Raw genomic sequence first — 72,089 nt, forward strand, 5'->3', positions numbered from 1 at the left:
GATGGGAGGGAGTTTTCTATTTTCTCTAAACTGAGGGGGGGAATCTCTGCTGAGTGAGGGTGGAAGATGCTAGCTCCGGATCTGGGACAGCACTAAGCTTAGTTGTGCCACGCTCTTCCGCTCTTTTCCAGCTGTCTGGGAGTCCTGACGCAGCGGGTAGGACAGGTGGGTTGGCGGGGGAGGGCTTTGCAGGGAGAAATGGAGGAAAAGATGAATGAGCAAGGGAAGTGAAGGTTTGGGGGGAAAACTAATTGAATTAGGTTTCTTTGGAGTTTACTGGACAGGCATCTTATAAGCCTGGATTTATTCAACTTCTTCATTCTGTAAAGGAAGAGTCTGAAGAACTTGTCCAGAGTCACAGCTAACTGCTGGTGGAGCAGGGTCCAAAATTCAGAACTTCTGATCCCGTGTCTTTTGAGGTGTTTCTGTCCCAGCCGTTTTTTGCTCCATACTTGGCCTTGGACATTACCTTGCCCGGCAGATGATGGAGAACACAGTCGTCTGTCATTTGGGAGGAGCAAGTTTGCTTTGTGTCTGACCTCGCTTTTGAGCATTATTGAGTAACTAGTCGCTCCTTGTAGACCTGGGCTGCTTGAATTTACCTATTATTAGCATTTGAAAACCTTTTCTCTTTCTGCTGTTTTCCAGCAGACATCAGGGAAGCCAGCAAGGGGTTAGTACAATAGGAAAGGAAATTTTGTAAGAGACAAAGCCAGAGACTGTAATGTGCCCCACGACAGAGAACTTCTAAAATCTTTTCCTGTTTTTTTCCAGTCATTATGCAGTCTTTCCTAACATCTATTCCTTTCATCCCACTTTGAATATTTCCTCTTTGATTTTACTGTCTTCTTTGCTACAAGAAAAAACAGTCATCACTGGGATTATGATCTTTGTGAAATTGCAAGGGACCGACTCCTTGTCACAGATATTTCAATTGCCACCTTCTGGACAAATGACACACTGAAAAGGTATCATCATCCCTCTGATCCAATCATTTTCTGGATTGAATATAGTCTCGGTCTCCCAGTGATCATCAGGCTAATTCTAAAAATGAAAAGGGCCTGCTATCAATTAGAATTCTTAAATGTGGAGGATATATATTCCAAGGACTTTAAGCTCAATCACACTTACACAAATGATCTCAGATCAGTAGTAAAATCATTTTCATTCCAACAAGTGAAAGATATCATTGAAGTTTACAGATCCCCAAATGATGTGAATTAAGAATACTATAGAATGTCTTATAGTTATAGACTTATAGTCTTATAGTTAAAGACTACTTATGTCTTTAACATAAGACAGTGAGAACTGGACTGAAAGTGTTTAAGTGCTTACATTAGATTAACATTTTATTGTGTTAGACATCATCACTAACTCAGGATTAGGGTTAACCAAGTTTAGCAAATGAAAATACAGAAATGCTCAGTTCAGTTTGAATTTCAGATGAACGACATACAATTTTTGGTATAATTATGCACACTTACGTACAAATGTATGCCTTGCTATCTGAAATTCAGATTTCACAGGGCTGTCCTGTATTTTATCTGGCAACCCCATACAGGATCCACGTAATTCTAGCGTCCTGGGAAAACTACCTTCATTGCCAAATTGGATGGGTCCTCAGTGCTAACTTCTTAGGCATCTTTGGGCTTCTGTGAAATTATGGTCGGGCCAGTGTCTGCTACACAGGCTGAAGACAGGGTCAGAAATTCAGCGGTATCCACAGAATAAGTACATGTGGAGAGTGGCCGGGAAGCTGGAGGGCAGGAGGCAGAGACTTAGGACCCTCATAGAGCTATTTCATCTTCTACAAAACATCCTCTATAAAACTGTTAAGACTTCACACCTGCATCCTGTTATTTATTTGTTTAGGAAGGCACAATCTTAGAATTTTTAAAATTCAAGTATAGTTGACATATAATACTAAATTAATCTTAGGTGTGCATAGTGATTCAACAATTACATACGTTAGAAGGTGCTCACCACAATAAATGTGTATAAACGCATCCTTTTAATGTGTTTACCCAGATGGAACTCTCTCCTTTCAAGTCAGCAAACGAGCCTTTGATCTAAATGTATTCCTGACCAATATTAATGCATGGGTATTAGTGAAAGTTCCTCAGCCTTTTCCCAACCCCTTCCAGATCTTGATTTTACATTCCTGGACGGGAAGCCAACAACTTTCACTGTGAGGGTTTTCTTTGTCGTTCCTGCGAGCGGTGGTTGGTGGGGGGCGGTTGGTCAGGATATGGGGGACAAGTTATCTAGTGGCCGAATAGAGGACAAGTAAGATTTTCCCCAAACTTTAATGTTTTGGGTAGTTTTGTGGGGACCGGAGTGGGAAGTGGAGTGGTGATTGTCTACTTAAGCCCGTCTTTATCCTCTGCCCCATCTTAACTAACACCCTGAGGGCCATTTGATGATTCATAGACCAGTGACCATTGTGGAGCAGTCTATCTAGAGTTGCAGAGCCTGTCAGGCTAAGAAAAAATCTTATGAACCTCCCGCCCCTCCCCCAGTCTTGTACCCCTTCAGTGATAATGCTCTGCTGGCAATGAGGTTATGATGGCACCACGTCCCTACCAGGAAGATACTGACTCTTAAAATATTCTTCTAAGTCACACACACATCTATACATATAATACCTTGTTAAGAAGAAATATCATGTATAGTCATTGCAGAAAAGTTAGCAGATGCCAAAAAGGTATTCAAAAGGAAATAAAGCACCCACAATCCACAGATGATGACTATTAATATCTTGAAATATTTTCATTCAGTTTTTTTCATGCATAATCTTTTCTACATATTTGAGATCATATTTTCTCATTTACTATTCAATTATCATTTCCTAGCCTCAGACCTTGCTCTATAAGGGGATGGGTGTGTCCTGTGACTCTGTGTGACGGGTTGAGAAATTAGCTATTGAAATTTCATAATCCCTAAGACTCTCCCAAGTGATCTTTCGGAAAGACACTTAGCAGCGATGACCTGTGCCTTCAAACTTGTAACCTCAAATTCTCATTAAGGAAGTCATTGTCACTTTTGGGAGAACATTTTTTAGAGGAGTTCATAAAGTCCTATTTGGGTTTTTTTTTTAGGTTTTGTAACTCGTAAATACTACATAAAAGCAGCATTCTCGCATAAACGTCCCTACTACCCTCTAGTTCTTCAGGTGTTTCACTCACCATGTGAATGTCTAAGGGAAAATTAAGCCCAGTTTAAGGAGTCAAACACTGATTCCATCATGACACTCTGCTCAAGAGGCAGCAAGGGCTGCCTGTGGTATCTGCCCTGTAGCCAGCCCAGTCCGTCTCTGCTTCTAACTAGGCGGGTAATCTTAGGCACACCTTTACCTCTATGGACTTCAGTTTCCTTACCTATATAATAGAGTCATGGACTAGATGACCTAAGCCTTCTTTCACCTTTGACATTCATGATTAAAATCAGAGTCCAAATCAAGAGGAACATTCTTATGTTATTTTCCCAGGGGTACCCAGGAGTCTGGGGCCAGATGTCCTGAAGGGAGCATTTCATGAACACGTAACCCCTGACGTCTGGCAGAAGTAACATTGTTGCCACTAACCTTAAGGGGCCCTTTCCCCATCTGCCATCATGAAATAGGTGGACTGTCACAGGGGTTCCTAGTTTCCAATGTTGAATTACTTGAATTCCACGTTCCCCTGAAGCCTATCTTTCTCCACATCAACTAGAGACAGATTAAAATTCAAGAGTTCCTGTTGTAACTTTTGGTTGCTTCTCTACCTAGAAACTAACCAGGCTCCTGGAAGCCAGACACATAATTACAACTCAATAAATGTTTAAAAAATGAGTGAATGGTAACTAACGAGGTATACTTAGGGTCATGCCTCCTTTCAGGGTGAACCTGTGGTATTGAATGGAAAGAATCCCTGCATTTTTCATAAGTTTCTAAGTGTAACGTTTAAGCTCTTTGCATGTATAAATTACTAAGTAATTTTTTACTTCAGTAGGAGATTCCAAAGGCTTTAATCCGAACTCATATTTCCGATACAGATGTTGGGCCAGATGAATATTATATTTAGAGAATGCGTATGGAATTTATCTTAGCCTCGTCTTCCCCTTATTATTCCCTCAACCATCATTGTAGTGCACTGTAAGTAAGTAACCTAAATGCACACAGAAGACAGAAAATGAGCATGGCAAAGGAAAGAAATTTACATTTGTGGGTTACCTTCATGGTGCCAGGTACTGTGCACGTTCTAACTTAATTATCATTGCAAACCTCACAGCAATTCAACAAGGAGGCACATTTTAATTCATCTACTCTTCTGCTAAGGAGAGATGTTTCATGCCTTAGGTCACACAAATGGTAACAGAATTGAGCTTCAGGCACAGGTGGGTAAAATTTCAAAGCTCATCCTATTTTCATTGTCTGAAATAAAAGCAACATTAGATAAAAGGGCATCTTTATCAAATGGAATTGGTTAAAGGAGTGAAAGAAAATCCCAAGGGACCACAGACATCAAATAAAAGATAAAAGATCATGGGTTTTTAACAGAACCAAACAAAAGGTTATAGTTGCTGGTCTGTCTCAGCAAAGAGATCCTTTTGTGAACTGTCAAATACATCACCTCTATTTTCTAACCTTATTGTTTTATTTGGTTTTTCAGGGAGTGGAGAGTGGAGAGCAGTGATCAGAGAGTCAGAAGATTCTAGCATCAACAGGGCCCCTTGCTACCTGTTTCATCCTAGATGACTCATTTAGCTTCTGAGTCTTGGTTTCTCCATTTTTAAAATATTGACTCCCCCAACCTGACAGTGTTTTGTACATGCAGGGGACCCAAGTGAAATATACACAAGAATGTTAATTTCACAGCACTGTACAAAAACTCATAATGACTGCCTCAACTAAAGCCTCCTGAGACTCATATTTTGTTTATCTAAGACTAACAAGTGTGAGGGAAGGAAAGAATTGGGATGCATAAAGGATTCTAGAGATAATTTGGATTCTAGTTCAGTGTGGCTGCTGTGGTCACTATAACGATTTTGGATATACTTGATTATTGTCCTTTCTATTCTGCAGGGAAATAAATCATTTTATGAGTCTAGATTGCATTTAACACCTCGACAATAAAAATGAGGGATTTCACATGAAGCATTGATTTACTTGTGACTAGAGCTATAGCAATTCTGACCAAGTTACCGAATTTGACAGCAGAAGAAATATAAGCATCCAACAGTGGGTTGTTCCAAATGAAAACAACCATGCTGCTTCCAGAAACATTTGGCAAGCAATTTGTGTGGGGAGAAAATAATAGCAAAGGCAAAAATGAACAAATGACAACCCAGTCATCGGTGGATGTCCTATAGAGTCACCAAAGCTAAAAGAGAGATCTCCTGTTGTGATTTCAGAATCGTAATTCCTTCTTGGGACTGCGTGCAAATTAAGGAAGTGTTGGCTTGACATGACCATTATCAAGGAATTTGTGAGTCAGCATAAATAAATAAAAATGTTGAGTAGACGACTAAATAATTGCTTCTCTTCACTGTCGAACTGCCTACTCTTAAAGTGATATCAGAATCATAAATAATGAAATCTGAACAGCATGAATGCTTGCCTATTAGCTGGATTAGAAGTTCAAACTATAATCAGAATTCTACATGAAGATTTTTTGAAGATGAGTTATCAATATATCCTGTTCCACAAACCTTATGCCAGATTGAAGATATCATAGTCTCCCTCTTGTCAGCAACCAAAAACTGAAGAATTCTTCTGGTTTAAATCTCAGGTACTAAATTATTTTCAGCCTCCAGAGATGACCAGGAGATGGTAAGGTATGTTTGGAAATTTTTGTCTTTGGAGTAAAGGGCTTGTTTGGGGTCAGAAGAGAATGGACCTAGTCATTAATTTCAAACATTTGGCAATTTGCTTCCTCTCAAATGAAGACCTGATAAAAGACTTTCTCTTTGAAAAATATGAAACAACCGTCGACAGATTTTTTGAAAAGGAATATTAGGAATCATCTTACTGTTGGACATGGAATGAAGTGAATCTTACAAACAATCATGTCTTATATTAGCTGCTATTACTGTACTAATTACTGTCAAAGTCATGATGGCCGTCTTCTAAAACAGTCGTACCTAATATTTAGTTGTGAATTTATTAATCTATTCAGGACAAGTTTATTTACAGCCGCAATCTGCTACATGTTTGTTTGTGTTTTTTTTTTTCAACAGTGATCCCTTTTCTCTGGCATTATTAGAAAATTGTACCTCTGCCATCCAAAATTCCCCACCTCCCACCATGACTAAATTATAATCTCCTTGAGAGCAGGATTATGTCTGTCTTGTTCAAGGCTATGGCCCCAATCCCTTATGCATAATAAGTGCTCAATATGTATTTGGGAAGGTGTGGCATGACCAGATCCTTCAGTGTACTGTGAAGTCAAAAGTGGAAGGGACCAGAATAAGGAGAAATTCAGCAACGGTAGCTAGTGTCACAAGAAAGCCGGGTCCTCTCAGCCTGGCTTGGGAGCCTCTCCTCCATACTGATTGCGCTAAAACTCAAGACTCCTGTCTCCTAACCTCATAAGGAGCTTCCCCAATGTAATCTGAAACCAGCCCCTTCCGCAGCGGTGACAGAGGCAGGCCATGCCAGATTGGCAGGTGGCAGTTTTAATAAGCAAAGGGAACTTGTAGGGGAGGCTTGCTTGGGGCAGCAGCAAGTCGAATGGGTCCCTGCACCCATCTGCCAAGTGTTAAAAGTTTACCTTAACTGCGTTCAGCCATGTATATTGGCAGGTGTTTTCAACACCACACTCCTATCCCAAGGCTGTGTCCTTGTGGCAGCCTCTGGGAGGAAGAAGGACAAGAGGAACCCACATCCCAAGAACAGGGAAGCAGGCCAGCAGCCTCTGAGCACCTGGGTCCAGCTCATGGTTCAACTGGCAGTTTAGAGGACCTCTCCCAACATCCTATGCATGCTGGAGGCAACAACAACAGTTCGAAGTTTCCTGTTCCTGCAAGGGCAAATGTAACTAAAAGGTGAGGAAATCAACATTTGGGTTAGGGCAGCTGGTACAGTGGCTGAGAGACGCTGGAGCCGGGTGATGTGGGTTCAAATCCCTGGCCTGACGTTTGTTGGGCGTCTGGTGTCAGGCAGATGGCTTAATTTTGATGTGCTCTCGCTTCATCGCTTATAAATGGGGATTCCCGCCTCACAGGGTTTTGTGAGGATAAGTGAGATAATACACGTGAAGGGACGAGCATTCACTGTTGCTCTGAAACAGTCAGCAAGCAGGCCTGGAGGGTTAGGTGAACGGAGATTCTTTTGTGCTCTACCACGAACGGGCTACAGGTGTTGTAAAAGCCCCATGTTTCTGTCGTCTTATCTGTGAAATGAGGGTATAGGCTACAAGGAAGGGCTTCGGGCTTCCAATCCTATGACAATATCTCCAGCCCTACATTTCTTCCCTCACGAAACAGAAATAGAAGCATACAGGGCATTGCAGGGATCAAATCGAATAATGAATGTATGAGCATCGTACAAATGCAAAGCAAACGAAATGTCAGTTTTTAGTGTCGCTATAGGCTGTATTCAGTACTGTATTCAGTCTGAGGACATTTTAGTATTAATGTCCAAATCCGATAAGTCCCAGTGGCTCTGAAGAATAAAACTGAGTGGTCATGAAAGACAATAAGATAACTACAAAATCTTTTTAATGGCATGGTTGGTCTGCTGACCAGTGATTTCCTCTCTGTCTTGTCTCTTCGCTTTCCTCTCCAACTTTTCCTCCTGTCGCCACTCAAGGAGTCCTGGATTCCTCAAGCTAGGAGCGTCTTTCTCATTCTTGATGTCCCCAGAATTGAATACACGCCTACCTTTTTTTTTTTTTTTTTCAATTGGATTTTTTTTATTCTTTTCCTTTTATTCTAAAATCTGTTTGGCCTGCTGCTATATCTGCCTCACATGAGCCACTTTAGCCAAGGACAGGGATATCATAGTGTACTGGTAAAATCAGGCCTAAATCTGTAAATGCTAGAGTTGCATACAGAGCACGTGGCCTGTGGGAGAAGGATAGTGTTAACCTGTTCCAGCCGATAATTGATTACATGAGCTTTCCTGCCTTCTTTTCACTTGAGTGAAATTATAGACCAAAGTTTACAAAATTTATATTTCTTTTATTTAAAAAAATTTTTTAATGTTTATTTATTTTTGAGAGAGAGAGAGAGAGAGAGGAGAGAGAGAGAGCATGAGTGGGGGAGAGCAGAGAGAGAGGGAGACACAGAATCTGAAGGAGGCTCCAGGCTCTGAGCTGTCAGCACAGAGCCCTACACGGGGCTTGAACTCACAAACCGTGAGATCATGACCCGAGCTGAAGTCAGACGCTTAACTGACTGAGCCACCCAGGCGCCCCTATATTTCTTTTAAATATATACATATTTGCTTAAAAAATAGTGGGCTCTAGGGGCGCCTGGGTGGCTCAGTCGGTTGGGCATCCGACTTCGGCTCAGGTCATGATCTCACGGTCCGTGAGTTCGAGCCCGCGTCGGGCTCTGTGCTGAAGCTCAGAGCCTGGAGCCTGCTTCAGATCCTGTGTCTCCCTCTCTCTCTGACCCTCCCCCGTTCATGCTCTGTCTCTCTCTGTCTCAAAAATAAATAAACATTAAAAAAAAATTTAAAAAATAGTGGGCTCTATAAAAAATATGACCATAGCATTTTAGGATTGGAAAGGATCTTAGAGCTTATTCTGTCCAAATTTAGTGGTTTTAAAATAGTTGGATGATGCGACAAGGTCACTTCACCTCTGTGGTATTCTTTCCAAAATCCCATAATCGTGGTGTAATCATGAGAAAAACAGACAAACGTAGGTCAGGGGAACATTCTACAAGATGCGTATTGGTGCTCCTTGCCAAACTCATGGAAAACAAGGGAAGACTGAGAAGCTGTCACAGACCAGAGGAGCCTGGGAGGGATGACAACTAAATACAATATGTGACCCTGGATTGGATCCTGGAGCAGAAAGAGAACATTAATGGAAAAAAGTGATGACACCCAAACAAGTCTGGACTTTAGTCAACAGTAAGGCACTGATGTCAGTTTTTTCGTTTGGACCCCTGTACCGTGGTAAAATGAATGTTAACAATGGAGAAACTAGGTAGAAGGGTATATTGGAGTGCTCTGTACTATTGTTGCAACTTTTCCATAAGTCTAAGATCATTTCAAAATAAAAATGTATTAAAATACAGTTAGAAACGTAAGTACCCTTTTTTTTTGTGGAACATCGCTCTAGTGATAGCTTCGCGTATGGACTGTTCAGAGGTCAAACATACTAGTAAATAACCCCCTTGGACGGGAAGCACGGACTTACCTAACTGTCCTACTTTTTAAAAAGAATATTACTCATGCCTTTCCTCATGAATATTTATTTAAACTATTCTAAATGCTACTTTGTGAACAGTAGAGTGAAATTTCATAAATAAACGTTTCAAATTATCGTATAGACTGTCTCAAAAAGATCTGTTTAGAAAGGTAATCTGTTTCACTCTGAAACTGAAGAAAGAATGAGAAGCCAATGAGAGAATTTGTCTGATCATTTCCTTTTCCAGTTACTCAAATGGTTTAAACATTAGCTCTAAAAAGATCTATGTGTCTTTATGAATTTCTTAGGACGTCGGTTGAATTGTTTCTTTTCTAACTGGAGATTGAGACCATAACTTTTATTAATATCGGATAAGAGGAGCATGGGAAAATATATTAGCTTGTTCGCTAACCATAAAGATAGTCATTCAATATTTATGGTCATTTGTTACTTTTATTATTCCTCAGTTTGAATATAGTAACAGCTAATAAGTCAACTGGCTTAAATTCATGCTTGGCCTGTTCATCCCAAAGAAAAACTGGAATTTAGATCTCATAGGGTATCTAGTTTTACAGACAAATCTGCTTGGTTCCCAAACTAATTATGAGGAGAAAAGGAATATTCCATTTATTCAGTTCAACCTTGTCTGTGGTCTCATTTGTAAAACATATTAAGTAAGGAATGGCTCACTTCCAGACAGAGCATTGGCCTGACCATGGAAAGATGGGAGAGTGTTATAAAGATATCACCCTGGATGGGGTGAAGGATCCCCGGAGATGTTCTTATCCATTTCATGTCAATCCCATCGTTCTTACTTCCGCCAGAATTTAAGCACTGGAGTCTGAAGAAGGAAGTCCAGAGCTGACCATGTACCAGGAACTGTGTTAATATCTTAAAAATATCATCTTATGTGAATCTCTCAATACCCTGAATGTTCCTGAATGGTCCCCTCACTTTTTTTTTTTTTTTTTTTTTTTGCTATAAAGAGACGGCATTTATTTAGTTATTTATTCATTTATTTAATAAAGACTTGGATTTTAACCATGGCCGTACCTTACAATCAATCACCGGCGGAGCTGTTTTAACTCCAGATCATTCAGGCCACACCCCACAGCAATTCATCAGACCCTCTGTGGGTGGGGCCAGTCCCTGTATGTTTAAAGTGCACGTGATGGGGCGCCTGGGTGGCGCAGTCGGTTAAGCGTCCGACTTCAGCCAGGTCACGATCTCGCGGTCTGGGAGTTTGAGCCCCGCGTGGGGCTCTGGGCTGATGGCTCAGAGCCTGGAGCCTGTTTCTGATTCTGTGCCTCCCTCTCTTTCTCTGCCCCTCCCCCGTTCACGCTCTGTCTCTCTCTGTCCCAAAAATAAATAAACGTTGAAATAAATAAATAAATAAATAAATAAAGTGCACGTGAGCCCCGCACCCCATGATTACCGTGAGCAACCAAGGTTGACAAGGATTGTTGTGCTCAGTGGTCTATCGGAATCCTGGCCCTCACCAGAGGCCGTTGTGCCCATGATTCTCTCAAATGGGACTCTTTGTACTCCTGCCTGGAGTACAGCGGGCATCCGTCCCTTTCCAAACTTTCCCCCCTGTTTTCTCTACGAAAGCCCCTAGCTGTGATTGTCAGGTCATCTGACTATCCAACCTGTCCCCTTCCACCTACCGCCCCCTCCCTACCACTGTCAGCTCCCCTTATTCTCTGAAGACTTTAGTTCAGGAGCCTCTGAAGCCATGCTAGAATTTGTCCGGAAATATATCAAGTCATTGTTCAATTCGAGTATGTTAGTCGTTTCATGTTCAACAGACATAAATACAGCGTCTCAGCAGAAAACGGAAGCAAAAGTTGTCACATTATCAGATGTCCCTCCCAGGATGATGCAGAGTGGGGGGCTGGGGCGTGTGTCTTCTGGTACCCCTTTCCTCTACTTCTGTCTTGGCTGTTTTTTCAATAGAAAACGCATGCTCCCACCTCACCTGCTTTATGCAAGCTGGTCTTTTCTCCCTAGAAGAAGGCTCTTGGCCATGATCTTCCCTTGCCTGGCCTCCTCACTTCCTTTAGGCCTTTTCATAAATCGCGTCTTCTCAGTGAGCTTTTCCTGACGATTGCACTGAAACTTGCTCACCCATATTTACAGCCCTCTGATGTCTATCCCTGCTGTACTTTAATTCACAGCACTTATCATTAGGTATGATATACATTTCAATGACCTATTTGTTTCTCGGCTGCCTCAGTATTTGTATGGTTTGTTTATGTTGTAGCCGCAGGGCCTGCTACAATGACTGACACTCATCACTATTGAATTCATCCATTAACCCTAAGAGATAGGTTCTATTTTTGTTGTGATTATGCAGATAAGGAAACTGAATCTCGAACCACGAAGTAACCTGGCTAGGAACGCTGGTTGGAAAGTGGTAGCAGTGGGATCCAAGTTCAGTACTCAGAGACTGGGCAATCTCCCATCAATTATCCTGCTTTTCTTTTATGGGCTAAGTGAAAGATTCACCTCCTATCTGTGTAAATGGAGGCTGAATGCTGAAGTAGTTACAAAACTAAAGAATACGATATTGTAATGGTTGACCAAACAGTCTGGTCTCTTTCAACGACCATTTGGCCAACTATTACAATTGTGTTTAGATAATTAGAATCTGAAATAAATTTCAATAATTCAGCCTGAATATTGCAGAGGTACACGAGACCCTGAGGGGAAAACATAGCAGAGGTGCTTGAGGAACAGCAAAAACATAGTATTGGAGGGTGGAAGCAGCACAGAGAAGTAATGTATCGTTTGTACAAATCTATAAGAACAGATGGCAATTGGAGACATTTTTATTTCAATTTTCACTGAGTTACTTATTCTACTGGAGTGAAGTCTTTATGATTCAAAAATAATACAGCTTTTTGATTGTAAAAGAGGAAAGTAATTTTAGCTCACTAAAATTAAGAATAAATGCTTTGCAGGTTTTTTTTTGGAAACAGCTTTAAGAATATTTCGTATCATGATGATAATTTTGGTACGTTAAAATATTACATTCTAACCCAAACGGATGACTTGATTCTATGTGTGATATGTACACTAAACAGTTTACTAACCATCAGAGATAATATAACAGAGAGTTTGCATATTTTATGGAGGCTTATAATGTCAATATGACAGATGGCCAGTTCCAACAAAGTAGCAGGAGAATGACCCTAAGTAGTTTGGGTCACAGAAACAGGAATTTGACAATTAATAGAGAGATAGGCAGATAGATAGATAGATAGATAGATAAATAGATAGATAGATAGAATTTGGTAGATATTTCTACTTAGCATCAATAGTAGGAAATTTAACTTGAAATCCAATTGCAAACTAGAAAACTGTCATCCCTTGACGTAGCATGGTTCAGCCTGGTGTGTCCCATATCCAGACACTGCCGCAGAGTGGGAGAAGGGTAATTGACAAACCTCAGTGCATATTATGGATGACAATCTGCTCCATACATCGAAAGTGCTCACAGTTTTTTTTTTTTTTAATTTTTTTCAACGTTTATTTATTTTTGGGACAGAGAGAGACAGAGCATGAACGGGGGAGGGGCAGAGAGAGAGGGAGACACAGAATCAGAAACAGGCTCCAGGCTCTGAGCCATCAGCCCAGAGCCCGACGCGGGGCTCGAACTCACGGACCGCGAGATCATGACCTGGCTGAAGTCGGACGCTTAACCGACTGCGCCACCCAGGCGCCCCGAAAGTGCTCACAGTTTTACAAAAGCCCAGAGGAAGCCAATTCCAGCTTCATAGCATGCCAGCTCAAAGAGAATAACATATTTTGAATATTAATGTAAGAGCATGTGCTTCACTCCAGAGAATGAAAGATTCTTGCTTAAGGACAAAAGTCAAGTCTTTAAGGTTTGTCCTCCAGAAATGAAGAAAACTCTCTCTGCCCTGGTGTAGATCAAGTAGCTGAGCTGTGGAACCGATGCGAGATAGAATGAGAAAGAAAGGCAACTAAACTTAGCTTGAGATCTTAGGGATGCAGGACTATAAGAAGGTAACAATAATCTTTAGTAATGGGGAAGGCTACGGCAAGGAAGAGGGGGTCTTGCTGTTGGTGTACTAAAAAGGGTACAAAACATTCTCATAGAGATGTTTTAGCAAAACGAAAATCACAGAATTTGAAAAGGGACCGGTACTGGCATTGAGGCATATGAAAAAGAGTCAGGAAATAAATGACAAAAGAAAAGCGCCTTGATAGCCAAATGCAATAGGGTAGTCCTGGAATGAATCCTGAACCATTAAAAAAAAAAAAAAAAAAAAAAAAAAAAGCTATCTAAGGGTGCCTGGGTGGCTCAGTTGGTTAAGCATCCAACTCTTGATTTTGGCTCAGGTCATGATTTCATGGTTGGTGAGTTCAAACCCTGCTGGCAGTGTGGAGCCTACTTGGGACTCTCTCTCTCTTCCTCTCTCTGTCCCTCCTGCACATGCTCTCCCTCTCTCAAAATAAATAAACTTTTTTAAAAAGTGGGGGGAAAAGCTATGCAATATAATGGGCATTTTGGGGACAATTGGTGCAGTTTGAATTTTTTAAGTTTATTTATTTATTTTGAGAGAGAAAGAGAGAGAGAGAGCACAAACTGGGCAGGGGGAGAGAGAAGGAAAGACAGAATCCCAAGCAGGCTCCACGACATCAGTGCAGAGCCCGAGGTGGGGCTCGAACTCACCAACCATGCGATCATGACCTGAGCCGAGATCCAGAGTCGGACGCTTAACCGACAGGGGCCCCCAATTGGTGAAATTTGAAGATGGACTATAGATTATAGTATTGTATCAATGGTAAATACTTGATTTTTATCATTGTGCTGTAGTTATAGAAGAGTTTGTCCTTATTTTGGGGATCACACACTGAAATAATTAGGGGAAAAAGGCATGATATCTGTAACTCATTCTTTAAATATGGGTCAGAAAAAAAAATGTGTGTGTTACGTATGTGCGTAGATACCGAAGGAGAGAGAAAGACAGCAAATGATTAAGCAAATAGGGGCTAAATGTTAATAATTGGTAAATCTGGATAAAGGTAAAGTGCATATGTGAATTTTTTTTAATACACTATTTAAAAAAAGTTTCTTTATTTGGGGGGCATGGGTAGGGACAGAGAGAGAGAGAGAATCCGAAGCGGGCTCCTCACTGTCAGCACAGAGCTCGACGTGGGGCTCGAACCCATGAATCTTGAGATCATGACCTGAGCCTAAACTAAGAGTCAGACACTTAACTGACTAAGCCACCCCAGGCATCCCCGTGGGAATTCTTTTTACTGTATTCTTTCAAAATAAGAAGTTACCAAAAAAAGATAACTAAAAACAAATTCCCATATAATTAGAAAGAGAAATTATATCACACTTGGATTATTCAATAACACTGGTTAAAAAAAGGAAATAAAGAAATCTAAGAAATACATAGAACTGAATATAAGTAAAACGACATGGAAAAATGCACCGAAAAGGAAAAAGCAGTTCTTGGGAGAAAACAGGTATTTAAAATAAGTGTATTAGAAATAAGCAAGCTTCTCACTAAACCGGCAGTGAGTTTACCATTTTTTTTTTTCCTCCTGGTCCTTCTAACAGAAGGAATCTGATTATAGACCAGATTTAGCCACAGATGTACCCGAACTTTCTAGCTGAAAAATAGGAAAAGGGGGCTCCAGGAAGGCAGAAAGTATCAAAGAGAACATAAAGAGGAAGGAGCCCAGAAACAACCCCACAATATCTTTTACAAATCTTAGGCTCACCTTGGAGCAACAGTGAGTGGATCTGTAGTCAGCATATCAAAGACTTTCAGAACTGAACTGACTGATCACAGCCCACATCCTAGACTGGCCAATGAATGGAAAACACTTGAGACAGATCCAGACAGCGTCCCAAATGTACCAACCCACAGCCCACAGAAAATGTGTTGAAACTTGTGACCAGAAACTAACCTGGTTGGTTGCTAAAATTAACAACCTTTTCCATACTATTTAACAAAGCCCCGGGGCGCCTGGGTGGCTCAGTCGGTTGAGCGTCCGGCTTCAGCTCAGGTCACGATCCTTCGGTCTGTGAGTTCGAGCCCTGCGTCAGGCTCTGTGCTGATGGCTCAGAGCCCCGAGCCTGCTTCCGGTTCTGTGTCTCCCTCTCTCTCTGCCCCTCCCCCGTTCATGCTCTCTCTCTGTCCCAAAAATAAATAAACGTTAAAAAAAATTAAAGAAAAACAAACAAACAAACAAACAAAAAAACAAAGCCCGGAGTCTTATAATATTTCAAATGTCCAAGACACAGTCCAAAATTACTCACTATAAAAAGACCGAGGAGATCTCAACTCATTTGTGAAAAGACAGTCAACAGAAGGCAACACTGAGTGGACAAACATGTTGGGATTAAGCAACAAACACTTAGAGGCACATTTTATTAAAATTCTCCAACAAGTAATTATAAATATTCCTAAGACAAAAAAATAGGAAGTAATTGGCAAAAAAAAAAAAGGAAGTCTAGCAAGGAGGTAAGAGCTATAAAGAAAAATACAATGAAAAATTTAGAACTGAAAAATACAGCTGAAATGAAAACACTCACCAGATGGACTACACAGCAGAATGGAGAGGACAGAAGAACAAGTTAGTTAACTTGACAAATCAATAGAAATTACTCAATCTGAATACCAGAGAGAAAGCAGTCTTTTAAAAAATAAAGTCTCATGATCCTATGAGAGAATTAAAAAGAATTCCAACATTCCTGTCATTGGAATCTCAGGAGAAATAATGTGATTTTGGAAAAAAATGTGAAGATTATGGGGCTGAAAACTACCCCCCCAATTTTTTAAGTTTTTATTTTAATTTCAGTGAATTAACAGACAGTGTAATATTCGTTTCAGGTATACAATACAGGGATTCAACACTTTGCTACAACACCCGGTGCTCAATCACAAGAGCCCTCCTTAATCCCCATCTCCTATTTCACCCTTACCCCCACCCGCCTCCCCACTGGTAACCATCAAGTTCTCTGTAGTTAAGAGTCAGCTTCCTGGTTTGCCTCTCTTTCTCTCTCTTTTTGCCCCCTTTGTTCATTTGTTTCTTAAATTCCACATGTGAGTGCAATCGTATGATATTTGTCTTTCTCTGACTTATTTCACTTCGTAGAGTATTCTCTAGCTCCATCCATGTCATTACAAATAGCAAGACTTTTTCTTTTTTATGGCCAAATAATATTCCACTGTGTATATTTGCCACATCTTCTACATCCATTCACCAGTTAATAGACATGGCTGTTTCCATACCTTGGCTATGGTAGATAATGCTGCTACGAACATAGAGGTGCATGTATCCCTTTCAATTACTGTTTTTGTATTCTTTGTGTAAATACTTACAAGTGTGATTGCTGGATCTTAGGGTTGCTCTATTTTTAACATTTTGAGGAACCTCCCATCCTGTTTTCCAGAGTGGCTACACCAGTTTGCATTCCCGCCAACAGTGCAAAAGTGTTCCTTTTCCATCACATCCTTGTTAACATGTGGTGTTGCTTGTGTTTTTGGTTTTAGCCATTCTGACAGGTGTGAGGTGATATTTCATTGTAGTTTTGATATGCATTATTTCCCTGATTGTAAGTGATAATTAACATCTTTTCATTTGTCTGCTGACCATGTGGATGTTTCTTTGGATAAATGTCAGTTTGTGTCTTCTGCCCATTTTTTAATTGGATTATTCGTTTGTTTGTTTGTTTTGGAGGGGGGGGGGTTGAGTTTTACAAGTTCTTTATAGATTTTGGATACTAACCCTTTATCTGATGTGTCATTTACAAATATCTTCTCCCATTCCGTAGGTGGCCCTTTTGTTTTGTTGATCGTTTTCTGTTCTGTGCGAGATTTTATTTTGATGTAGTCCCAATGGTTTATTTTTGCTTTTGTTTCCCTTGCCTCAGGAGACATATCTAGAAAAAAATTTACTACAGCTGATGTCAAGAGGTTACTCTCTTTGTTCTCTTCCAGGATTTTTATGGTTTCAGGGCTCACATTTCGGTCTGTAACCCATTTTGAATTTATTTTTTGTGGATGGTGTAAGAAAGTGGTCCAGTTTCTCTCTTTTGTTTACTGCTGTCCACTTTTCCCAACACTATTTATTGGAGAGACTGTCCTTTCCCCATTGGATATTCTTTCCTGCTTTTCTCAAAGATTAATTGACTGTATAGCTGTGGGATTATTTCTGGGTTTTCTATTCAGTTCCATCGATCCATGTGTCTATTTTTTTTTTTTAATTTTTTCAACGTTTATTTATTTTTGGGACAGAGAGAGACAGAGCATGAACGGGGGAGGGGCAGAGAGAGAGGGAGACACAGAATCGGAAACAGGCTCTAGGCTCTGAGCCATCAGCCCAGAGCCTGACGCGGGGCTCGAACTCGCAGACCGTGAGATCGTGACCTGGCTGAAGTCGGATGCTTAACCGACTGCGCCACCCAGGCGCCCCTCCATGTGTCTATTTTTGTGCCAGTACCATACTTTGTAAAATAACGTGAAGTCCAGAATTGTGATGCCTCCAGATTTGGTATTTTGATAGGGATTGCATTAAATGTGTAGAATTCTTTGGGCAGTCTAGAGATTTTAGCAATACTTATTCTTCTAATCCATGAGCATGGAATGTCTTTCCATTTCTATGTGTCATCTTTAACTTATTTCATCAGTATTTTTAGTTTTCAGAGTAAAGATCTTTCGCCTCTTTATATTTATTCCTTGGTGTCTTATTATTTTTGGTGTAGTTGTAAATGGGATTGTATTTTTAATTTCTCTTTCTACTACTTCATTCATTTGATGTATAGAAACGCAACAGATTCCTGTACGTTTTTTGTATCCTGTGACTTTACTGAATTTGTTTCTCAGTTCTAGCAGAAAACTACCCAAATGTAAAAATTTTTTTTTAATGTTTATCTATTTTTGAGACAGAGAGAGACAGAGCATGAACAGGGGAGGGGCAGAGAGAGAGGGAGACACAGAATCCGAAACAGGCTCCAGGCTCTGAGCTGTCAGCACAGAGCCCGACGCGGGGCTCGAACTCACGGACCGCGAGATCGTGACCTGAGCCGAAGTCGGCCGCTTAACCGACTGAGCCACCCAGGTGCCCCAAAACTACCCAAATTTAGAGAAAGATAGAATCCCACAGATTCAAGCAGCTCAATGAATCCCAAATAGAATAAACTTAATGAACTCCATGCCCAGAAATGCCTTAATCAAAGTGCTAAATAAAAACTAAAATGAAGAAAAAATCTTGAAAGCAGTCAGAGAAAAAAAAATTACCTGGACAGAAAAATGGTCTGTTTTGAAATGATACACTATTTACAGAGAGTGGTTAAGATAGTACAGAATGTTCCCATAAAGAGTTCACCCAGCTCCTTCTGATGTTAACCCAAGAAGATCATGAAGGAACCCTCTGGGTGACCAGATTTCAGAGAAAGGAGAAGCAACGGGCTGTCTCGCCATGGGGATCCAGGGTCTGCTGTCCAGGTAGACCTGATGTTTCATCAGGTTCAAACCCACACTGGGAGGATCCCTCTGTTCAGCCAACCCCATCCTTATACAGGGGTTCCTCCACAAATATAAGGCACACTTGTGCTTGTGCACCTTGCCCGAGCAGATATTGAGAACTTTTTCTTGACTTAACTCTCCCACCTCAAAGAGGAGCTGCTGGCCCAGACTCTACCTTCAGAGTTCAGATTGTGACAGAGAAGTCTTAGGGGCAGTTTCTGAGAAGAGAACACCCTGTTATGTCCTTCTTCTAGAAAGTGAGAACAAACCTCTCCAGAAATTCATTCTGCCAAGCGACTTCCCTGGCCAGTACGTCCGAAATTAGCAACAAGAAATGTCTACACCAAGTGCTGGGTTCAATCTTCTGTCCACAAAACCAGAAAACAGAAGTAAATCACATCTTAAGTAGACCACATCTTCCCAAATGCATACTTCTGAAGATATAGAACAAAAACAAGGTACTTTTCCCCCTTTCTACTAAAGTAACTTTGCTTTTTTGTCTCTTCGTTTTATTGCTATTAATTAAGGGACTATTTAAGGCCTAAATGGAAGTTTGATATAATTATACTTCTTAGAATAATGTTCTATATTTGAATGTGACTCTTATAAATTAATTGCTCCCATTTTATTCTATTTGTAGGTAATGTAATTACAGTATTTTTTTTTTCTTAAGGAGACCACTAAAATAATCCAGAAACATAGCAATAATATTTCTTTCTTTCCATGAATTTTTTTTTAGGTTTATTTATTTTTGAGAGAGACAGAGAGAGAGAGGGAGGGAGAGAGGGCCAGAGCACAAACGGGGGAGGGGCAGAGAGAGAGGGAGACACAGATCCAAAGCAGACTCCAGGCTCCAAACTGTCAGCACAGAGCCCGATGTGGGGCTCAAACCCATGAACTGCAAGATCATGACCTGAGCCGAAGTTGGATGGTTAACCGACTGAGCCACCCAGCCACCCCTCCTTCTTCTAAAATAAGTTTGAGTTTGGGGGCACCTGAGTGGCTCAGTCGGTTAAGCATCCAACTTTGGCTCAGGTCACAATCCCGTGGTTGGTGAGTTTGAGCCCCGTGTCGGGCTCTGTGCTGACTGCTCAGAGCCTGGAGCCTCCTTCAGATTCTGTGTCTCCCTCTCTCTGCCCCTCCCCTGCTCATGCCCTGTCTCTCTTTCTCTCCCCAAAATAAACATTAAAAAAAAATTTTTTTTAATAAGTTTGTTTTTCCTTTTTCAGTTCCACTGCTATTATTTAAGTACCTATTGAATAGCTCCAGTGAAACTTCATGGGAATATAGTTCTTAGGATGATGTTTTACAAATGTATATTCTGTAAATGTGAGTCTTATTAGTAATTTGTTTTCTTTTTATTTGGTTTTTAGATAGTGTATAGTATTTTCATTGTGGTTAATCAACAAGTTTCTTCTACTGATCCAGAAACAGCAAGCATACAGCAGCTCAAATGAAAGTTTGACTGAAATTATACTACTTAGGATAGTGTTTAATAAATGTATTTTATTTAAAAGTAAATTTCATGGGGTGCCTGGGTGGCTCAGTCGGTTAAGCCTCCGACTCTTGATTTTGGCTCAGTTCATGATCTCAAGGTTCCTGAGATTGAGCCCCGTTTAGGACTCTGTGCTTACCGGGGGGAGCCTGTTTGAAATTCTGTCTCCCTCTCTCTCTGCCCCTCCCCAGCTTTCTCTCAAAAATAAACATGTTTATTTTTGAGAGACAGCTAGATAGAAGTGAGTAGGAGAGGGGCAGAGAGAGAAAGAGAGACAGAACCCGAAGAAGGCTCTGGGCTCTGAGCTGCCAGCACAGAGCCCGACGCGGGGCTTGAACCCACAAACTGTGAGATCCTGACCTGAGCCAAAGTCACAGTTGGGCACTTAACCAACTGAGCCACCCAGGCGCCCCAATGAACATTTTTTTAAAGTAAATGTCATGAGTAAATTGTTAACTTTTTTTCCTCGATTGTATTTAAAACATCCCCCACAACCTAAACTATGGCAAGAGTTTTACATGAGTGGTCTCACCATTGGAGGTATTCGAAATTCAAAGTCCATGTCTGCGTTCCATGGGCCTAATCTATTCTAGTCGTGAGACTAATCAATTTACCTAAGTAAATGTTAGTTTAAAAGAAAAACCCTCTGATGGCTCGCACTGTGCTTAGCATAAAAGCCAAACCCCTCACTGCAGCTACAAGTTCCTGAACGTGCTGGGCCCTGCCGTTCCCACTGACCCAGGCCATGCTCACTGTGCTCCAGCCTGCAGGACAGAGTGACTGGCACTCTGTCAGAGCCTCAGGCACACCTAGCTCCTTCCCCCTGCTCGTTCATAGTGTTCCCCCTGTGCCCGGAATGCTATCTCCCGTCTTTGCCTATCCTTCATCCTTCAGACCTTAAATGTGTATCTTTGCAGACACTTTTATTGATTTCTCAGTCAAAATTAGTTCCTCTTTTCCATCACATCTTATGCTTTTTACCTTATTAAAGCATGCGTTACAATGTGCAGTTGTATAATTATGCATGTGATTATTTGTTGAATGTGTGTATTCCTACCTCTGTGTTATTAGGGATTGGATATATTTATTGTTCATTTGCTGTAGCCAGTGTGCTCAGAGCAATGAGGGCAGGTTGCTTATTGGCCCTTGATGGGACATTCTTCCTTGTGTAGGCATATCAGGTGTTGCTGGGATAACAAATCACAAAACACAATCTCCCAGGGATTTACAAAAACAAGTGTTTATTTCTCACTCATGGATCTGCCGATCAGCCTGGGCTTGCCCAGGCTCAGGTTCTGGATCGGCTTCATTCTCCCAGGTGTGCCTGTCAGTGAGGGGCCCAGGCTGTAGAGGCAGTAGCATCGTGGGCATGGTCCTCTCACTGTGGACCACACAAGCACAGGAGTCACAGCAGAACACACACTGCTTCTCCCAGCCTCTGCTCCAAACTCACTCATTCTCTTGTCTGCCCATCTTCCACTGGTCAAAACCAGTCAGAGGGCCCAAGGTCGGTGTGATAGAGAAATCAGCCTCCCCCCCGGCCCCAACTGTGAGAACCCCAATGATCTAACACTTCCAAAGGTCTCTGGGAGCTGCTCCATCACCACCCTAGGCCCTGGCACCTCAAATTCCATACCACAGACCCCATACATCAGGCCTCACAGTTCTTAGAAGCAGGCTCCACTCAGGAGGAGTCTGTGGGCATCCCAGGGGAGACATAAGGGGCTCCCAGCCAAGTACTTGGACAGAGAAATCCACACAGTGATAGTGGGAGAGACAGATTTCCTTCAAGGGCCTCAGGTTGGTGCATTTCAGGAAGGCCCTCACCTCCCCCTCCCCATCAGTCTCACAATGCGCCCTTGTAACTCTCCTTGGTATCGAGTTCTGGGTTGTCATTTATCTGTCACCAATATTTATCGAGGGCCTAATGGGTGCTGCACAATGCCGAGTTAAGGCTGGTGGCCAGGCAAAGTGCCAGGTCCGGGTCAGGCCCTTCCTGTATAGTTTCCCATTCCCTCCCTCTGCCTTCCCATGGAGTTGCCCTTTTAATTTAGCCTCAGACCCGAGATCCTCATGAAGCAAGGAACAGATGGGCAGAGCCCATAAAACGAATGAGAGAAGAGGGTTAATTGACGCCTAGATGTCAGGAATCTGTCACTTGGGAAGTGCAGTCTAGTGCTTGAGATCTCTTCCGAACTATTTTCATTTCCTCAGATGAGTCCGGTGCTGGGAAGACTTTACCTAGCCATACGCAAACAGACTGTCTTTACATAGGAGGCAGACAACACAGGCAGACTGAGTTCGTGAACCTCGGCAAGTACGTGGTATGGAAGAATGGGGAACAGTAGCAGACGACGAACCCTAAGTGCTAGCCACGCCCACCACTGGTACAGGCAGTGGCAACCTTGTTGCTTGATAGCATAGCCCTATGATACAGTACTATTATCATCCCCTTTAAATACAAAACAGGATTGAAGTGTAATCTTAAAATCTGTGTAAATAGGAATAAACAGGCCCAGCCGTGGCGTTAGAGGGAAGGAGGCTACATAGGGATCCGGTGCCAGCATGAACTTCGGCCGTTCCGGTCCTGCCCCGCCACTTAAACCCACTATCTATGGAGAGTGGGCAGGTCATTTAACATCATGGAGCTAATATTTGAGCTAGGCACTTAACCAAGCGTTATTTCATTTAATCCGTGCAACTGCTCTAATAGGGGCTTCCTTTATCCCCATTTCAGAGAGTAAGAAGGTGAGGTTTAGAGAAGCTAAACAATGTACCTAATATTGGAACTGGATGTCTGACCCCTAAAACTGGTCTATGCTGTCCTTTTTCATTCAGCAGACCTCCTAAATGCCATGCTTTTGTGAACATCAAAAAGGATGTGCATAAAATTAGCGTTCAGAACATTGAAACGAATGTCAATTATAAAATCAACTGAAACCCTCTAGAATTTCTTTAGAATTGAACACAGCCAATGATATTATTTCTTAAATGTTTGCTACGTAATCATCACACGAGCCCAAGAGGAAGGTCCTATTCTAATTTTTAGATGTCAAATCATGCGTGCTTTTGTGAAACGCTGTTAAAGCAGGTATGATAAAGCAGCATAAGCAACTCCAAGGACATGCGGTAGTGCTGTCCCGCTTCCTATGTTTGGGTGAAGAGAAAACCCCAGGAGCGGAAGGGACTTCCCAGGTCCCCATATGCCAGACACAAGCCCAGCCACAGCATCAGAAGGAACAAGACATACTTTGAACACTAACAGAGCCATTACTTTTGCTGAACAGGGATGTTAAGAACAGTGCTGTTCTCAGAGGTCTCTGAGGAAGCTTCAAATGAAATTAAGTCCAATCTCACTACTGCCACAAAAGAGCGAGGGCCTCCAGCCCCCGAGATTTCAGACTGTTCGGGTAAATGCGGGAGCGGGGGCACAGGTTTGGCTGGATCCAGAGCTTTATGGGTGTTCCCTTTCTCCTGGGTGACTCGGGTCACCCCTCACATTCCAAATGAAAGATGTCACTTTATTCATTTGCTTTGCTAACGTTTGTCAAGCGTCTATCATTCTCCCAATACACATAAGACACCAGCAACACCAGCCAAGACACAACGTCCGGAACCTCGTGTCCGAGCCTCTGCCAGTGTGCGCGAAGGGCTAAGGTGCCCGAAACCCTCACCCTGGAGCCGTGGGCGAGCCCCGCAGGCGCAGCGCCCGACCTGCGCGCGCCCGAGGGCGGCACTGCCCCACGAACATGCACACGCACGGGAGCGCCGCGCTCCCGCGTCCCCGGCGCAGCGCCGGCGGCGGGCGCGGGCGGGAGCCCAGGAGCCTGGGCGGAAGGCGGGAGCACCAGGCAGGGCGGGTGCCCGCGAGCGGCGCTCGTGCTTACGCTCCTCTGCTCACGAAGCCCCGCCCCCGCCCCGCCCACCCCTTCTCCCGCGCGCGGGCTCCGCGCGCCCCAAGCCGCGCGCGTGCGCGCGCGTGCGCAGGCCAGGGCCCTCCGGGGGCGGCCCCGTAGACTCCATCCTAAAGCGTCGCAAGGTCCCGGATTAACCCTTTCCTTGCAGGCCCATTTAGAGGCCCTGTCGGGTTCCGTGCCTGCGCAAGCCGGTGGCGCGCCTTCCCCCCAGCCCGCACCGCGCATGCACGGGAAGGGGGGGGTGCCGGTGGGGGTGTTCACGGCCGGCTAGACATTCTGTGCTCGTGCAGGAGGAGGGCTGCTACCATCAGGGACGTGCACGATTCCCTCCCACCCCGCCCCCTCCCCAAACTCCAAAAAAAAAAAAAAAAAATTCAAAATACACTGCCACCCACCGTGCCCCCGCGCCCCGCGTCCAACCCGTCCCCGGCCTGCGTGCAGTGAGCGCGGGGAGCCCACGGCGAGTGTCTGTGGCTGTGCCAGGCTGCAGGTAAGCGCGGGCCGGGGGTGCGGAAGGGGCCCGGGCCATCCGCGAGGCGGCCGCGGGGGCGCGGGGGCGGCCGGCCGCCGGCGCGGCGGGGCGGCCCGGAAGAAGCGCGTTCTCGCCGAGCTCTGGGGCACCAGCCAGTTCCAGGATGTGCGGGCGGCCGCTGGCGGCGCGATGCGAGCGGCGCCGGGCGTGGGCCGGAGCCGGGCCGGGCGAAGGGACCGGGCGCCCTAGAGACCGCGCAGGCCGGCGAGCCGGCTCCGGTAGCGGCCGGGCGGCGGCGGCGGCGGCGGCCCCGCGCGCGCGCTCGCCGAGTCTCGGCGGCGGAGTTCATGGCCGCCCCCGCTCGCACCGCCGCAGTGCACCGCGGTGGGGGTGGGGGTGGGGACGGCTCTGAGCCCGGCGCGGAGCGCGGCCCGCCGGGCGCCGCCCCTACGAGCCGCGGGCCCCGCCGCGCCGCCCCCAGCTGCCTGCCGCGGAGGGGGCCGGGACCCCCGCGCACGCACTCCCGGGTGCGCCCGCGGAGCTTGGAAGCCGGCCGCGCGCCGCCCCCGCCCCCGGCCGCGGGAGGGCGGGGGAGGGCCCGGCGCGAGCCGGCCGGGGAGTGCGCGGGGCGCGAGCTCCGGGCTCGCGGGGCGCGGCGCGGGGCTGCGGAGCCGGGCTGCACGCCCGCTCCCGCTCCCGCTCGCCGCCGCCGGCCCTCCCTCTTGGGCGCGGAGCCGCGGCCCCCAGCCTGTTCTGGACTGCGATTTTGAAAGGGAAAGTGGCTCTTTCACCTCCCGGCTGCGAAGCGGGGAGCTTTTGTTTGGGAAGGGATGCAAAGGGCCTTATCCGACCCCCCACCTCCCGGGCCGAAAGGAACGAGAGCGAGGCCTGAGAGGCTCCGAAGTCCTCTTGGGTCTTGCGCTTCGTTCCCTGCTTCCTCCCCATCCCGAAGGTGCGAGCTTCCAACCGGGAAGTCGCGCCGCCGCCATTGTCGCGGCTGCTCCGGGGTAGGGGAGGCGGCTGCCGCTGCTTATGTAAGTTTGACTTTGCTGGAGCCCCCGCTCCCTGCTCTCTAACGGCGGCCCAGCGCGCCAGCGGTTTGGAGAACCACAATAAAGGGGCAGCTTTGTTTGGAGGTTTAGTTGGGGCTACATCTTTCCCTGCACCTACACAAATACTGGCAACGGCCGTCTTCCAGTTTAACTCACCTGAACTTAGCAACTGGAACGTCTCAGCAGAAAGTAATGGTCCTCGGCGATCTTGCGAGAGAGTGGGGACCAAATATCACGCTGCACCCTCCATCCCACCAAATTCAGCACCGTGGTGTGTCGCCATGGGTACTGCAGGGCCACTCCTCTCCCTAGTCCCATGCACTTTATTCCCACAAGCCTTAGGGAGAGTTACAACAGTGGGAAGCGACTAGGTAGGAAGGTTTTGCGTGGCTGCCTTCCCTTGGAGATGACTGCAGGCCGAGGTACATCGAAGGGACTGGCGGGGTCCGCAGCAACTCTATTAGTAATGTTGCCCAGCTCTCGCGTGTGCAGATGAGAAACCCCCTGCTACTTTAGGCAGCTTAGGGGTGTGTTTGTTTTTCTGGAGAGGGAACTTTGGAGGGTTTTCATAATGTTGGTCTCTAAGGTCGGTTCTTGCACCACAATTTTTGTGGAAGAATATTGCAGCTCAGTCCTTGGTTCTACCACACCGAAGTTTGCGTGCTCACTGTTCAGTCGAGGAAAGATGTTTTTCAGAATATTGGTCTGCAGGATGGAGTCCCTATGGTAAGAGTTAAAACCCCCTAAAAGCTAGAATTTTTTCAGTCTCCCAGTAGGGATAGAGGTGAAAACACTGGGATTTCTCAATTACAACAATAAAGAGCAGTGTAGTTTAAGTGATAGGTGCACATCACATAGAAGCATGGAAAGAAGAAAGCAGCTACTGTTCTCTCTCCTCCAGGGTTAATTGTGGGGTATGGACACGTCTATGACTTTATATTGATTTTTAAAACGTACACACTATATGCTTCTATGAGCCTAGAAATAAAGGTGGAGGGCTACATGCCCAAGCAGGAAATGGTGGGGGTAGGGGATACTTACTGGCTTTTTCTGTATCTGTGTAGCTCTGAACCTCTGTGCAAATCTGGGCATGGGCTTTGTTAGGACTTCCTTAGTGGTTCTCCAACCCATTCCTCTAATCCCGGTGTACCGCCCCTGCACGCCCCAAGTGCCACAGCCTTTATCTGTTCTCATTCATATCTGTTCAGAGCTGGACCTGATGCTGCCAGTCACCCTCCTCTCTGTTCCCAACCTGAAAATGGGTACATGTGCAAGTGGCAGGACGAGAAAGGAAAGTTTATTTTTTAAAATCAATTCTTGAAAATATTCTTGTTTAGAATTTGGGATGGAGGAAGGTCCTACCTTATTCTTGTTTGTCCTTTTCTCTTGTAGGACTGGCGCATCCCTGATCAGAGTTATTCTGATCTGAAGAATTTGGTGTTTGAAGCATTAAGATAATAGCCTGAGTTGTTCATGGTAACTATAACTCTGGATATTAAATCTTGAAAATCTGGTTTGGTGTTTGCTTTAAAAAACACAGTGTGTATAACGTATACAACGTATAACGTATGTGCACGTATCGGTTATGCATTAGAACTTGATTCTTTGGGGAGAATGCTTTGTTAAATAAAAGGAAAACAATGTTTCAAAAAGAAATCATACAGAACACATTCTTTTAAAAAGATAATTCTTTAGGACGGTCTTTTGCGCCAGATGTCTCGTGCCAGTTCAGAAGTTTTTTAGCTTATAAAATACAGCACTTGCCAAGCACATCCAGTCCCGATGACGCTTTCGTCCGGATGGCGGATAGATTGGCATCCAGGTGGACTGAAGACACTTATCACTGTCCTCCCAAATGCCATCTGATTGTCTGAGGGTCATATTAAACCATAACCCTCGTTCAGAAGTAGCCCAAGCCCGGTGAGGAAAAAACCCCAGAAGACAACACTGAGTGGGATGTTTTGGCAATGATATCTCTTTCTAGTTCTACGGGAGTGATGCGTCTCTTCTGTCCAGGAAGTAGAACACTGAGTGCTGTTAGTTGTTTCACGGAATCTCTTCTGTACACGGAATTAGAGTAGACACGACCGGAGTAGAGGCTCTTGGCCTCGCATCTCTTTCTTAAACCTTGAGGTTATTTGTTGTCATTACCTCTCGTTGTCAGAAGCACAAGTTTTGGGGTAGGTTGCCTGGATTGGAGTCCCAGCTCTCCAGTAAATAACTAGAGTATTGAGCAGGTTCCTAAAGTCATGTATAAAGGGGGAGGGGGGGTAGGAATGCCTGTGTCCTAAGGTTATTTAATCAGTACATTTGTGAAGGCACGGAAGGCACACAGAACAGGGTCTGGCATGTATTACGTGCCCACTCAAAGTGGCTGTTATTATTACTAAACAAATACTTTTTAAACTGAAGATGAATAGAAGTGACAACATGGCCATCCCCAAGCTTTCATATCCCAGTCTTTCGTACTCCTGTTCTTGAACCACTCCTAACATTGACTTTGTGAAATTGCTAGCTACTGAAAATTCACAAGGAAATGAAAGCCCACCTGTGTTTTGTATGTGGAAAAAGTATAGGTCGTAAATCTGAAGCTCTGTTTTTAACAATTCTTTTGCAGGAGTTTTTCATCAGTATGTCTGAAACCATTAAATATAATGACGACGATCATAAAACTCTGTTTCTGAAAACACTAAACGAACAACGCCTGGAAGGAGAATTCTGTGATATCGCCATTGTGGTCGAAGATGTGAAATTCCGAGCACACAGGTGTGTTCTTGCCGCCTGCAGCACCTACTTTAAAAAGCTTTTCAAGAAGCTTGAGGTCGATAGCTCTTCGGTAATAGAAATAGATTTTCTTCGTTCTGATATATTCGAAGAGGTCCTGAACTACATGTACACAGCAAAGATTTCTGTGAAAAAAGAAGATGTCAACCTAATGATGTCGTCGGGTCAGATCCTTGGCATCCGGTTTTTGGATAAACTCTGTACTCAGAAGCGTGATGTCTCCAGTCCCGATGAAAACAACGGCCAGTCAAAGAGTAAGTATTGCCTCAAAATAAATCGCCCCATTGGAGATGCTGCTGACACTCAGGATGATGACGTGGAAGAAATTGGAGACCAGGATGACAGTCCTTCCGATGACACGGTAGAAGGCACCCCCCCGAGTCAGGAGGACGGCAAGTCGCCGACGACAACGCTCAGGGTTCAGGAAGCAATCTTAAAAGAGCTGGGGAGTGAGGAAGTCCGGAAAGTAAATTGCTATGGGCAGGAGGTAGAATCCATGGAGACCCCGGAATCGAAAGATTTGGGGTCCCAGACCCCTCAAGCCTTAACATTTAACGACGGAATGAGTGAAGTGAAGGATGAACAGACGCCAGGCTGGACGACAGCCGCCAGTGACATGAAGTTCGAGTACTTACTCTATGGCCACCATCGGGAGCAGATAGCCTGCCAGGCGTGCGGTAAGACATTCTCTGACGAAGGCAGGTTGAGGAAGCATGAGAAACTCCACACGGCAGACAGGCCGTTTGTCTGTGAAATGTGCACAAAAGGTTTTACCACACAGGCCCACCTGAAAGAACACCTAAAAATCCACACAGGGTACAAACCCTACAGTTGCGAGGTGTGTGGAAAATCATTTATCCGCGCCCCAGACTTAAAGAAGCACGAGAGAGTTCACAGTAACGAGAGACCTTTTGCGTGCCACATGTGTGACAAAGCCTTCAAACACAAGTCCCACCTCAAAGACCACGAACGAAGACACAGAGGGGAGAAGCCCTTTGTATGTGGCTCTTGCACCAAGGCATTTGCCAAGGCGTCTGATCTGAAAAGGCACGAGAACAATATGCACAGTGAAAGGAAGCAGGTGACCCCCAGTGCCATCCAGAGCGAGACAGAACAGTTGCAGGCAGCAGCGATGGCCGCTGAAGCCGAGCAGCAGTTGGAAACGATAGCCTGTAGCTAGAGCTGATGGGACAGGACCCCGCTTCGCCTGAGCCCCGGAGACTGAGACCGCATTGTTCGTCGTACATGAACGCCAGTCGCTGTATTTTTGTGGAAACTTACGGAGCGTTGTACTCGCTGGACTTAAGGCAGTGCTTGGTTAGGTAGTTTTAAAACTTTGCAAGGAAGTAAGGTTCCTTGGTTCCGACCAAACAGCGTCACTGTCCTGTCTGGTGTCTGGTGGTAATGTCGCCAGTAAGTCCCCCTCCCTCTTTTTTACGATTTTAATTTGAGAACTCCTGTGTCCAGTTCAGAAGTAGGAGACTTCTGTTCCATTTTTAATTCCTCTCGACACTTGCTGCGCTGGTGAGTGTATTGCACAGAGTGATAATTGAGTAAATTGATTTCCTGATCATCACGCTTATTTGTGACTTCACAGTCAAAACAGCCTCTTTAATAACTTAATAAGAGTACTTCATGTAGATGCAGAAAATACTGGTGGGTGGTTGACCAAGAACACCGCGTGGATACGAACACAAGTTCCAGAAGTGCAGAATGGCATTAGATTTGTATTCGGTTTGTTAATTTTATATCACTGGTTTTCACTATTTTTGTGGACAAATGATGGTTGCTTTGCTAAACTGTTTCTTCATTTTGATTGCCCGCACTTCCCCCAAAAGATGTAGTCACAAGTCCCGAACACAAGGCTGAGCAAACCCACAGGGATGATGGTGGTCTGGGGGCTGAGTTCTTTATGTTCCTCTCTTTTGGGGCATTGTCACTCGGCGGCAGATGCGGTTTGTGGGGTAGACCAGTTATTAGAGGGATAGCAAAGGGGGAATAGGAACCTGCTCTCAGGGACAAGGTTTTCATGTTTGCAACAATTCCAAGATTTTCTAGATCAAAATAATTCTCAATTGATTTTTGAACTTGGATTTTTATTTAGGATCAAATTAGGACAAGAACAGGTATGCTTCTTCGGATACATGTGTGTCACTTAAGAGAATGTCATCAAGCGTTTGGGCTCTCTGCAGCACGTGATTTATAGGAGATGTAATATCGTTACTTAAATTAATAAATTGAAAATCTTTTAAGTGTGTAAATAGTGTAGAAGTGTTGGTCTTATGTATTTCAAGTAAAAGTAGACAGCTGCACTTTGTTTTTTTTTTTGCACATTGGATTAAAATAACTTTCATAAGCAGCAAACATCAGTCTCTTTTTTTAACCAATATTAAAGACTATCAGACCAAATTTTTATTTTTTTGAAGTATATTTCATCATTGGTGGTTACAGTTTTAAGTAGAATTTGGTTGCCATTTCATAGTCATAAACAGAATTATAAACACTGTTCCAGTTTTGGTGTATGCAAACTTTTTTTTTAACCATTTCTTTAGGAATATATTGAAATGCCAAAATAGTTTGAATTATGTTCCGTAATAAAGTATTAGTCAATTATTTTAGAATGTACAATTTTAGGAAAATGTCATTTTTCAAAATTTATTTTTGATTCCTAGAACTTTTTTCCTCAAGATACATTAAAGTAATTTCATCTCATACTTGTTGCATTAACACCTGTAATTGCTGTTACAGGAGAAATTTTATTTTTTAACTTGATGTATATGTTGTGCCCAAGATCATAGGATGGAGATGCTACCTTTTAAAGAAAGTTATTTATTGGTAAAATGTTTAGTTTAAAATTAATTTAATCTTCTTTCTTCAAAGTCGTTTATTCTGTCCTAAAAGTAGTCTTGTCACTGTGTTTATATGCTGTTAGTGGAAGGGGAACTGATTGGCGCTCCTTGGCTGTGTTAACCAAAGCAGAGGAAAAATAATTTAACGTCTTGTCGATAGCTACTACAACAAACCATTTTGGGGGGCTTCATTTTTGTATATAAAAGAAAATATACTTCTGTTATTCCTGTTTTCATTTTTTTCATAGCAACGTTTCACACATCCAGCTTTCTGCCGAAGCACATGTTCTATGCTATCTTCATCATGGTTTTACACAGAGTTGCAAGTTAAACACATGGTGTTGATCCTCAGTGAAACCAGAGTCCGGGTGGTACCCCCAAAAAGCTTAATTTTCAGCACTTGATTTGTATTATGCACATACCTATCATCTGTCCACTTTTGCATGGGAAATGAATTTGTGGTTTACCGTGGCTAACACCGGTTACGGGGTCTGTATGTGTGCTAGCATGCATGCTCCCTTTGTTTTTTGGTGGCAGCAAAGTCATGACGTGGAACCTTTCCTGTTCTCTGGTCTTTCAGACTGCCTCTCCCACCCAGCTAACTTGAGTGGTCCCCTGGACGGTGAAGCCTTCATGTTAGACCTCCAATCACAGGGCGTTAATTCTGAAATATGCTGACCCTGAATCTGCGATGTGAGAGGAGAGGAGATTCTAAATGTTAATGTTACTACCTTTACATTTTCTGAAAGTCAGCTACTTTTTTCCTTTTGTACAAAGAAAATGTCTGTAGGCTTGATTTTAACTTTTATGCCAAGGTGCAGTATATTGGCAGTGACAGAGAATTTTAGGAAATCTGAATTTTAGGTAATTGCCTGTTGATTAACTTCGTGAATTTGGGATTGTTAGAAGTTACCATCAAGTGAGCCAGATGCTAACAAATTCCTACTATTTTGTTGAAGAAAAAATCGAGGTGCACATTTATGCAGTCTCCAGTTCAATGGATTATGTTCTACAAGGATAGCCGAGTCACTGGGAACCTGGAATTCATTTTCCTGAGTGATGCTGTTAGTGGTGACCAGTTCCCGGAGCAGCCATGAAAGCCTTCCCTGTAAGTGTGTTATAGGACTGGTATAATGTAAGGAGTTGAGGCTTCCAGGGAAGTGAATAATGGAGAACTCTCGCTTTCCTGTCATTTACCTTGAACCTCTACCTCCCTTTTCTCCGACGCCCAAACCTCCAACCCCCTCCCCACCGCCATGAATGGGAGACAGGAAGGCAGGCTGGAGGCAAGGTGACCACTGACAACCATCGCAGAGGTGAGGGCCTTAGGTCATTCTGCTTCATTCTCATACTTAATGAGCACTTTAGTGATTGGTAGCTCCCACCCCCCTCATGATTACACTGCCATTTTGAGATAGCCCTAACTGCTCATTGTTTTCTTGAATTTTGTCTTCATTGTAGCATACCCCCTTGTGACTGGGAATTTCTGCCTCTTGAAGCTATGCACGCTAAGTTTAATTCTTCATCTCTTTGATGACCCGAGATGTGTAAGGTAGTGTATCATTCATTGAACATCTGTTGAGCATCGTGTATGAGGCCCTGGGCTAGATCCTGGAGATACAAAGGCCGAAGAAATGTGGCTCCTGCCTAGCAGACTGTGCTTCCTTTCTCGGTCTTAAGTGTTCTTTTTTAAAAAATGAAGACGCCATTTGACCATCACCTATTATCCATGATTCCTTAGAGGTTGCCACGCTAATTTTATGTCAGGGCTTCTAGATGTAACTTATCTGGGTTATGACAGTTTTCAGCAGTTGTGTATGTTCATGATCTCTTCAAGAGAGGTCATGAAAATTAGCAATATTCATGCAAATTTTTTCATCCTGATAAGGAAGTGTGGTTTAGTGGAAAGACTTTTGGAAGCAAATTTGAATTGGATCCTGGTTCTGCTTAGAAATTAGATGGTGTAAATTTAGGCAAGTTCTTAACTGCCCTGAGCCTTAATTTAGTTTTGCCATTTCTAAAATAGGGATGGGGATTTCTGGTATACTGATATACTTTAGTCTTACTTTGTAGAAAGAATTTTATGTAAGATTAATGGAAATATTCTCAAAAGAAGAGCAAAATGATTGAGTAAACTGGAATTCTGAAACTAAAAGGAAGACCAAGATTCCTGGGGTTGTGTCTTTGGGGGAGAAGCCTACACATCACCCTGGAACTCATACAGACTAGGAAGGAAAAGGTCGAGTGTCGTCTGAAATACGCTCAGTTTTAGAAAAGCAAATATCAACACACTAGAAAACAAAAAATGAAGGTATATCACATGTGACGATTATATGTGATAACCAATATGAAATATCTAGCCTAGCCCCTACTGCTTTTTAGCTGCCCTGTAAATGTTCCCTTCTTCCCAAAGGACATCCTCATCAGAGAAGTAGAAGCAAAATTGGAGTTCTCTTTTGGCTGACATCTGTCAGGTCTATAATCTTGAGCCCCAAGCTGTAGACCTAAACCTCACTTAGTCTTCTAAATTGGAGGTGTCTCCAGATGCACTTCTGTAAGCTTCAGTCCCTTCATGGCTCGCTCGTGTATTCATTTTAGAGTTGTCTTTGGTTTTGTAATCTCCCATCATTCATGTGGATCCTTGGATTGTGGCCAAGTGTAAACCCTGGCCTCTGGATGGCTCCTTGCTTTCTGGGGGGCATATCTGATGGCAGGGTCAAAGCTGAAATTTGGAGAGCTGGCTCTCGAGTTTGAAATCACTTAATTTGTTTTAATTTTATTTTTAAGTAAGCTTGATGCCCAACGTGGGGCTTAGAGATCCAGAGTCGCATGCTCCACCAGGCACTCTGAAGTCACGTTATTTAATGTGTTGACTAAAGTGTATCGGTCAACAAATGCTTATTGAATGCCTTGTGTGTTCCAGGCACCGGAGCAGGCGCTAGGCATACAACAGCACTGACCCTATTCCCTCATCACAGCTCACTCTTCAGGGGCGGGTTAAATGATTGCCTTCCTAAGTTTTATAGAATGTTACAAAGATTTACAAATAATTATCACACATATACAAAGTGCTTTTTAAAAAAAGTCTGTGATAAGGGTTTTAGATAGTCACGAAATGTGTGGTTACCAAAAGGAGCATTCTCGAATGACTTTTTTGAATATACACTGGAAACATATACTTGTTAAATATTACCATTTCCATGGAATGGTTCTCATTTTATCTCACTGGTAATTTTGGAAAGAGGAATGGTAATATGAGACTAAGTATGGTATATTTCTTAAAAATCATGGATCCTGACATCAAGAAAGGGTACTGATAGAAAGAAAATTAGAAGTATAAAAGAACAATAATCTGGGCTTCTAGCAGCTTTTAACAAGTATATTAATAACTCAGAAGGTCGTAGTGAAGGGAGCTCATTGAGCAATACAGAATATGTTCAGCAGCAGCTCTGAAATGACAACACAGTCAGTAGGCATTCCCTTAGAGCCCACCAACAAGTTAAGGATGACGATGTGCAAAGCATAGGATAGCAAGTCAGCTAATGGAAACTGGAATAGAAAAGGTATTTCTTCTGTTGGTTTCAGATCACCATGAGATAGCCCATCATTCTGATGGAGTTCTGCAAAAGCATCTTCTGTTATTAAACTTATTGGGAATGTAGTCATTTTCTGTTTTCAATCAGAGGGAAGAAGCCTCAGATGGATGATTTCTTTTTTTTTTCCTTTTTTAATTTTTAATTATTTTTTTATATGAAATTTATTGTCAAATTGGTTTCCATACAACACCCAGTGCTCATCCCAACAGGTGGCCTCCTCAGTGCCTGTCACCCACTTTCCCCTCCCCCCCCAACCCCCATCAACCCTCAGTTCTTAGTATTTAAGAGTCTCTTATGGTTTGTCTCCTTCCCTCACTGTAACTTTTTTTTTCCCCCCTTCCACTCCCCCCTGGTCTTCCGTTGAGTTTCTCAGGATCCATATATGAGTGAAAACATATCGTATCTTTCTCTGCCTGACTTATTTCATGTAGCATAACACTCTCCAGTTCCATCCATGTTGCTACAAATGGCCAGATTTGATTCTTTCTCATTGCCAAATAGTATTACATTGTACATATAAACCACAATTTCTTTATCCATTCATCAGTTGATGGACATTTAGGCTCTTTCCGTAATTTGGCTATTGTTGACAGTGCTGCTATAAACATTGGGGTACAAGTGCCCCTATGCATCAGCACTCCTGTATCCCTCAGGTAAATTCCTAGCCGTGCTATTGCTGGGTCATAGGGTAGATCTATTTTTAATTTTTTGAGGAACCTCCACACTGTTCTCCAGAGCGGCTGCACCAGTTTGCATTCCCACCAACAGTGCAAGAAGGTTCCCGTTTCTCCACCTCCTCCAGCATCCATAGTCTCCTGATTTGTTCATTTTAGCCACTCTGACTGGCGTGAGGTGGTATCTGAGTGTGGTTTTGATTTGTATTTCCCTGATGAGGAGTGACGTTGAGCATTTTTTCGTGTGCCCGTTGGCCATCTGGATGTCTTCTTTAGAAAACTGGCTATTCATGTCTTCTGCCTATTTCTTCACTGAATTATTTGTTTTTCAGGTGTGGAGTTTGGTGAGTTCTTTGTAGATTTTGGATACTAGCCCTTTGTCCGATATGTCATTTGCAAATATCTTTTCCCATTCCATCGGTTGCCTTTGCAGTGCAGAAGCTTTTTATCTTGATGATGTCCCAATAGTTCATTTTTGCTTTTAATTTCCTTGCCTTCAGAGATGTGTCAAGTAAGAAATTGCTGCGGCTGAGGTCAGAGAGGTTTTTTCCTGCTTTCTCCTCTAGGGTTTTGATGGTTTCCTGTCTCACATCCAGGTCCTTCATCCATTTTGAGTTTATTTTTGTGAATGGTGTAAGAAAGCGGCCTAGTTTCATCCTTCTGCATGTTGCTGTCCAGTTCTCCCAGCACCATTTGTTAGAGAGACTGTCTTTTTTCCACTGGATATTCTTTTCTGCTTTGTCAAAGATGAGTTGGCCATACATTTGTGGGTCCAATTCTGTGGGTCCTATTCTATTCCATTGGTCTATGTGTCTGTTTTGTGCCAATACCGTGCTGTCTTGATGATTACCGCTTTGTAGTAGAGGTTAAAGTCTGGGATTGTGATGCCTCCCACTTTGGTCTTCTTCTTCAATATTACTTTGGCTCTTTGGGGTCTTCTGTGGTTCCATACAAATTTTATATGTATTTTTCCAATCCATGAGCACGGAATGCTTTTCCATTTCTTTGTATCTTCTTCAATTTCCTTCATAAGCTTTCTGTAGTTTTCAGCATACAGGTCTTTTATATCTTTGGTTAGGTTTCTTCCTAGGTATTTTATGATTCTTGGTGCAGTTGTGAATGGGATCAGTTTCTTTATTTTTCTTTCTGTTGCTTCATTATTAGTGTATAAGAATGCAACTGATTTCTGTACATTAATTTTGTATCCTGCAACTTTGCTGAATTCATGTAACAGTTTTAGCAGACTTTTGGTGGAGTCTTTCGGGTTTTCCATGTAGAGCATCATGTCATCTGCAAAAAGTGAAAGCTTAACTTCATCTTTGCAATTTTGATGCCTTTGATTTCATTTTGTTGTCTGATTGCTGATACCAGAACTTCCAACACTGTGTTAAACAACAGCGGTGAGAGTGGACATCCCTGTCGTGTTCCTGATCTCAGGGGGAAAGCTCTCAGTTTTCCCCCTTGAGGATGATATTAGCTGTGGGCTTTTCATAAATGGCTTTTATGATGTTTAAGTATGATCCTTCTATCCCGACTTTCTTGAGGGTTTTTATTAATAAAGGATTCTGAATTTTGTCAAATGTTTTTTCTGCATCGATTGACAGGATCATATGGTTCTTTTCTTTTATTAATGTGATGTATCACATTGATTGATTTGCAAATATTGAACCAGGCCTGCAGCCCAGGAATGAATCCCGCTTGATCATGGTGAATAATTCTTTTTAAATGCTGTTGAATTCCATTTGCTAGTATCTTGTTGAGAATTTTTGCATCCATATTCATCAGGGATATTGGCCTGTAGTTCTCTTTTTTTTGCTGGGTCTCTGGTTTGGGAATCAAAGTAATGCTGGCTTCATAGAATGAGTCTGGAAGTTTTCCTTCCCCTTTCTATTTTTTGGAACAGCTTGACAAGGATAGATATTATCTCTGCTTTAAATGTCTGGTAGAATTCCCCAGGGAAGCCATCTGGTCCTGGACTCTTATTTGTTGGGAGATTTTTGATAACCGATTCAATTTCTTCACTGGTTATGGGTCTGTTCAAGTTTTCTATTTCTTCCTGTTTGAATTTTGGGAGTGTGTGGGTGCTTAGGAATTTGTCCATTTCTTCCAGGTTGTCCAGTTTGTTGGCATATAACTTTTCATAGTATTCCCTGATAATTGCTTGTGTTTCTGAGGGATTGGTTGTCATAATTCCATTTTCATTCATGATTTTATCTATTTGGGTCATCTCCCTTTTTGAGAAGCCTGGCTAGAGGTTTATCAATTTTGTTTATTTTTTGAAAAAAACAACTCTTGGTTTCATTGATCTGCTCTACTTTTTTTTAGATTCTATATTGTTTATTTCTGCTCTGATCTTTATTATTTCTCTTCTTCTGCTGGGCTTTGGGTGTCTTTGCTTTTCTGCTTCTATTTCCTTTAGGTGTGCTGTTAGATTTTGTATTGGGGATTTTTCTTATTCAAGATAGGCCTGGATTGCAATGTATTTTCCTCTCAGGACTGCCTTTGCTGCATCCCAAAGCATTTGGATTGTTGTATTTTCATCATCATTTGTTTTCATATGTTTTTTAATTTCTTCTCTAATTGCCTGGTTGACCCACTCATGGTTTAGTAGGGTGTTCTTTAACCTCCATGCTTTTGGAGGTTTTCCAGACTTTTTCCTGTGGTTGATTTCAAGTTTCATAGCATTGAAGTCTGAAAGTGTGCATGGTATGATCTCAATTCTTTTATACTTATTAAGGGCTGTTTTGTGACCCAGTATGTGATCTATCTTGGAGAATGTTCTATGTGCACTCAAGAAGAAAGTATATCTGTCACTTTGGGATGTAGAGTTCTAAATATATCTGTCAAGTCCATCTGATTCAATATATCATTCAGGGCCTTTGTTTCTTTATTTATACTCTGTCTATATGTTCTATCCATTGTTGTAAATGGAGTATTAAAGTCTCCTGCAATTACCACATTCTTATCAATAAGGTTGCTTATGTTGGTGATTAATTGTTTTATATATTTAGGGGCTTCCATATTCGGTGCATAGACATTTATAATTGTTAGCTCTTTCTGATGGATAGACCCAATAATTATTATATAATGCCCTTCTTCATCTCTTGTTACAGCCTTTAATTTAAAGTCTAGTTTGTCTGATATAGTATGGCTACTCCAGCTTTCTTTTGACTTCCAGTAGCATGATAAGTAGTTCTCCATCCCCCCACTTTCAATCTGAAGTTGTCCTCAGGTCTAAAATGAGTCTCTTGTAGACAGCAAATAGATGGGTCTTGTTTTTTTTTATCCATTCTGATACCCTGTGTCTTTTGGTTGGACCATTTAGTCCATTTACATTCAGTGTTATTGAAATATATGGGTTTACAGTCATTGTGATATGTGTAGGTTTCATGCTTGTAGTGGTGTCTCTGGTACTTTGTGGTCCTTGCAACATTTCACTCACAGAGTCCCCCTTAGGATCTCTTGTAGGGCTGGTTTAGTGGTGATGAATTCCTTCAGTTTTTGTTTGGGAAAACCTTTATCTCTCCTATTCTGAATGACAGACTTGCCGGGTAAAGGATTCTTGGCTGCATATTTTTTTCTGTTCGTCACATTGAAGATTTCCTGAGATGGATGATTTCTGTAAGTGAGTTGATGGCTCTGCTGGGTTTTTGTTTGTTTGCTTTTTGCTTCTACATCTCACTTTGAACTTCCATCACTAGATGGTCAAGAGAATCAGGAATTTACCAAAACCTAGCATATATTGAATATTTACCAGGTATCAGGCACTATATACACAATCTCTTTGTATGCTTTATGACCTCTCTGATATACATATTAGTACTGACAAAGACATCAAGATTCAAGTTAAAAATCCTGCCAGGGTCAAGTTGTTATCAGAGTCAGAGCAGAATATCAGGTCCATATGCCTCCAGATGGATGTGGTCCTGTGCACATCTTTACCAACATCAGTCTGCTGTTAGGGAGGTGGATGGAAGAGAGAGAGGGGCATTGATGCAAACAGCTTCCTTGGGTTTCTATAATAAATTCGTCCCAATAATTTGACTTCTCAAGGACATTTCCCATGCAAAGGACCAAATACTAAACATTGTTTTACCTTGATCTAGAGGCTGCCCCCAGATAACAGAAGGCTGCAGATAGAATGTCATGGATGTTTTGCAGCACAGCACAGAGCTGCCCTTTGGCCTTCTACACAAGTTCCATTATCTGGTGAGCTGGACAGACCACAGCAGGAAAAGGCCTTCCAGTTTGATGTCCAAATTGACTCTGTAAAAATGGTTATCTATGTTAGGAGATCCTACCTGCCTCTCCTTCCACCCCCTCTCTCTGAAAAGCTCTAGAAAGTTACTTCACATTCTAACTCTGCTTTCGAGCTGTGTCACCACCTCAGGTTAGTTGCATAATCTTTCTTAATTTCTTCAGCCAAAGTACAAACGGTGAGTCCCTGCAGTTTATAGCACTCTTGTTTATTTCAAAAGATAAACTCGTTTTTTTCCATAAGTAATAGATAAGAAATTTAGCTTAAAAATGCTTTTCAAGATCAGATATAAATGATTTAAAATATCACTGACTTCAAACAGGGCGGCAGAAATGGTTGAAAGGTTAATAGTTGGGATTCTTAATTACACTTCATTTTTCTGCTGTTTACATAATTACATGTAAATAATGGGTAGGTGTGTGCGTGCTGTTTCTCTGAAAATTGTGAATGCTTTGGCTGTTTGGATTCTTCCCACAATCTTTCAGCTAATAAGAAACAGAAAATATTAATCAGACTGGAAAATTATGGGATCAGTTGGCCTGATCAGTGCCAACAAGATTATATTTAATAGTCTGGGTACCCTAGAATAAAATATGGGCTTCAGAAGAGAGGAATGAACACTGGTAGGGATGAATTAATTTTAGATGCTATACAATTTATCATTATTTTCCCAAACTCACTTATGTGAATTTTGAGATCATAAGAGTTTTCTTATTTTTTTAAGTGATATTAATGCAGAGAAAGCAGTTCCAATTTGGTGATAGAGTTGAACTAGACCATATGCTAATTATTAATTATCAGTTATTAATGGGCATCAGATAGCTTTATAGTTCACAGTAATTAATTCACAATATTAAGAGGTAAATATCATTCTGGGCAAAAGTAAAATAGACTTAATCTAAGTTCTTTGATTCTGCAAACTGCAGAGAGATTAATCTCTGAACTACAAGTGGCCTGAAGTAGAATCATTAAATATATATACAGGATCTATTTAGTTTATACAAAGCTTTGGCTCTTTCTAAAACTTCCTAATATAAAAGAGTAAGATTTGAAAGATTGGATTTAAAACACTTAAAGTTTTTAATTTTTACTTTTTTTAAGTTCATTTATTTTGAGAGAGAGTGTGTGTGAGCAGGGTAGGGACAGAGAGAGAGGGGAGAGAGAGAATCCCAAGCAGTGCAGAGCCCAATGTGGGGCTCAAACTCACAAACTGTGAGATCATGACTTGAGCTGAAACCAAGAGTCTAATGTTTAACAGACAGAGCCACCCAAATGTCCCATGGATTAAAAAAAAATTTTTTAGGTTTATTTATTTTTGAGAGAGAGAGTGAGTGAGAAGGGAGCAGCAGAGAGAGAGGGAGACAGAATCTGAAGCAGCTGTGGGGCTTGAACTCAAGAGCTGTGAGATCATGACCTGAACTGAAGTCGGAGGCTTAACCGACTGAGCCACCCAGGTGCCCTTAGCGTCCATGGATTTAAAACTCTTGAGTTCCTAAAGTTTGTTGTTTCTTATTTTTACTCTCTATGAGGATCTACTAGTTATCTTCAAGTATTGTTTTTGCTCTTGGTCTGTATATAGCATCTGAATTTTTAGCTGGGACACTGCACTTCTTTTTTTTTTTTTTTTTTATGTTTATTTATTTTGAGAGAGAGAGTGAGGGCAGGGGAGGGGCAAAGAGAGAATACCAAGCAGGCCCAGCACTGTCAGCCCAGTGCCGGATGCAGGGCTCAGTCTTAGCAACCCTAAGATCATGACCTGAGCCGAAATCCAGAGTCAGATGCTTAACTGACTGAGCCACCTAGGCACCCCTGGAGCCCTGAGTAAAATCTCTGAAGCTAGTTTTGTGGGGATTTTTCTCTACTGAAAAATTTTTGGACTGTTCGTGCGAGTGACACATCCAATATGTAATTTAGAGTGTGGGCTCTCTGTGTAGACTGGCTGAGTGTGAATCCTGGTTCCACCACGAACTGCATGGCCTTGGACAAGTTATAGAACCTCTCTTGGTTTCAATTTCCTCATCTGTTACATGAGATTTAATCAAGGGAGAATTATGTGAATAATCCATGGAAAGTTCTTAAGCACGGGAAACACAATATCCTTGTTTTCAGTCCATCAGCAAAAAGATGAGACTCCTGAATTTCAGTTTTTTCTTAGCCTTAAATTGACTGTACAAACTTTGAGCAACTGATTTGATCTTCCTGAAGCATCTCCCTGTTTGAAAAAGGGGGCTTGTATTAGATGGTATTTAAAGTTATTTCAGGATTCAAGCCTATTGTAATTATTTAATTAGTTCGGATAACCCTGTAGGCGTTTGTAATGTAATTGCTTGAAGTTGACCTACTTTTAACTCCAAATGGGCACCAAAGATGATCACAACATCCAGGTTCCTCAATGCCAACGAGAGATAATAAGGGAGAGGCGTTTGGAACTGGTGACCGTTTCTTAAGTTTATGCTACTGTTCAAAATGTAGGGAATGTGAATGATTCCACACAAACTGTCACAGACTCTAAGTGAAATAGCTCACTGTTGCAGGATTTTTTTTTTTTTTTTTTTTTTTACCATAACACCCAGGATTCATTGTCTCGCTGCTTCTAAGATTGAAGAGGTGGACACAAAATGAGCAGCAGGCAAAAGTTTATTAGAGTATAAGGTTAGAAAGGAAGAAGAGAGGGGTGCCTGAATGGCTCAGTCAGTTAGGCTTCTAACTTCAGCTGAGGTCATGATCTCATGGTTTGTGGGTGTGAGCCCCATGTAGGGCTCTGTGCTGACAGCTCAGAGCCTGGAGCCTGCTTTGGGTTCTGTGTCTCCCTCTCTCTCTGCCCCTCCCCGGCTTGCTCTCTGTCTTTGTCTGTCTGTCTCTCTCTCAAAAATAAACATTAAAAAAAAATGTTTAAGAAAGGAAGACTAGAAGGAAAGCTCTCCCTAGAGAGGGGACCTTTTAAAATGATTGCCTAAGGACTGTAGGCAAGGGTCCTTGTTTTATAAGGTTCTAGTTGGCCCTCTCCCTTCCCTTCCCCCTTGTTCCTTCTCAGGTTCTACTCTTATTGGCTTGATAGCTCTAGGTGCTGGGTTGTCCATTCCTGATTGGCTCATTTCCATTGTAAGGGGTGGTGTCTGGCCAAACTTAGGTGTTTGGTCAAATCCCTGAGGGGATACTTGAAGGGGGAGTAGGTGGTATCTGTGACATTCTTAAGAGGAACCTTATGCCTGAGGGGGTTTGCTGTGGTCGGACACTCCCAGCATTGTTCAAAAATAGGTGCTTTTCCCTACCCAGGGACCTCAGGTCCTAATCTTTCCCCCTCTGGCTACTGAATCCTATCTTCTCCTATCATAAAACCGTACTTCCTGCTCCTGTTTTAAGGACATTCTCAGACTTTGGAGATGCATCTAAAAGAAATGCAAATTTTACTGAAAAAAGGTATTCGTTTATCCCAAGCTGTCCTCCTTTTCTTGATATACTCTCTTGCCTTGGTGGAGGAGCACATCCGCAATCTGAGGAGTGAACTGAAGGTGAACTTTTTGAGATTCATTTTACCTTCACTCTTATTGATGGTTGGCCTCGGGCTAGAATTCTAGATTGGGAAATAACCTGTCAGGAAGTGAATAATTTCATGTTCCTGCACAATCAGAGCTTTTTGAGCAAACTTTTAATGGCACCTGGGTTGAAAAACTAGCCTTAGAGGCTAAAGGGTAGTTGAATAGCCTAGATAACTCCAGAAGGACTTGGAGCTTTATCTCCCAAAATGTGCCCATTTGAAAGGGGATGAAGGTGCTGAGCATAGAGCCAGTCATTTACATTCCAAAGGATTATTAATGACTCGGGATCCACAGTGTCCAGGCTTCTCTCAAAAGGTCAGTTTTAGGGCCTGTATAAACTCCCAGATTTATAAGTTCAGACAGACCTCTCTGTACAGGGTGACATCTGACTCTCATCATGTGACCCGTAGGGTACTGGGTGTGGGGAGCCCATGCAGTTACTGCTGTAAGTAATAACAACTTTGATTTCTGCTCCACCAATCTCACATCTGCTTTGAGGGTAAAAATGTGAGTAAATATGGATACTAAAAACCTATAATCTGTCTTCAAAATTTCAGACATATCTTGAGAAGTTTGAAGTCATTTTGATTTCTTTTTCTCATGTGCAGCGTATATATTTTTCTCCCTTTAAAGCTTGAAGAATCTTCTCTTTATCCTCCTGTCCTGAAACGTCATGTTTCTTGGCGTGAGTCTTTGTACTGGAAACTGGTAAGTCCTTTTAATCTGGAAACTGTCCTTCAGGTTCTGCACAGTTTTCTTGAATTATTTCATTCATGACTTCCTCACCATTGTTTTCTCTTTCTTCAGTTTTCTTAAACAAATTCTTCTAAAATCCTTGTTATTCCTTATTTTCCATCTCTGTCCTTGATCTGATTTCTGAGAGATTTCCTTAACCTTATATTTTCAACATTTATATTAAGGTTTAAGAGAAAGCTTTTTATTTGAAATAATTTTAGATTTACAGAAATGTTACAAAAAGAGAGTTTCCCAATACCCCAGTAAGTTTCCCCTAATGTTAACATCTGACATAACCACAGTATGATTATCAGGACTAAGAAATTAATATTGGAACAATTCCATTAGCCAAACTACAAACTTAATTTTGGATTTCACCAGTTTTGTTGTTTTTTTACCAGTAATGTTTTTTGTTTTGTTTTGTTTTCTGTTAATGGATCAAATCTGGGATATTACATTGCAGTTATTTATTCTATCTCTTTAAACTTCTCTAATCTGTAATGGTTTCTCATTCTTTCCATGTTGTTTCATGACCTTGACACTTTTGGACAGTACTCGTGTGTTATTTGTATAGAATGTGTCTCAATTTGAGTTTGTCTGATAATTTCTTATGGTTATGCTGAGGTTGTGCATTTTTGGCAAGAATACCACAGAAGTGATGTGCCTTTCTCTGTGAATTATATCAGGGGGTTCCTGATGTTGCCACGTCTTATTCCTGGTGACCTTTAACTTGTTCACTTAAGTAATCTGGTTCTTGTAAAGATGCTCAAATATAAACTTACTATTTTTCCTCTTTCTAGTTAATGTCTTGGAGATGGTACTTTGAGAAGATGTAAACATCCAATTTCTCCTCAAATTTGAGGTCACTAATTTTAGCATCCAACTTTGGTAGAAATTACCTGTAATAGTTATTACCATGGTGTTCTAATAGTGATTTTTTTGTTTTAGTCATTCTCTCTAGATACGTTAATTGAAATTTTTTATAAGGAAGAAATGTGCCTTCTCCCCCAATTATTTACTTATACAATTATTTATATCAGAGCTCATGAATGTTTATTTTATTCTATGGGTGATATGCCAATGCTAACATTATTTTGTTACCCAAATTGTTTCAACTTTGGCCATTGGGCTATCATAATTTTTAATTTCCATGCACTTTGTTCTGTTTTTGAATGCCTCCCACCTGCTCCCTTTCACAGCATCCTGTTCTTGTCTCGTGGTTGCAAAATCTTCTCTTGTATTTCTGAAGATACTAATGATAGTTTGTTTTTGAATGTTCTCCCTGGATCAGTCATTTATTTACTCCAAGTTTTGTTGGTTTTTTTTTTTTTTCCCCATTCATTTTCTTGTTTGACTTGGTTTCTCTTTTTTGTGTTAGAGACTTTCCTCAGATGACTGGTAATATTTCTTTGTCACCTCATTTCTAAAACTGGGTAATGAAAGCTGATGGGAATCTCTGAGCCCAACTGAGGAGGCTTCACTCTCTGGTGATCTCACTGGGATGCTTGTTGGTTATCATCTGATGTCAACATCTTTAGATCCTTCCTTTTGAGGTGGTCAGACATGGCCAAACATATTCTCACATCTCCTGTTTGGGAGGAAGGTTTTAGCTGATAGTGTTCTCAGAATCTACAGGAGAAGAAGGCTGAAGAATCCCATCATTCGATATGTACGTGCTCCTGCTAGTCTTGTTTTTTATTATTTTGTTTAATATTTATTTATTTTTGAGAGAGAGTGAGAGAGAGAGAGAGAGTGAGCGAGGGCAGAGAGAGAGAGAAACACAGAATCTGAAGCAGACCGCAGGCTCTGAGCTGTCAGCACAGAGCCTGACACGGGCCTTGAACTCAAGAACTACAAGAACATGACCTAAAGCTAAAGTGGGACGCTTACCTGACTGAGCCACCCAGGCACCGCTCTAGTCTTGTTTTTTAAACTCCCACCTTCAGCTGGCTCTGGTGTCCCACAATCCAGAGACTTCCTATTTTACCTCAATCTGGAGAATGTTTTTAAAAAATCACTTTATTGTCATTTACTGGCAGTATGAGGTGGTAACATAAGTAAATAAATACCTGTGCTTGTCTATCAGAAGTCCCAGGAACTATTTCAATATGAAATTTCTTAAGGGAGTTATTAGAAGATCTTAAATTAGAATGTGCTGAAATGTATCGAGTCCTGCCTGTTAAGCCTTTGGAGTCAGTCAGTAAGTCTGAAGTTCTTATTTCTTTCCTTTGAACTAAATTAACATGAGAACATTCAAATTCTGCACTTACCTTGTAGGTCTTCATTATGTAAAGTTTGGAAAGAAATCAGCACACAGCTATGTTACTGGTTTGGATGTCATGAGACTCAAATAAGTTATAAAAGCGTTACTGACCTTTTTCGTTCCCAGGTAAAAACATTTTAGCAAGATGTTTCTAAATGAAATATAGAAAGATATTTATCTTATTAGTAACAATAACTTACGTGTCTATGGTAACCTTCACTGGCTTTAGTTCCCTACTTTTTTAAACCCCTTTCTACAGACACTTGTGCTTTATTTACAATCCAAGACCTCTAGCAGGTGCCAGAGACGCAGTGAGAGCATCCTCACAGTCTAGTGGGGGTGGAAAAAGATTCATAAACAATTCCAATTTCATGAAAGGGGCATGTATGGGGAGGTGGGGGCGTGGGGGGGGTTGCCACACAGGGCAAGCGTAACTAATTCAAACAGGGGGAAGGGAGGGGAGGGAGAGCTCTTGGAGGGAGATTCTTCAATATAAATGATCTCCATTATTGATTTCTAGTAGGCATCTCAAATATAACCTATCCAAAACCATACTCCTGACCTGCCCCTCACCTCTCTTCCCCACATCTTTCCTGTCTTACTAAATGGCAACTCTGTCCTTCCCATTGAGGGTATAAATCCTATACTCTTGCAGCTAACATCCAATCCACATGCAAGCCACCAGCACCCCCTGTTGGCCCAGACTTCAAAATCTGCCTACCTTCTAAATTGTCGTTCTCTCTTGCCATGATATTGCAGTGGTCTTGTGGGCTTCCTATTTCTACCCTTGCCTTGCTCCACTACATGCTGTGCTAAATATAACAGTAGGAAAAAAATTTTTTTTTTTTTATATATAGAAAATTTAAATCTCTTCCATCACTTTCCTGGGGTCCTTTCGGGCACTACTCAAATGTCCCCTTATCAGTGAATCCTTCCTGGACCGCTTTATACAGACAGCCCTGCCTACCTCCACCTGGATACTCATTACTCACTGTACTCATCACTGCCTAACACGTTATATCTTACTTTTGTGAATTTACTATTGTCTATTTTCTGTATTTCCCTACTGGGATATGAGCTCCAGAATAACTACAATTCAGTCTAGTTTGTCCATTGTGGTATTCCCTAGATCATCCTAGAGCTGTGTAAATTTCTCTTAACATTTCTGTGTATGCCCTTCAGACTTTTTTCTATATAAATAAATGTATTTAAATACACATAGGATCATGCTGTATATCTTGTTTTGATCGTGATTCTTTCACTAAACAGCATATAACAAATATTTTTCAGTAACAACACTAGTGTTGTACGATAGGATTTTTATTTCTGCACAGTATTCCATTATTTGGATATTGCCATAATTTACTTATTCAAGCCTTAACTTTTACTCTTTGTATGCTTAATTTTTTATGCACATAAAGTATGCCATTCTTTAAAAATTTTTTTTAATTTATTTTTGAAAGAGAGACAGAGCATGAACAGGGGCAGGGGAGGGGTAGCGAGAGAGAGAGACACAGAATCCGGAGCAGGCTCCAGGCTCTGAGCTGTCAGCACAGAGCCTGACACGGGCTCGAGCTCATGAACTGTGAGATCATGACCTGAGCCAAAGTTGGGCGCTTAACCAACTGAGCCATCTAGGTGCCCCTAAAGCACACCATTCTGACCAAATATTTATTCATATCTCTGGGCACACTATATATCCTTGGGATGCATCTTAAGAAGTAGACTTTTTGGGTCAAAATTACAAAGCTTTGCTACTGCCTGCCAAATGGCATTTCAGGAAGTTGAGTCACTTATAGTTCTCCCAGTTGTGTTTGACAGTTTTTTGTTTTGTGTTTGACAGTTGTTTTTTTTTTTTTTTTTAACACTTAACATTAGAAGGTTTAGGAGGTATGGAATAATACCAGTTTTTCAAGATGAAACTTAAGAAATCAGAAAGAACTGGAACCTTTTCTTTAAAGACAAAAATCGTCCTCTTTCAGTCTATTGCTTTATCTGTCACTCTAACACCTTGTGAAAGTCATTTAAACATGGTGAAATAAACTTTTCTGTGGTTTCCTGAAGACTAGCTTTACCTTTCATAAGACTTTCTTATACTGATACTTTCATTGGGCTCCACTTGTTTTCCACAAAAGAAATTAAAAAAAAAATTTTTTTTAACGTTTATTTATTTTTGAGACAGAGATAGAGCATGAACGGGGGAGGGTCAGAGAGAGAGGGAGACACAGAATCTGAAACAGGCTCCAGGCTCTGAGCTGTCAGCACAGAGCCCGACGGGGGCTCGAACCCTCGAACTGCGAGATCGTGACCTGAGCTGAAGTCGGACGCTTAGTCCACCGAGCCACCCAGGCGCCCCTCCACAAAAGAAACTTAAAATAATAAAAAACAATAGTACTTTTTGGAAGGCCACCCTAGAGCAAGAAATAACTACCAGTCACATGTAGGCCCCACATTTTTTATTTGCGTTCAGGAATGCACGGGCACCAGAAAGTGCTACTACTTGTGTTGTCATGGAATAATAAAAAGAGGATGCAGTTAGGTTTAATGTGTAAGAATTGTATTCTTGAAAATGGCATTGACAAGTAAAAGATTGGTCACTTCATCAAAACCGTTGATAAAGTAATGCGTACCTTAATATGCTAGACGTGAACTACGTTTATTTACCTGTATTCTGATGCAAGGTCCAGACCTTTCTTGTGGCCCCAACGACTAGATTGGCATGATCAATATCTTAAATAATTTATACCCATAATACCACTATTTCTTTAAAATTAGAGAACAGGGGCGCCTGGGTGGCGCAGTCGGTTAGGCGTCCGACTTCAGCCAGGTCACGATCTCGCGGTCCGGGAGTTCGAGCCCCGCGTCAGGCTCTGGGCTGATGGCTCAGAGCCTGGAGCCTGTTTCCGATTCTGTGTCTCCCTCTCTCTCTGCCCCTCCCCTGTTCATGCTCTGTCTCTCTCTCTGTCCCGAAAATAAATAAACGTTGAAAAAAAAAATTTTTTTTAATAAAAAAAAATTAAAAAAATAAAATAAAATTAGAGAACATAAAACTACTGTGAAACAGGGGTGCCTGGGTGGCTCAGTCGGTTAAGCGTCCGATTTGGGCTCAGGTCATGATCTCATGGTGTGAATTCAAGCCCTCTTCATTAGGCTTTGTGCTGACAGTGTGGAGTTTGCTTGGGACTCTCTCTCTGCCCCTCCCCGACTTGTATGTATGCTCTCTCTCAAAATAAATAAATAAATAAAGAACTTTAAAAATTAAAATAAACCCCACAAAATTAAAAAAAAAAAGCACAGAATAGTTATTGCTTAAATTTGGGGGGCTGAAACTTTGTATTTGTCTCAACTATACTGTAGCAGGATTCTTGCCTAGAGAGACAGGACACTGATGCTCTTCCTTCCAGGAGGCAGCTTTATTTCTGCTGGAGGGGCTCAGCAGGCTAAGACCCCCAAAAAGGCTGAGGCCCAGGCACAGCGGGGTGTAGCCTTTCATGCAATTTCTACTTCTTTGTCTCCCATTTATGGTGACACATAGAGTCTGACTGGACGCAGTCCAGGTTACAGAGTTGTGTCAGAGTCATGCATGTGGGTATAAGAGTTGGTTGGGTCACCTTGCGCGTTGCCTTCCTTTGTTCTGAGAAGGCCTCCACCACAATACATAATATAACAACTTAGCCATTCAGTTTTTTTTAAGTATCTACATAATTTTTTAAGAAGCACACTTTCTCTGTCTTGTCATAATTATTGATCAGTTTGTAAAATACTTAATTAAGTTGCATATTTAATTTAAGAAGTACAACGAGCATACAACATCCAGGGTGGGGATGGGGCAACACAACAGACTCTTAGTGGACATACACTCAGCAGACAGAGGCAGAAACGTGTGACTCTTCTAGAAAGTAGCCCACAGCCATGAGACTGCACTGGGCTCTAAGCATCAGACAAGGAACATAGTGCCATTTATAATTAGTATCACATTCATGTCGTGAAGGAGTCATTTATTTTTAGGAAAGCACATCATAATTCAGTTTTCACTCCTGTTGTTCATTTGAGTTTTGTGGGTTTTGAAATTTGTATTTAATTTGTAGTTATAATAGTTGCTTAAGAATTATAAGCATAAGGATTTATATTTGGTTGAATTTTTATATGCTTAAGTAACATTCTAATAAAGAGAATTGACACCAACATCAGGGAGAGGTGGTAATTTTTGGCTTTAAGTTTAAAAAGGGATTTGGGGGCACCTGTATTTGGGGTGTCAGTTGAGCGCTGGACTCTTGGTGTTGGCTCGGGTTGTGATCTCATGATTCTTGGGATCTGGCCTCGTTTGGCTCTGTGCTGATAGTAGGGACCCTGCTTGGGGTTCTCTCTCCCTCTCTCTCTCTGCCCCTCCCCTGCTCGCTCTCTCTCTCTCAAAATAAATAAAGTATCACTCACAATATATCTTATTTACTTTTGCGAAAAGCACAGTATTTTCGTTCCAAACTTTCCTCTCAGACCCATCACACTTCTTTGCCCTGGCTCATCTTTTTATCTTTCGTCCTTTGGACTATTACAAGTTTTTGTTCGTTTGTTTTACAGGATCTCTCTGGTTTTAGTTTCCCTCTATCCTTTATTATCCATTGTCTACTATTTCCAGATGTTTCTTTTTAAACGTTTACGACAGTGATCGTTGGCAAACACAGTCTGATTCCATCCTCCTCTTCCTCCCACACCGTTTTCAGTGAGCGTGGTCATTCATCTTATTTTCTTGTGTTGGCAACTGTTTTGTAACCAGTTATTTAACACCAATAAATAAAGTTGGGTTGCTTCATCTCTTTTTTCTCATATCTTTTAAATTACGTGTCAGATTGACTACATCTGTTTTTTAAAGTTTTGGTAAAACTCACCTATATAACTACCTGGACCTGTTTGTGTTTATTTATATATTTGTCCTTCTTTGTGGGTAGGTTTTATTGCTGCTTCAGTTTTTTTTTTTTTTTTAATTATTCTAGATCTATTCAAGTTTATTTCTTCTTGGATTCATTAAGTTATATTCTTTAAATCATGGATTCCTAGAAGTCTTCAAATTTTTTGTCATTAGGTAATTTATACCCTTTTCATAGATTAAAAAAATCTCGGGGCGCCTGGGTGGCCCAGTGGGTTAAACGGCCGACTTCAGCTCAGGTCATGATCTCGCGGTCCGTGAGTTCGAGCCCCGCGTCGGGCTCTGTGCTGACAGCTCAGAGCCTGGAGCCTGTTTCAGATTCTGTGTCTGCCTCTGTCTATGACCCTCCCCCGTTCATGTTCTGTCTCTCTCTGTCTCAAAAATAAATAAATGTTAAAAAAAAAATTTAAAAAAGAAAAAGAAAGTGACAATCTTCTAAAAAAAAATCTCTAGTTAATTTGAAGCTATAGCCCTTTTACATTTTTATATTATATATTTGTGTTGTCTTCTCTCTTCTTTCTGATAGTCTTCCTAGTGCCTTGTCTATTTTTTAAGGAACCTGTTCACTTTTGCTGCTATATTCTGTTTTTCTTGGTCTTCTACTTCCTTAATCTCTGTCCTTACTTTTTCAAACTTTCATTCTGTGCCTGTGCATTTATTATTCATATTTTTCTAAGCTCTTCAGTAATATAAAACTCATTTATTTTTATCTTTATTGTTTTTATTTTGTAAGTTAAAAATTAAACAAATTTTGATATTTTCATTAGTTAGTCCTAAATATCTTACATGTACATTGTAATTCCATTCCTGAGTTATTAAAAGTTTGAATTAAAAAAAAATGTTTTGGGGTGCCTGGGTGGCTCAGTCGGTTAAAAATCCAACTCTTGACTTCGGCTCAGGTCATGATCTCACAGTTTGTGGGTTTGAGGCCTATGTTGGGTTCCACACTGCCAGCATAGAGCTTGCTTGGTATTCTATCTCCTGCTCTCTCTCTGCTCCCCCACTTGCTCTCTAACTTTCAAAAAAAAAAAAAAAAAACTTTTTGTAGTAAATTTCAAATTTAATTACATTGTGGTTTAAAAAAAAAAACGTGGCCAGTACAATGTTAGTTCTTTGCAATTTACTTTGTAGTTTACTGAGATTTGCTTGTGACCTAGTAAATTTAAAACTTAAAAAAACAGTCTCTATTTGTTGTATGAAGTTTTCTTTTCTTTCTTTCTTTATTCATTCATTCATGCATTCATTCATTCATTCTTTTAATTTTAAGTAGGCTCCATGCCCAGTGTAGGGCTTGAACTCATGACCCTGAGACCAAGGGTCTCATGCTCTACTGAGCCAGCCAGATGCCCGCATGAGGGTTTCTAAATCCATCTTGTAAATAATGATTTTACATTTTGTTTTGCACATATTTTATATGAATGCTAAAATTTTTATAACCCTGTGTATTAGTTTTTAATGATTGTGCGTGTAAAAATGCCACTCTTATTGGTTTAATAAGTCATTGTATTTGGTTCATTTTACTGTGTATGTTTATACTATATTCTGAGGTTCATTAAGTTTATGATTACTGAAGTTTAAGATTGTATCTTTTTGGTAGTTTTTTTATTAATTACTGTATAATATCTCACTTTTCTTAATGCATTTTTGCTTAAATTTTTTAAATGAAATTAGCATTTGCTAATTAACTTTGAGTTGTTATGTACCTAAGATACCTATCTTCATCCCTTTATTTAAAAAAAATTTTTTTTTAATTTTTTTTAAATTTTAAATTTTTTTTAATTTTTAAAAATTTTTTTTAACGTTTATTTATTTTTGAGACAGAGAGAGACAGAGCATTAATGGGAGAGGGTCTGAGAGAGAGGGAGACACAGAATCTAAAACAGGCTCCAGGCTCTGAGCTGTCAGCACAGAGCCCCGACGCGGGGCTCGAACCCACGGACCGCGAGATCATAACCCCAGCCGAAGTCGAATGCCCAACCGACTGAGCCACCCAGGCGCCCCTTCATTGCTTTACTTTTAACATTCTGATTAATGTGTTTAGGTGTGACTCCCATCACTATATAACTGAATTGAAGAAAGAAATCCAGTCTGATAACATTTATCTTTTAACTGGTGGATTTAATTAGCACTTTTTTTTTTTATTCCTAATACAGTCATACTATTTCTACTATGATTTTGAGTCTTCCCTTATTCAACTTTTTCATTTCATCTTTTTTCTCCTGTTCACTTTCTGTTGAAGTCCTCACTACTGACCTCTGTTCATTTTTTTTCCCTAGTATTTAAGAAACTATAGCTTTTATTCATATTTTGTAGTGATTACCACTAAACATTTAACATACGCATGCTTAGACCTAGAAGTTTCTAATAAAGTCTAAAGTTATTTGGAATCTCTATTGTGTTCTTGAATGTAGTAAGAACCTTAGTTCAGGGGCACCTAGGTGGCTCAGTTGGTTGAGCGTTTGACTCTTGATTTTGGCTCAGGTCATGATCTCACGGTTTTGTGGGTTCGAGTCCCACATCGGGCTCGGTAGTGACCCTTCAGAACCTACTTGAGATTCCCTTTTTCTCCGTCTCTCTCTGCCCTTCCCCTGCTCATGCTCTGTCTTTCTCAAAATAAACTAAAAACAACAACAACAACAACAAAAACCTTAGTTCATTCTAACTACCTATTGAATACTTCTCCCATCTAGTTATTTTTAAAAAAATTTTAGGGGCGCCTGGGTGGCGCAGTCGGTTAAGCGTCTGACATCAGCCAGGTCACGATCTCGCGGTCCAAGAGTTCGAGCCCCGTGTCAGGCTCTGGGCTGATGGCTCAGAGCCTGGAGCCTGTTTCTGATTCTGTGTCTCCCTCTCTCTCTGCCCCTCCCCCGTTCATGCTCTGTCTCTCTCTGTCCCCCCCCCAAAAAAAAAAAAAAAGTTGAAAAAAAAATTTTTTTAAAATATTTATTCATTTTTGAGAGAGAGAGAGAGCACAAGCAGGGGAGGGGGCAGAGAGAGAGAGAGGGAGACACAGAATGTGAAGCAGGCTCCAGGCTCTGAGGTGTCAGCACAGAGTCTGATGTGGCATTCCGACTTCCAAACCACAAGGTCATGACCTGAACTGAAGTCAGATGCTTAACTGACTGAGCCACCCAGGTGCCCCACCATCTAGTTATTTTTTAATAGTTTTTGACTTGCCTTTTTAGAAACATACAAAAATTATCTTTTTTTTTTACAGTCAATAGTTAAATTTAGCAAAATAACTTAGCAATTTTTGTTCTTACCATTGTTTATTGATCCATGACCTTTCCTCTTAATTCATTTTATACACATATACACAGTCTTTTAATAGTTCTTTTAGTGAGAGTCTGTGAATAACAATCCTTAATCTTTATATCTTTGGAAATGTCTTTACTTTGTTTTAACTTTGGAATAACAGTTTAGCAGGGTATAAAATTCCAAGTCATTTCCTTCAGCACTTTGCAGACATAATTAAAGTGCCTGGGACACCTGGGTGGCTGAGTCAGTTAAGCTCCAACTTCCTCAGGTCATGATAGTACGGTTTATGGGTTTGAGGCTCACATCCACTCTGTGTTGACAGCTCAGAGCCTGGAGCCTGTCTCAGATTCTGTGTGTGTGTCTCTCTCTGCCCCTCCTCCACTCATGCTATCTCTTCCTCAAAATAAATAAATAAATTTAAAAAAATGAAGTGTCTCCTGTCACCTGTTGCACTGATAGGAAGTTTACTGTTAGTCTACTTGTCATTTCTTTCCAGATAACTAGTTCTTTATCTCTTAGATTTTTAAGAATTCCTTTTTATTCTTGATATTCTAGTATGGACTCTATTTTTCTTACCTCTATCGTGTACATTTAATGAGAGGACTCATCTTTATTTAATTCAGGCAAATTACTTCTGGAATCTCCTAAATATTGCTTATCCATTAGTCTGTTACTCTTTACAGTCTGTTTTTATACAACTTATATCACACACACACACACACACACACACACACACACACTAACTGTTCAATCTATCCTTCATATTTAACAAATGTTCTTTTAAGTTTTGGTCTTACTTTGCTTAACTCTTTATCTCCCTGAGCAAGATTCTGGGTGAATTACTAAGTACTATCTTCCATTGCAGTAATTCATTCATGTCCAGGCTAGCATTTATGTCATCATTTGCATTCTTCAGTTTTCATGCATATTAGTTTTCTATTGCTGTGTAACAAATTACAACCTTAGTAGCTTAAGTTAACATACATTTATTATCACTATTTCAAAGGCTTAGGAGTCTGGGACAGTCTAATTGGGATTCTCTGCTCACTATCTCACAAGACTGCAGTGAAGGTGTCAGCTAGGGCTGTGATGTCAGCTAAAGCTCCTGGCTCTCTTCCAACCTCAGTGATTATAGGAAGAAGTCAGGTCTTAACGATTGTAGGACTGAGGCCCTCAGCAACCCCCTGCCACATGATAGTTTACTCTTTCAAGACCAACAGGAGAGTATCTGCTGCTTTTTGTCTCTTACCTACAGATCCTCCTTTAAATGGATCACCCAATTAGGTCAGGCCTACTGAAGATAATAACCCTTTGATTGACTCAAAGTTAACTGATTTGAGACCTAACTGCAAATGCAAAATTCCTTCACTGTTGCCATAGAACGTAACCTGATTGTAAGAGTGATATCCCAACATATTCACAGATCCTACCCAAAGTGTGGGATTGATACAGAGCATGAGCACCAGGGAGCAGAAACCTAGAGGGGCATCTTATAATTCTAACTGACATGCTTGTTTTTTTTTCTAAGAAATTGTAAATGAACTATTTTCTCTATCTTTTTAAATTTCTGCTTATTTCCCAATAATTATTTTTATTAATTTTTTGAAAGATATTTGATATACAATAAGCTCCATAGCATTAAAATGTACAATTTGATTAATTTTGACGTATATATTACATGACACTATCCCTATGTAAAAGATAATGCACATTTCTATAACTCCCAAAGGTTTTATTGCAAATACACTTCCTATGAATGTTTCCATACAAGCCTCTGTGTCAACATGTGCTTTCATTTCTCTTATATAATCACCTAGGAGTGGATTGGCTGTGGTGCTTGGTGGTTGTATGTTAAGAAGCCACCAAATTGTTTTCTAAAGTGGTTGCACCATTTAAAATTTCCATCAGGGGCGCCTGGGTGGCTCAGTCGGTTAAGCGTCCGACTTCAGCTCAGGTCACAATCTCACGGTCCGTGAGTTCGAGCCCCGCATCAGGCTCTGGGCTGATGGCTCGGAGCCTGGAGCCTGTTTCCGATTCTGTGTCTCCCTCTCTCTCTGTCCCTCCCCCATTCATGCTCTGTCTGTCTCTGTCTCAAAAATAAACGTAAATAAATAAATAAATAAATAAATAAATAAATAAATAAATAAATAAATAAAATTTCCATCAGCATTGTATAGGAGTTCAAATTGTTCTATGTCCTTGACAACACTTGGTATTTAGCTATTCCAGATATGTAGTAGTATCCCATTGTGGTTATAATTTGCAATTTCCCAGTGAGTAATGATTTTGAGCATCTATTTAGGTGCTTTTTGGCTATCTGTGGATCTTCTTTCCTTGTTAAAGAGTCTATTCAAATATATTGCTCATTTTTTTCAATTGAGTTGTTTGTCTTACTATTTATTTTTAAGGGTTCTTTATATATGCCAGACACAAGTTCTTCATTCCTCCATTTCTCTTCATTCTAGGGCTCAAATCATACATACATGTTAATCTGCTTGATGTTTCACAGATCCACCTAGGTTTTCAGTTTTTTTCCTTCTCTGATTTCATTTTATGTAGCTTCATTTTATGTACTTTGTTCTCAAGTTCACTGATCTTTTTACTGTAGTTGGTAACCACATCCAGGACGATTTTTATCTCAGACATTATCATTTTTATCTCTAGAGGTTTGATTTGGGTCTTTTATTTTTTAATGTGTGTTTGTTTTGTTTAGAGAAAGTGTGTGCACATGCAAGCAGAGGATGGGCAGAGAGAGAGGGAGAGAGAAAATCCCAAGCAGGCTCCGTGCTTTCAGCACAGAGCCTGACGTGGGGCTTGATCCCACAAAGGGTGGGGTCATGATGTGAACCAAAATCAAGAGATGCTTAACTGACTGAGCCACTCAGGTGACCCCTGATTTGGGTCTTTTCGATTTCCTTTTTGTTTTCTTATACGCTTATGCTTTCCTCCGCTCTCTGGAACATATATTTATAATAATTGTTTTTAATACCCTTGTCTACTAATTCTATCTGTATCATTTCTTGGTCTGTTTTTTTTTTAATTTCTCTTTGTTATGAGTCATATTTTCTTGCTTCTTTGTATGACTGTATGTATGACTTTGTGTTTTGTTATTTTAATTCCAGTATAGTTAACATACAGTGTTGTATTAGTTTCAGGCGTACAATATAGTGATTCAATAATTCTATACATTGCTCAGGATCCATCATGATAAGTGTACTCTTAATCCCCTTTACCTACTTTACCCATCCCCCCTCACTTCCTCTTTGGTAACCGTCAGTTTGTTCTCTGTAGTTAAGAGTCCTTTACTTCGTTTGTTTCTCTTTCTTCTATTTCCCCCTTGGATTGTTTATTTGTTTCTTAAATTCCACATGTGAGTGAAATCATATGGTATTTGTCTTTCTCTAACTAACTTATTTCACTTTTCCTTATGTTGCAAATGGCAAGATTTCATTCTTTTTTATTCCATTGTATCTATACACCACATCTTTATCTGTTCATCAGTTGAGGGGCACTTGGATTGTTTCCATATCTTGGCTATTGTAAATAATGCATTAATCATAAGGGTGCATATATCTTTTCAAATTGGTTTTTTGGTATTCTTTGGGTAAATACTCAGTAATGCAATGACTGGATTGTAGGGTAGTTCTATTTCTAACTTAAAATTTTTTTTTAGTAACGTTTATTTATTTTTGAGACAGAGAGAGACAGAGCATGAATGGGGGAGGGTCAGAGAGAGAGGGAGACACAGAATCCAAAACAGGCTCCAGGCTCTGAGCTGTCAGCACGGAGCCCGATGAGGGGCTCGAACCCACAGACTGTGAGATCATGACCTGAGCCAAAGTCGGACGCTCAACCGACTGAGCCACCAGGCGCCCCTATTTCTAACTTTTTGAGTAACCCTCCATACAGGGGCTGCACCAGTTTGCATTCCCACCAACAGTGCATGAGGGTTTTTTTTTCCTCCACATCCTTGATGACCCTTGTTTCTTGTGCTGGTAACTTTATTTTTTAATCACGTGGAAGACACTTTGAATTTTACCTTGTTGGATGCTAGACTTTTGTATTCCTTAAATTGTTTCGGGCTTCCTTCTGGAATGCAATTTACTTGAATAGTCTGATGTCTTTAAGACTTAATTTGATACTTTGTTAGATTCAACAAAGGGCTAATGTGGTCCCTCTGTGAGAGTGCCCCCTGTGGATTTTCCTAGATGTCCCAAGTGGTCGGTCTTCCACCCTGGCTGGTGGGAATACATTCTATCCCTGGCTCTCTGTGAGATTCACAGGTTGTTCTGCTTCTTTCTGGTGATCTCTTTCCTAACCTCCATAGTTTCTTCATTTATACGTGTGGATCAGGACTCAGCTAAAGACCTGAGGGGATCCCTCTACAGATGTAGAGAACTTAAGCCTCTCTGTTGCTCTGCCCCATGAATACCAGCTGTCTTGGCCTCCACCAATTCTGAACTTGGCGCACATCTAGGCTATGATTGTGTTCTCCCTCCCTGCTCTCTCACTGGAAATTCTCTCCAGGCAGCAAGCTAGGGCAATCATGGGGCTCATGAATATTTTATGCTGTGGGTTATAATCCAATACTACACTACTTTATTGCTCAAATTATTCCAACTTTTACTATTGTGAATTTTTTCAGGATGGCTCCCAAGTTCTTTTGACAGGCCCATCTTTTTAATTGTTTTGAACACTTCCTTATTTTCTGGCACTGCAAGATGCTCCAGGGTCATCTTGTATATTCTCTGCTCCATCCCTAGAATCAACCATTTCTCTCTGGTTCCTTTTATTGGAGAATAGTATAAGAAATCAAGATCTGGGCATTGGATGTCCATTATCTCTTTAAAAGCAAATTCAATGAGCTTCTGGAACTTAGATGAAGCTCACAATAATTTCCTCTCCATCTGCATACTTTAACATGAATGGTGGTATACAGTATGATATTTTTTTAGTTTATTTATTTATTTTGAGAGAGAGAGAGAAAGAGTGAACGAGCAAGTGGGGGAGGGGCAGAGAGAAAGAGAACAAGAATCCCAAGCAGGCTCTGTGCTGTCAGAGCAGAGCCCGATGCGGAGCTGGAAATCAAGACTCAAATGCTTAACTGAGTTACCCAGGCACCCCTACAGTAGGATATTTTTAATGACATTATTAAAATATAAAAATTTAAAAATGACAAGATTGTACAATTGAGGATAGATGCACTTCATTATAATTTAAATGAACAATAGGGTAGCTTCTCAACCATTTAGTTACTAATTTTAATCGGTTGTATATTAGGATATAAACAGTGTTGGTTTTTAAATTTAGAGTAATAGACTTTTAAAGTAAATGGTAATCGAGCATTGACTGATGGTATGCAATTTAAAATAATATAATTTCCACGTTTTGTTACATTGAGAGTTAATTACAGAAGTATTATTAAGTAAAGAATGATTAACTTGAAGCAAAAAATTAGCTCCTACACTCATAAATAACAGCTTCACAACTGTCTCACGTTTTTCACTTTTCATATCTTGTTACCAATCTACATCTTTGAGACTATTCATGGTCACAAGCCCCTTCTTGTTGTTCGTAGTTAACAATTTTTGAATTGGGATTTATCCTAACCCCACACTAGTTGACCACCCTGAGTGTCACAATTCCACAAGAAGATATAAACAGAAAGCAGGTGAGGCAAAGCAATGCCAAATGCTTGAGCAATTGCCCAGTTATCCAGAGCCTATTACAATGGATCTCTAAAAGAGAGCTGTGTTTAAATATGTTTACCCCCGGGGCGCCTGGGTGGCGTAGTAGGTTGGGCGTCCGACTTCAGCCAGCTCACGATCTCGCGGTCCGTGAGTTCGAGCCCCGCGTCGGGCTCTGGGCTGATGGCTCGGAGCCTGGAGCCTGTTTCCGATTCTGTGTCTCCCTCTCTCTCTGCCCCTCCCCCGTTCATGCTCTGTCTCTCTCTGTCCCAAAAAATAAATAAACGTTGAAAAAAAAATATGTTTACCCCCTCTCATTTGTTTGTTTGTTTTACATTTTATTTATTTTTGAGAGAGAGAGAACGAGGCCAAGTGGGGGAGGGGCAGAGAGAGAGGGAGACACAGAATCTGAAGCAGGCTCCAGGCTCTGAGCTGTCAGCACAGAGCCCATCGTGGGGCTCGAACTCATGGAGTGTGAGACCATGACCTGAGCTGAAGTCAGACACCAGGCGCCCCTGAGTTTTTGGTTTTTTTTATTAAACTTTACAAAATTTCAGATACTGTTTATGCCCCACTAAGTTCCTTGATTCCTAGGAAGTATGTGCAGTGACTTCGGCCCATCCTCTTTTTCATGCTTAGTAGCCATTATAATTAGTATCTTCTCTTTTTGACCTTAACTACAGCCTAGTGTAGTACTTTGTAATTTATCATCTTTTATTATACTAAGTTCCTTTGTTATTTAATTATCCATTTATTTATCCTAACAGGTGAAGTTACCTGAGGTCTGTAATTTATACATTTCTCCTTTTTAGTACCCCCAACTCTTAGCATTCTTAGGTTCTAATGGATCATTGGATATTTGTTAAATAGAATTGATATTCAAATATAGGCCTATTTATGACTTAAATGACATTAGCTCACAGATTTGGGCAAATATAATGATTGAATTCAATATTTGAGTTAGATAAGTCTAAAATCAAGGAGTCTGTAGGGCTTTGTTTCCTCTGAGATTCTAGGAAAGAATGTTCCCATGCCTTCTAGCTCCTGATGCTTGCGAACAATCCTTGGCTTCTTTGGTAGCAATTCCTTAGCTTACAGCTCCATCACTAAATTTCTGCCTCTGTTGTCATACGGCTTTCTTCCCTGTGTGTTTCTGTGTCTCTCTGTGTCACCTCCTCTTATCAGGACACCACTCATACTGGATTTAGGACCCACCCTAATCAATATGACTTCGTTGTAACAATTACATCTGCAAAGATCCTATTTCTTTGGAAGATCACATTCTGAGTTTCTGGGTGAACATGAATTTTGGGAGGACATTATTCAAACAAGTACAGACCCCTTTCCATTGTTCCTTTTCTTTTTTTCTTTTCTCATTGTTTCTTAGAACCTTAATCACTTACAAGATAAGCAGTGAGATGGTTGTGTTCTTACTTGCTTTTGATGACCTTTTACAAATCATTCCTTGTTATGTTTTTCTCAGCATTCATGAATTATAAGATCATCAATAACTCATGAAGATACATTATTTATTTTGAACATGCTCATTAGTCAAGCTTCATATATTTTCTTGGGCTTTTTGCTTGTCTTCTTTAATTATTCTGCTCTTTTTGAGCTTGTATGAACTTCAAAGGTCAGTCAATGCATTTTTCATAACTTGTAATGAAGTTTTTGGTTTCATTTTGAATAGGCCTTTCAAAAATGGAAAATGTCTCTATCAACTTATCCTTTCCCATTTTTAAGACAACTGAAGATTCTGTATGGCTGTATTTTTTTTTTTTTGATGCAAATATTTATGGCTGCCAAACAAAGGCTTGGCTTCAAACAACAGAGTCCAGTAAGAGAAATGTGAGACATACATAATATTACATCATAAAAATGGCAATGCCACCCCTGCATCAAAATGAACAGTGAACTTGACTGGAGATACTTCTGACTACTGTCCCCATTTTTGTAGACCAAACAGACTTCCAGATCTCTTCAGGTAAATCAAATGAGCTATTTGAGGAAATTGAACAAAAGATGTAATCATGGCTGGTGTGGACAATGCACCCGTAGGGAGTAGTTAGAGGTAGTTAGAGTTAGTTAGGAGGCTGTTGGCCTCATGACACACTGCAGAGTGACAAGAAGCCCCAGAGGACTAGCTGTGCCTGGGCACAGGAAGCCCGTCTCCCAATCCCATCCACAAAGAAAAGGATGTCCAAAGACTAGTGATCTCTAACCAATCACTTCATCCCCTTCTCCTCCCTTGGGGAGAAACAAGACAGGCGATGTTGAAAACTGGAGAGAGAACCTCCAATATTCCTGACTGGAGAGAGGTGAAGAAACACTTCCCATGCATTTATTTGTAAGGCCTGTCATTTATGTCTCCAAAACATACCTCAGATCAATCCCCCCTCTTTCCACCTCTGCCACCCCTACCTTAAGCCAAAGCCCTTTCCTTTCCCACTTGGATTATTGCAATGCAGGCCTCAGCGGCCTGAGCTCCAGAGGAGAGGGTGTATTAAGTCCCATGTAGCCTCCAAGTCTATCAGAAACCTACATTATAGGGTGTTTTCCTAGGAATTAATCAATGATGCTGCCTCATTCCCATCTCACAGTCTGCCCTATTGTGTGTGCTTCAACAGTCAGGACCCTAGAAGGAAGAGAGTTGGCTCAGAACATACTTGGATCTGCTCAGCATGCCTAAACGTTTCTCCCTCTTCCTCTGTCATATGCAATAACTTAGCATTAAGTCAAAGCTCAGATGTCATGTCCTGGACTGGCAAACACCTTCCCATCCCATTTTCTCCATCCATAATGTATCAACTTGATAGCGTATATGTAGTTATCTACTGCTACATACTGTGGCTTAAAAATAATGTATGATTGCACAGTGTCTGTGGGTCAGAGTGCAAACGCAGCTCCATTAGCTACTTCTGGCCCAAGGTGTTTCATCAGGTTGCAGTCATGATGTTGGCTGGGGCTGTAGGTATCTGAGGTCTTGACGGGGCTTGCCATCTGCTGCCAAGATGGCAAGTTTATGTTGAGCATCTGAGGCCTCAGTTCCTTACCTCATGGACTTCTTAGGCTGCTTGAGTATTCTCTCTATATGGCATTGGACTTTGCCTGGAGCCAAGAATCCAAGAGATATCAACGTGAAAGCCAGAATACCTTTCATAAGTTAATCTTAGAATCCATGCACCATTATTTCAGACACGGTCTATTCATTAGAAGAAATCACTAAATATGGCCACAAATATGGGAAGGAGAACTACACCTTTTGAAGAGGGGAGGATCAAAGAATTTGGGGGCGTATTTTTACTTTTAAAGTTTATTTATACATTTAAAGAGAGAGAGAGGTGGGGAGGGGCAGAGAGAGAGGATCCCAAGAGGCTCCTCACCATCAGCACAGAGCCAGACATGGGGCTTGAACTCACAAACCGTGAGTGGAAACCAAGAGTAGGTCACTTAACCTACTGAGCCACCCAGGCACCCCTGGGGAGCATATTTTTAAATCCCCCCCCCAATGTATCTTCTCTTTCTGAATTCTGTCCCCGTCTTACCAATTCAACCCCTTTGCCCATTCCAAACCTCAGCTCCTCACTCACCCATCCCAAACACACACACGTTTTCTGATCTATTTCTGGTATCAGTTAGAATTGGTTTGGACTGTACAGGAAAGTACAAAATAGGTTAAACAGCAGTAGACGTTTATTTCTATCATGCTGTTAAAAACATCTGGAAGCAGGCAGTGCAAGGCCGGTAAGGTGATGCCTTCATCCTCACAGACCTGGGCTCTACCATCCCCAGATTATGATCCTCATCCTTATGATCCCGAGATACCTGTTCGCGTTCCAGTTATCACAACTGAAATCCAGGCAGCAGGACAAAGGAAAGGAGGAAAGAAAAGTCTGCCAGCAGCCATTTAAGAAGGCTTCCTGGAAGCTACAATACTGCCTATAATCTCAATGCTCAGCACTTAGTTACTTATAAACATATGATATAGGGGCACCTGGGTGGCTCAGTTAAGTGTCCGACTTCAGCTCAGATCATGATCTCGTGGTCTGTGAGTTCCAGCCCCATGTCAGGCTCTGTGCTGACAGCTCAGAGCCTGGAGCCTGCTTCAGATTCTGTGTCTCCTTCTCTCTCTGCTCCTCCCCTGCTTGCACTGTCTCTCTCTCTCTCTCAAAAATAAATAAACATTTAAAAAATTAAAAAACAAACATGATACAAAAAAATGGGAGCATATGATTTATAAGGTAATGTGAATGTAGTTGTTTTTTTTTTTTTTTTTTTTGGCAGGTGGCCATATGCTCAGCTAAAAAATCAGAAGTTTTCTTGCTAAGGAAGAAAGAATGAATATTGGCCATGGCCATGAATATTCCTTTAGCTACACGAGTGCTTTTTTTCCCCACATGGGAAACACCGCTTCAGTGTTCTGGTATGGCAGTTGACTTCCCCCAGCACTAATAATGATCCAAGACAAATCAAGAACACACATTCACAGAACAAATTGACTCCTTTGCCCAGGGAGACAATTCCAAAATCTTTCTGAGTTCCCACATCCTGCTCCCAGTCCAGGGTCTCTGCATCATATACAATCCCTTCCATTACGTTATATGTTGCTTCTTACGGTATGAAAGCATATAAATTAAAAGATGTACCTGCATATGCAACCAAGATGCCACAGTAAAAAATCCCATTTGGGCAAGGGGAGGAGGAGAAACTGGGAGGTATCAATGGTCACATACCTCTGAGCAATGGTGAGCACTCTCTCTCCTAGTAAAGGAATGGATTCTTTGCTTGGCTCATTTGGTAGTCCCCGGTGAAACTCTCTTGTCCATTGTCCTTTTAGATCCCTATCAAAGCCATCCTCCTCCGTGGCTGCATCTGAAGTCAGCACTAGGGCTGGGGCCGCTTTGTGATGTTTGCAGTTTTGGAGGCTTTCTTCCTGCTGCTGTGGGTTTTCTGACCCAGGGATTTCCTTTTTTTTTTTTTTTTTTTTTTTTTTTTTAAGAGTTTAAATGGTCACAGGCCAGGGTTGAAATTTCTTTTGCAAAACTGTTTCTTTAAAATTTGATAATCTTTTGATCTATTTGCTTTTAGTTAGTTTCACGTGTATTAGTAGCCAGGGATAATGTCTTAGATAATTTTTTATGTCCTGGCATCTAAGCTCTGCCTATTCTCCTTTTTCCTTCCTCCCAACACCCCAGATCTCCAAAAATTGTTGGCAATCTTGAGACATTTTGAAACAACAGGCAGAACCTGATCTTTGCTAATGGTCTAGGTCCTACTGACTGGCAATTGCTTGATGGAGAAAGGCTTGGGCTTGGGGTACTTTAACTGGAATAATGGCCTCAATTTATTACCCCTTCCCCTATACAAAATGTACACATATATTGTATTATAAATTTTAATGAAATAAAGGATGTGTAGCACACAATTGACAAATAATGATAAAATATACAATACTCTATTGCAAATTCCTTATAGCCATTGAGTCTTACAGAATGCTTTCTTTGATTTTTGCTGAACTCTCTCTTCTGTAGTTATCCCATGGTTGTAACTGAGGAATAAGTATAGTTCCAACATGAAGGTTGGTTGATATTTTCATTGTTAATGAGTAAAAGGAATTTTGAAACAATGAAGTTGGAACTTCAACTGTTGGTTAGTGAGGTGACATCTTTGTGGAACTGGGTAAATTTCCAAATATTGGGAGAATATTTCTGTAATTTCTTTTGGTATTCACAATATAATGGCTACAGACTTAATACACTTTAAAATTTAATCTGCATTATTATGTTCTCTATCACTTTCTTTAAAAAAAAATGTTTTTAATGTTTATTTTTGAGAGAGACAGAGTGTGAGCAGGAGAGGGGCAGAGAGAGAAAGAGAGACCCAGAATCCAAATCAGGCTGTCAGTACAGAGCCCTATATGGGGCTTGAACTCACTAGCCATGAGATCATGGCCTGAGCCAAAGTGAGAGAGGCCCAACTGATTGAGCCACCCAGGCGCCGTGTTTCTCTATCACTTTATTAAGCGAGGCAATCAACAAAACAATAACTCAACCACTGATTTGTGGTTTGTCAGTTTCCATGTATAAACACTTTAGCAACAGCTGGTTTCAAGTTCCTAGTGACAACTGAAACGTGATATATTTCCAGAAGACACAATAAATGCAAATAGGAACATAGACAGTAGTAAAATGTAGTAAAGTAACTAAACAGTCATAAATTTTGAGTATTTATTATCATTGTCTTAATATAATTTAATCATAATAATTTAATTTTAAATAACAGCTGTATTTAAAATCTGGCTTGCCAAAGTTCTGAGAATGTAGCAATAGACTCTTACGAGCTGGTAAGAATTTGCTCCAGCACACCCCTGCCTGACTCTGCCCCTTCACCTTCACCTTAGGCTTGGCCATTAGATTTGCCTTGGCCAATAATAGATGCTTAGTATATCTCAATTTTAAGTAATTTGACCAAGTTGTAAGGTGGGCACATGGATAAAATGGAGAAACATGGCACAGTGGTATAATTAGATGGATTTGCAGGTGTTTGCCACTGTTCCTAAATGTAGCAATCTGGCCTCTGCCTATTCTCCCATAGGGTCCCTAATCTACCCCCAGCTTTGTTGAACTACCTACAATTCCCTAAATGTATCACATTCTCATACCTCTGGGTTTTGGAAATACTAGTCCTTTGCCTAGATGTTCGTTTCCTCCTTTCCTCATTGCTACTCATCCTTCCCATATCAGCTTTGGCATCTGTCTTAGGAAGCCATCCCTGGCTCCTTATCTTAGTCTACTCCAGTTGCTGTACCAAATGCCATAGACTGGGTGGCAGAGAAGAAACATTTCTACAGCTCTAGAGGCCAGAAGTTCAAGATCAAGGCGCCAGCAGAGTAGACAGGAAGCAAGATCTCCTGCCTCTTTTTAGAAGGACGCTAATCTCATTCATGAGGGCTCCACCCTATGGCCTAATTGTCTCCTAATACCAGCACACTGGGGGCTAGGATTTCAACTTACAAATTTTGGAGGGACACAAGCATTTAGTCCATAAGACCCTCCAAGGCTGCCCCTCCCCCCCCCCCACTTTGTACTACCACAGGCACATTCTTCCTACCTCCCTCTGGCATTCCTGCATTATAATGGCCTGTTCGTCTTCCCAGCTGTAAGCTCCTGGAGAGTCAGAACTTTCCTAGTTGTGTCTTCAGTACCCGTAGCACATCGCATCATATATAATTGATGACTAGTATGTGTGCATGGCACGTTACAGACGTGCTTGCTGCCTCTTCTCAGAACTTACTAATGGAATGGAAAACGTAAAACAAACGTATCAATTGTGTACATGATATGAAGTATGGAGGATGATAGGATCAAAATTCAATCAAAGATTCAAAAAGACTTCAACAGGCGATAAGAACAGGGTGAAAATTAACAGGGTAAAATTCTTAAAAAAAATTTTTTTTTAACACTTTCCACTGTTTCGTGAAGAACTGCATTTATAGATTTGATTTCTATTTTATTCTTTATTTTTTTTAAGTTTATTTTTTAGAAAGAGAGAGAGAGAATGTGAGTGAGGGGCAGGGAGAGGGAGACAGAGAGAATCCAATGCAGACTCCCGCACTGTCAGTGCAGAGCTGGACGTGGGGCTTGATCTCATGAACTGTGAGATCATGACCTGAGCTGAAGTCGGATGCTCAACCGACTGAGCCACCCAGGCACCCTAACAAGGGGGAAATTCTAGAGAGAAATTTAAAGTTATGCGTTTAGGTTCATATTGTGCAGTGGTTCCCTGACCAATGTCAGGGAAATGTAACTAAAACCAAAATCTCTTGTTAACCTAGAAAAACTCTCCTTAAAGGTAGAGGAGAAAGAAAACAGGTTTATTACTGAGTAAACATGAAACCAGAATGTGGATCACAGGACAGCCACTAAAAAAATGGCAAAGACAGGAAAAAATCCCACCCATTTTTTAGGCACGCAGATGAACCCATCACAACCATCTTCTCAAAATAAACGGTAACTAATTCTCAAGAAGCCTGATTGTCTTCATACAAAGGAAGAATAAATTTCTCATATGTTATGACATAAAATAGGTTTGTAATTTGGAGCCAGGTACTTTCTGAAGTTAGCCTCTGATTCTCCCAGCAAACTGGGACCTAGGCGCTGTCTTCCCTGATGATTACATTTCAAAGTGATGGCTCCAAGTCCCATTTCAAAGAGAAATTCCTGGATTGTTGAGAGAACAAAGGGCCCAGTTAGCCTTTAAAAAGATTCCTGCACATTTCAGGAGGCAGAGGAAGAGCATACAATGATAGGTCTTCTCAAGTAAACGCTTTCTTTTTTCTTTGCACCAGGGAGAATTAAATATTTTTCTTCTGATTTGTTTTATCCTTATGCCAACAGCATCAGCATCACCTAAGAACTTTAATTAGAGATGCAAATGCTCAGATCCCAACCCAGGCCTACTCAATCAGAAACTCTGGAGATCAGGCCCAGCGATCTATGATTTTTAATAAGCTCCTCAGGGGAGACTGATGCTCCCTCACGCTTGAGAATCGCTGCACAGGACAGCGGACAGCAGGCCATTTGAAAGGGGTCTAGGGAAGATGAAGAATTTTATTTAACTTGAGTTCATAATTATCTGCAGTTTGCATTACCTGCTCTGCTAGCAAATTACCTTTAATTAATTGGCACAAAATCAAGATGTCTGAAATAAAGAGATTAAATGAATTACACTTTAGCTAAGACAGTCAGATCTTAACTACTTGCATAAGAGGGAAATAAAAGCAAAAGCATTACCAATAAAATAAAATAAATAAATGCTCATCTGGCTCTGGAGTGCATTCTCTAACTTAATGTACAAAGAGTTGCCTGATTTTCTGGCAACTCAAAATGCTCAAACCAAGTAAAGCTATAGAGCGAAACTTATATAGAGAAAACTTATATAGAGAGAAACTAAACAATTGTGCAACTTTTTTTCACATTGGACCCCTTCTTAGGTTCACCTGGCTCTCTCCAGGGGTGTGAGGGGGGCAGTCTATCTTTTATCAGTACTCCTCAATTTTGGATGGCGATCTGGAATCACTTGAGGATAAAAAGACACGCTGTCAAAGCGGTCTCCAAAGCAGCAGGTGAGGGAGGCACAGTGGATTGTTGTGGCGCATCAGCTCACATAAGCAGTCTGGGCAGTGAGCTCCACACCCCCCTCCCCCGCTTCCTCAGCATGGGCAGAACCAGACATGGACCCAGAGGAGAGTTTCACTTTCCTGAAGAGAAGTGCAGAAAGCTTGAGGTTGGAGGCTGCCCGCATCCTGGAAACTGTCCTCTGTAGCTTGGGCCTGAGGACACATAGTCGTGCTCCTTGTGCACGCTCTGAATTTGTACTTTTATTTGAAAGACCCGCAAACAGACCTGTGAGGCGGTAGACTGTTAGCTTTGTGTTCTAGAGAATTACCAAGATCAGGAAGTGTTTTGCATATTGTTGGTGCTGAATTAATTTTTGTTGGATAAATGAATACAGTTCTAGAAAAAAAAATTGTAATTGTTACAATCAACAGAATTTCAGTTTTGTCATCAGAGACTTTTGGGGGGGTCTTAACACTACCCAGCATGTTAACAAAGTTGAGTGACTTAGTTGTTTTAGGATAAAGCAGCGTGCAGACCTGATGTCTTTATAGTCTTAAATTCTATCCCTCCAAATTTAAGTTCATCATGTCAGATGTTCATTCTGACATATAAATCTATAGTGTGAGGAGCTGAAGGACAGCAACTTCTAGAAGTATTAAGTGAAGGTGTCTTTAGATGATAGCATTTTGTAGTTTGCTGCTACTCAGGTGTACAAAATTGCAATGGACTTTCAAGCCAATAATTACAGGATTTATCCCAAAACATCTTTTAAATTATCCAGTTGTTACTGCTGGTGTTGATCCCCTGTATTCGTGTTAAGTCATCCCGTGAAGAACCTTCTAAAGCTAATCCCCTCCTATTAACTCTTAAGTGGCGGTGGAAATGGGACAGTAAGTTTACTCTCCTCAGTGAGGCTTCAGAGAAGGGCCACTGGATGAAATGAAAACAGACTGCTTTGCCTCTTTGCTTTTCCTGTTGAAGCTAGTCAGGACTGTGAAAGTGCTTGTACTTTAAAAATACTTGGGTCTCTATCGGAGGGAAGTGGTGTGGTTCTGAATGGTCAAATAGGACTCCTTTGGAAGTCTCATGAATTGCTGTGTCGGGCAGAACTCACACAGTTGTGTACTTAAAATATACAAGATGTATCAACTTTGACTTGGACTTGTAACTGCGAGGTTTAATCCTCTCCCTTAAGGGTGAGAAATGCTGGGCAGAAAATTAACACCTGATGCAGGTGGTCTAGTGGTCAGAACAGGTATGACCCCCTTTGCTTACTAATCATGTATCCATGGGCCAATTTCCTGCACTGCTGGCTTGTATGTAAAAATCTCCCTTCCAATGTCATGTGTGAGGTTAGCTGTGTCTAAATTCCTCCTAAGTACTGAATAAATATCTTTTGTCTGGTGGGGGCGGGGGTTTGAGTTGGTGGGGAGGGAAAGAGGAGAGCTTCAGAGATCCAGCTGAAGTTCTAGCACAGGGATGGAGGTGAATTGTTTGGAGCAGTTTGAAATGTCATTTAAGGAGTCTGCTTTACGAACATTTTTTTTTTTCTTCTTCTTCATGTCAGGTATCTTTATTGGAGATTGTTTACCATGACTTCTATTTGGTAGCTGCTTTTTGTTCTTTTATTTTTTATTTATGTTTTTTATTATTCAATTCCACTATAATTAATGTTGTTATACGAGCTTCAATATACGTGTAGTGATTCAACAATTCTATACATTACTCAGTGCTTATCACGATAAAAGTGTACTCTTAATCCTCTTCGAGAAGAGTCTTTTATACCTCAAATTTGACCTGCTCCTGAATGACAGCCCTAATAAATTGGTTTCTGTGGCCACTGAAACAAACAGCATTTATTATGCCAAGAGTTCCTGAGGAAGTCCACTTAAAGTGAGGCTGGTGGCATTTGATTTCTTACGAGTTCTGGATTGTCCTGTTTGAGACTCTCCCCCATGTGTCCTTGGGCACAGACCTGCCTGTCCTTTGTTCCCATCATGGATGTACTGCAGTTTAGCCAGAAGAACTTGGATGTAGCACTTAAAGCCAGGTAAATGGAAAATCTGGAATTAAAAAGCAAATATGAGGAGCTCCACAAGAAATGCCTGGAGATGGGGGAAATTATGGATGGATTTTCAGGCGCTGTACCTGAGGTGATGGAGGAGGGTGAAACAGAAGGAGCTTGCCAAAGCCGAAATCTAGGTCTCAAAGGAAAAGATCCACTTACTATAGACACAAACTCCACAAAAAGATCTTTCTCTGAACTTTTCAAGAGATTCGAAAAGCGGAAGGTGACCGAAGACTGTCCCAAGAATGAAGAAGTGTACTGAGCACTACATATTATGAATTGAAATGTCAGGCCAAAGATATCAAGCAATAAAGGGCCACACAGAAGAGAAACTCAATCTAGCAGATAAGGAAATGGCTCAGGTCTGGAGGAGGGCCCCAGTGTCCTGTTGGCCTTCTAGGTGAGCCTGGCAAGGGACCAGATGCAGAACCATGCTTGGAGACCATTCAGCAGAACGCTAAAGAAAATGATGAGCTGATCATAATTGATCATACACTGATCTGTTATGATCTGATTTCAGGGGTGGAAAAATCTGATGTG

At 41.3% G+C, this 72,089-nt stretch overlaps 1 protein-coding gene and 1 long non-coding RNA gene across 5 annotated transcripts; one reads left to right on the plus strand and one right to left on the minus strand.

Annotated features, from left to right (window-relative positions):
• Positions 1 to 21,578: 21,578 nt before the first annotated feature.
• On the minus strand, positions 21,579 to 26,061 carry LOC122470586. Its single transcript, XR_006293943.1, has 2 exons — positions 25,952 to 26,061; positions 21,579 to 21,735 (listed from the first exon to the last, which is right to left on the minus strand). It is a non-coding gene; the product is annotated as an uncharacterized LOC122470586 (long non-coding RNA).
• On the plus strand, positions 24,578 to 31,652 carry ZBTB14 (zinc finger and BTB domain containing 14). 4 transcript variants are annotated; one of them, XM_043558374.1, is made up of 3 exons: positions 24,578 to 24,761; positions 27,188 to 27,271; positions 28,413 to 31,652. In XM_043558374.1, the coding sequence occupies exons 2-3, from the start codon at positions 27,269 to 27,271 to the stop codon at positions 29,757 to 29,759; spliced, it is 1,350 nt and encodes a 449-aa protein (XP_043414309.1). In that variant the 5' UTR covers positions 24,578 to 24,761; positions 27,188 to 27,268; the 3' UTR covers positions 29,760 to 31,652. The 4 variants fall into 4 exon arrangements, with proteins under 4 accessions (XP_043414309.1, XP_043414313.1, XP_043414311.1 ...); XM_043558378.1 differs by lacking the exon at positions 24,578 to 24,761 and adding an exon at positions 25,338 to 26,521; XM_043558376.1 differs by lacking the exon at positions 24,578 to 24,761 and adding an exon at positions 25,383 to 26,521 and having other exon boundaries at positions 27,004 to 27,271.
• The last annotated feature ends 40,437 nt before the right edge of the window (positions 31,653 to 72,089 follow it).

Source organism: Prionailurus bengalensis, chromosome D3 (genome assembly GCF_016509475.1).
Source record: "Prionailurus bengalensis isolate Pbe53 chromosome D3, Fcat_Pben_1.1_paternal_pri, whole genome shotgun sequence".
In the NCBI taxonomy this organism is placed as follows: Eukaryota; Metazoa; Chordata; class Mammalia; order Carnivora; family Felidae; genus Prionailurus; species Prionailurus bengalensis.